Genomic DNA, 72,089 nt, shown 5'->3' with positions numbered 1-72,089 from the left:
TGGGCGCGCCTCTTCGCAACTTCCCGGTGTGTGGTCCCTTTAAGGTGGAGAGCATAGCCTTTAAGGCTGCACGTTGCACCGTGACGACCACTCTTGTTGGAGTTCCCTCCCACAATACTCACCTGTTTCTCTTCAGTGCTGTTGTCTTCTGGTGTCCTTCTCTTTTGTCCTCAGACTGAGCGCTCAGGCTCCCTCTGGAACCTGGCAGGTACATCCTCCCGCGCGTCCTGGTCTTCCTGGAATCCTGCTGAAACAAGCAGATAACACAGTTACCAAAAGCGGAAATCTCTACATGCTGGTAAAACCGATACAAACTTTATTTAAAGCACACAAATACATATCTAAGGAACTTTGTTTGAAGGAAGTGGTGATTCTAACCGCAGTTGTTTTCCTACTAGAAAAAGAGATCATTTATTACTTGATAAGGCTTGATGAACTTCTACAATATCAAGCATATAAGAAGGTGGTGAATTCCACCCTTATTTACTTTCTACACGAAGTAAAAGACATAGGGGGTCATTCTGACCCTGGCGGTCAGTGTTAAAGTGGCGGCCAACCTGCCAACAGGCTGGCGGCCAAAAAAATTGAATTCTGACCCTGGCGGGAACCGCCAACACAGGCCGCCGCATTAACACTCCGACCGCCACGGTGGTACAAACAAACAGCGCGGCGGTCACCGCCAACAGGCAGGCAGCAGACAATGTACCGCCCACCCTATCACGACTCACCAATCCGCCACCTTTTCCGGGGCGGGAGCCCCGCCGATAAAAAGACAGCGGAAACAGACATCTCCAATGGAAAACGCTTACCTCGACACACTCCACGCGGAATCGGAACAGCATGGAACCCGAACTCCACATCCTCCCAGCCATTGCCTTCCTGCTCTTCTTCCAGGATCACGAACCTCGCCGCAGACGACAACGGTGAGTACTGCACAAACGACACAGGGGAGGGGGGAGGAGGAAAGGTTACGGGCACACACATACGCCACACACCCACCCTCACCCCCACCGAAATACCTACACACCTATGCAGATAAAAAAGTCAGAGTGACACCCCCAACCCCCCCCCCAAAAAACAAAGCCAAAAGGCAATGAATGTAAAAGTAGAACTATATTATTGCAACAATAAAGTATAGCGACCTTAGCAATATATGAAGAATTAATACACATCTAGAACTATATCCATACAAGTAGCAAAAGTCCGGCCCAGTCTTTCAAAGTCCAAATGTCCGTGGGCCAATGTGCAGCAACACATGGGCAAAGTCCACACACGAGATCGAGTCCATTGGAGAGAACACTGCTGGGGCATCACTAAAATAAAAAACAGGCACCTCAGGGGGAAGGGAAGGGGGGGCACCTCAGCCACATGAGTCCACGACGCCAGATCCACGAAGGCCCTCCATGCCCACTGTGCCATCCTGGGGAGTGCAAAGCCACAGTCTCACAAGTCTCTACAGTGGGTGGATTGCCCACTGTGCCATCCTGGGGAGTGCAAAGCCACAGTCTCACAAGTCTCTACAGTGGGTGGATTGCCCACTGTTACATCCTGGGGAGTGCAAAGCCACAGTCCATCAGGTGGATTACAGAGACCACTGGTCATGGAGGAGGCATGGTGGGCAGAGTGCGTCGTGAAGGCCTGCCCGACACAGAACCGGGACTGCCAATGGGCCAGCGGTGCTTGACAGGAAGGGCCCAGCGGAGCGGTGCTTGACAGGAAGGGCCCAGCGGAGTGGTGCTTGACAGGAAGGGCCCTGTTCAGCGGTGCTTGACAGGAAGGGCCCAGCGGAGCGGTGCTTGAGACGGCGGTGCCCAGCGGAGCGGTGCTTGAGATGAAGGGCCCAGCGGAGCAGTGCTTGAGACGGCGGTGCCCAGCGGAGCGGTGCTTGACAGGAAGGGCCCAGCGGAGCGGTGCTTGACAGGAAGGGCCCAGCGGAGCGGTGCTTGAGACGGCGGTGCCCAGCGGAGCGGTGCTTGAGATGAAGGGCCCAGCGGAGCGGTGCTTGAGACGGCGGTGCCCAGCGGAGCGGTGCTTGACAGGAAGGGCCCAGCGGAGCGGTGCTTGACAGGAAGGGCCCTGTTCAGCGGTGCTTGACAGGAAGGGCCCAGCGGAGCGGTGCTTGAGACGGCGGTGCCCAGCGGAGCGGTGCTTGAGATGAAGGGCCCAGCGGAGCGGTGCTTGAGATGAAGGGCCCAGCGGAGCGGTGCATGACAGGAAGGGCCCAGCGGAGCGGTGCTTGACATGAAGGGCCCTGTTCAGCGGTGCTTGACAGGAAGGGCCCTGTTCAGCTGTGCTTGACAGGAAGGGCCCAGCGGAGCGGTGCTTGAGACGGCGGTGCCCAGCGGAGCGGTGCTTGAGATGAAGGGCCCAGCGGAGCGGTGCTTGACAGGAAGGGCCCAGCGGAGCGGTGTTTGACAGGAAGGGCCCTGTTCAGCGGTGCTTGACAGGAAGGGCCCAGCGGAGCGGTGCTTGACAGGAAGGGCCCTGTTCAGCGGTGCTTCTTACGGCGGGGCCCTGTTCAGCGGTGCTTGAGACGGCGGGCCCTGTTCAGCGGTGCCTGTCTTGTGTTTCCAGTGAACCACACCTGGCCAATACTTGCCGCTCAGTCTGCATCGGACCTTTCCGTTGCGGGGCCCTCCTGTGATGGAGTCCTGGGGCCCTGGGTCTCCTCCGATACCCCCGGAATGGGGCTGGTGGGGCCCTCATGGCCAGGTCGGCTGCTCCCTGCCTTTTGCTCCTTGCTGCCCTTGCCCTCCTTGGCAGACTGTCCGTGGCCCTTGGCTCCCTTACCCGATGTGGCAGGTGACGGTGCAAGGCTTGGGGGCAGGCGTATCAGGCCTGTCGCGCCTGCCCTTCAGTTTTTTGCTCCTCTTCCCAGGGGGGGGGGCTGGCTGTGCCTTTGCTGCTGGACGATGTCCAAGCCCAAGGAAAGGGCGGACTCCAAAAACCAGGCACGACGTTCTTGGGAGTTGCTGGGCTGGTGGTGGCTGGGGTGTTTGTGGAACTCTTACGGGATGGAGGGGGTGGGTCAGGTGAGGAAAAGAGGTCCACTTTAGAGAGGAAAATTTTCTTTGGAGCCATGGGAAGGGTAGCTGGAGTGGGTATGGGAGTGGAGGAAGAGGATGTGGTTGTAGGAGAGTCAAGTGTGCTGTCTTTGGGTGCAGGTGCTTGGGCAGGAGGCTGACGTGAGGTGGATGGCTGTTGTTTGGGTGCCTGCCTGCGTTTGTGTGGTTGGGAAGCAGGGGTGACAGACACACTGGGAGAGGACACAGGGGACGTGTACATGGCAGTGGGGGTGGTGACTGCACGTGTGCGGACTGGTCTGGAGGGTGTGCTGGTGATGGGTGCAATGGCTGATGGTGGTGTGCTTGCAGGTGTGTGTGGAGACGTCACAGGGAGGGAGGAGGGAGATGAGGAGGTGGGGGACACAGAGGAGGTAGTGACTGTTGGCATGTCTGCATCTGGATGTTGCTTTGGTGAATGCTTGTGTGTCCTGTGGTGCTTATGTCTGGATGAGCTGCCCTTGGGTGTTGAGGTGTGTGCAGGCTGGTCTGTAGGTGTGGATGGGATAGGCAGAGGAACAGGGGAGTGGGACTGGGTGGAGGGAGTCAGAAGAGGGAGGCTGGAGACAGGGACAATCGCTGCTGTCAGTGCTGAGGCCAGAGCGTTGAACGATCGTTGATGGGCAGCCTGACCCGAATGAAGGCCCTCCAGGTATGCATTGCTTTGATGCACCTCCCTCTCCACACCCTGGATGGCATTCAAAAGGGTAGACTGCCCAACAATGATGGTCCTCAGGAGGTTAATGATCTCCTCACTGAGGGCAGCAGGGGTGACTGGGGCAGGGCCTGAGGTGCCTGGGGCTAAGGAGATGGCCGGCTTCCTGGCCTTGCGGGCACGGGCCGAAGGGCGAGGGGCTGCTGGGAGGGCGGAGCTGGTGCGCTGGGTGGCGGCTGTACCTGTAGGATCGGTGGGCACGGATGTTGCCGCCACCGCAAGGGAGCTCCCTTCCGAGGACGTGTCGGTGTCGCTGACGTCTCCACGGGTCCCCGTGGTGGATCCCCCCTCGCCCTCCGTCTCACTGGTCATGTCGGAGTCCGTTGCATGGCCCTCCGGGGCCATGTGAGATGCAGCTCCCTCTTGCGCCGATGCCACTTCTCCTCCGCCTGATGATGCTAATGCACACATTCACAGAAAAACAAAGAAAATGGGGGGGGGTGGAAAACATAAAGACAAGTTGAGTGCATGCATTGGGGACACCGTTGGCGGAGAGGACAGACACAGAAGCCCCCTGCACTACGCTGCGCACTTGGGGTACACTACTCATTCACTGGGACATGCCCTACAAGCCTATGGGCGACAACTGCCCACACAGTATACACTGGTCCATGAATCGCGTTACTAGGCACCCTACAGAGGTGGGGGGCGGGGGCACAGGACCATACCTCACGGACGGGCCTATCCTACAGAAATCGCCTTGACCTAGGGATACCCACAGCCCTCCTCCCCCACCCAGGCACCTCCACTGCGCGCAAAATAGCTGAATGTGCTGGTACTCACCCCCTTGTGTCTGCTGTGATGTCCTCAAGCGCCCATCTAAATCGGGGTAGGCCACCGCCAGGATCCAGGACATCAGGGGGGTCAAGGTACGACTGGCACCCCTCCTAGGTTGGGAGGCCATCCCCAGCAGAGCCTCCGCGGTCTTCCTGCTCCCGCGGCGGATGTCCTCCCACCTCTTGCGGCAGTGGGTGCCCCTTCTGTTGTGGACCCCCAGGGCCCGGACGTCCTTGGCGATGGCACGCCAAATGTCAATCTTCTGATGGGCGCTGACCTATGTGACATGTACAGGGGGGGAAGAGAAAAATCATCACTTTTCTGCATGTTCGATGTGAGTGGCCCCCCCTCCCCAACCTTGCCATGTGGTACATGCTCTCATCTGTCGTGCCATGCATTCGTCATTCGCTGCCCTCCCCTCCATCGTACAATCTCCCCACTCAGCCCAGGCATTGGGCACTATGCATTGCCCCCCGTGTACTCACCTGTTGGTCTGGAGGCCCGTAGAGTAGCGCATACTGGGGGAGGACCCCGTCCACGAGCTTCTTCAACTCCTCGGAACTGAAGGCGGGGGCCCTTTCCCCAGTCGCAGCAGCCATTGTCACTTCCAGACCGAGGTCACAGCAGCACTTGCAGTATAGGTCCTCTCCTGTGGATGCTCAGGTCTCGTGTGATCAAGCAGAGAGAAAATGGCAGTTACGGCCGCGGCGGTGCGTACCGCGGCGGTGCGTACCGCGACCGCCGGCGCTCACCGCCATTGGCTCCTGAAACCCATAGGGTTCAATGTTGTCCAATGCGGCTTTGCGCCGCGGACTGCGACCGCCTACCGCCACGGTGTGCCACGCTTGCGCAATGACCTCACTTCACATTGTCACACTTCACAGGTCAGGCAGCCGCCATTTCAAGGGCCCACATGGCTTAATTCCTACTGCGTCACACATGGCAAGGCCTTGCACCGACAATCATACTAGCCATTCAATCCCGAGAGATTCGTGTACTACGCATGCTGTGGGCACTTACCTGTGGGTTGCTTGACTCTGTGCTCCATGTTGTCCTTCCTAGGCATCGTCCGCTGGGACTTGCGAGGAGACGGAGGAATCTTCCCGTGTACAGACCGCTGGTGGACCTGTCGACAATGGAAGAAAGACACGTCATACTCACCTACAGACTCAACCGTGCCACTATACAGGAACTGTGTGCCCAGCTGGAGCCAGACCTGATGTCACCCATCCGCCAACCCACAGGGATTCCGCCTCTAGTGCAGGTGCTGTCAGTACTGCATTTTTTTGCCAGTGGATCATTTCAAACTACCGTGGCCATTTCATCTGGGATGTCTCAGCCTATGTTTTCAAAGGTGTTGTCCAGAGTGTTGTCTGCCCTGATGAAATACATGCGGAGCTACATTATTTTCCCTGAGGTGGGTGACTTGCCTACAGTGAAGGGTGATTTCTATGCCCTTGGACACATTCCCAATATCATTGGTGCCATTGATGGTACCCATGTGGCTTTGGTTCCCCCAAAAGACGATGAGCAGGTGTACAGGAACCGAAAAAGTTATCATTCGATGAATGTCCAGGTGGTCTGTTTGGCTGACCAGTACATCTCCCATGTAAATGCCAAGTTCCCAGGGTCAGTGCATGACGCGTACATCATGCGAAATAGCAGCATCCCTTATGTGATGGAACTGCTACAGAGACACCGTGTGTGGCTAATTGGTGACTCTGGTTACCCAAACCTGCCTTGGCTATTGACCCCAGTGAGGAATCCCAGGACCAGGGCAGAGGAACGGTACAATGAGGCCCATGGGCGTACCAGGAGGGTGATTGAGCGGACCTTCGGCCTCCTGAAGGCCAGGTTTAGGTGCCTGCATTTGACTGGTGGATCCCTAATGTACTCACCAAGGAAGGTGTGTCATATCATCGTGGCCTGCTGCATGCTTCACAACCTGGCTTTGCGACGCCAGGTGCCTTTCCTGCAGGAGGATGGTCCAGATGGTGGTGTTGTGGCCGCTGTGGAGCCTGCGGAGAGTGAAGAGGAGGAAGACGAAGAGGACGACACAGACAACAGGGACAGAGTGATACTGCAGTATTTCCAGTGACACACAGGTAATAATCTACTCCTGCATTGTATTATATCTGTAACTGTAGTGGCTCTCTACTGTCTGACCTTTCACCCCAATGTATGGTAACTTAGTTGTGTATATCACTTCCTATTTCAGTGATCTGATCCCCACGGAGTGCCCTCTGGTTTTTTTCCCCATGGACTACCGCTGTGTGACACTGGTATGTTGTCATCACAATGTAAATAGAAATGTTTTGTTGGTTATATCGAATACATTTGGTTTAAATAAATAGATAGCAGAATCCAGTTGGTTTTTGTGCAATAATTGTGTTTATTGAAGTTTTCAAATAGGTGTATAGTTCAAAAAGGGTGATGGGTGATGGTGGAGGCATGTCCATGGCAGTGTCCAGACTGTCGTTCCTACAGGTCCATTGTCCATATGCCTGTGGAAGGTGGAGCAGGGGCAGTTCAAGGTTGGACAGGGTGAACAAGTGGGACAGTGGGATGACATCCGGGGGTTTCCGTGCATGGCGGGGGTCTTGACATCCTACTCTGTCTTCTTCCTAGATCTCAGGCCTTTCTTGCGGGGTGGTTCTTGTTCTGCAGGGGGTGGGGTCCGGGAGGGCCGTTGCTGTTGTGTCGGGGCCTCCTGACCACTAGCGCCGGCGGAGGTGGTGGGCTGTTCTTCCTCCATGCTAGTGGCAGGGGCCCTTTTGGGGGCCACATGGTCCCGCAATGTGGTGACAATCTGGTTGAGTGCCACCACGATTGTACCCATTGCAGAACTGATGCTGCGCAGTTCTTCCCGGAACCCCATGTACTGGCCCTCCTGCATGGCCTGGATCTCCTGGAACCTGGCCAGGACCATCGCCATCGTCTCTTGGGAGTGGTGGTACGCTCCCATGATGGTGGTGAGGGCCTCTTGGACAGTGGGTTCCCTAGGCCTGTCCTCCCTCTGTCGCACAGCAGCCCTCCCAGTTCCTCTTTGTTCCTGGGCCTCTGTCCCCTGGACGGTGTGCCCACTACCAGTGCCCCCAGGTCCCTGTTGTTGTTGGGGTTGTGGGTTACCCTGGGTGCCCTGTACTGGTAGACACACCGCTGCTTGACCTGTCCTGGAGACAGAAGCATGGGCCCGCTGGGTGGGTGCTGTGCTGGTGTTTCCTGAGGGGGGTAGGTCTGCTGTGGCCTGTGGCTGACTGAGGGTAACCGACTGTCCAGAGGTCCCCGATGGTCCGGGCTGGTCATCAGGTTCTAGGTCGACAGAGCTGCTGTCATCACTGGGGGCCTGTTCTGGGGGTGGGATGGACAAATCTGGACCCTCCTGGCCGGTGTGTTGGCGTTCGGTCCCTGCAGGGGTAAAATAGTATGGTTATTGATTTTGTGTGTGCCATGGCGTGCGATTTGTGGGTGCCCTTGTCCCCCAGTGCTGGCAGTCCCATGTGGGAGGAGTTGTGAGGGTGGTTTGTGGGGGGGGATGGGTATGTGCAGTGGTCATGCTTAGGTGATGGGTGTCCATGGTTTGTGTTGGCATTCAGGGGTTGGGGTTGGGTTGGGTGGGTTGTGCTGGTGAGACATTAACAGGGAGTATGTGTGCTGGGGGGTTAGGGGTGAGGGTGGGGGTGTGGGTTGGCATTCTGGTGGTTGGGGGGGTGAAGTAGTTGAGATTAGACTTATCAGAGTCCATTCCTCCGCCTACTCCAGCGAGGCCCTCGGGATGCAGGATGTTCAAGACCTCTTGCTCCCATGCTGTGAATTCGGGTGGAGTGGGTGGGGGTCTGCCGCCAGTCTTCTGCACAGCGATGTTGTGTCTTGACACCATCGACCGCACCTTCCCCCGTAGGTCGTTCCAGCACTTTCGGATGTCTTCCCGATTTCTGGGATGCTGTCCCACAGCGTTGACCCTGTCGACGATCCTTTGCCATAGCTCCGCCTTCCTGGCTATTGTGGTGTGCTGCACCTGTGTGCCGAAGAGCTGGGGCACTAGCCTCATTATTTCCTCCACCATGACCCTGAGTTCTTGGTCCGAGAACCTGGGGTGTCTTTGGGGTGCCATGGGGTGGTGTGGATGAGGTGTGGGGTGGTGTTTGTGGTGATGAGTGTGGTGGTGTGTGGTGTTTTGTGCGTAGATGTGGTGTGGGTGATGATGTTGGGTTCCTGTGTGTGTTGTGCTTTGCGTTCCCTGTGCTCTCTCTCAGTGTATTGCGCCTTGTCTCTGAATTTCGATTTGTGGGGGTTTGTGGGTGATGTGGGTGTGTGTTTTATATGGTGATGGGTGTGTGGGTGTGTTGTTTGTATGTGTATCAGGTGTGTGTATTTCGAATTGTCCAATGTGGCTGTGTTTTGTAAAGGTGTGTGTATTTTGAGCGCAGCGGTGTGTACCGCCAATGGAATACCGCGGTTGAAAGACGGCCGCGTGGATTCGTGGGTCGTAATGGCATGGGCGTGTTTGTGTTGGCGTGACGGTGGAGGTTTGGTCATCTCCAGTTTATCGCTGACCGCTGATGAGGCAGGCTTCAGTGGATGTGGGGTTTTTGGCGGTTTGGCAGTTGTGGGTCAGAATGACCGTGGCGGTTTACCACGGCCGCAGCGGTATGATGGCGGTCTTCTGACCGGCGGTAAGAGCCTTTTACCGCCAGGGTCAGAATGACCCCCATAATTATTTCTAAGATTTGATGAAGTTGGATACAGGAACTTAACAAACGCATTACGTGTTTAAGTTTTTGAATTGTGAAACATTAGTTTTCGGCAATGATTGTTTAGGAGGTTACAGCTTGTACTTACATTTCTACATAGTTGTGTATGCATACATAGGGTCACATGAAATAACAGTCTCAGTTCTGTTTTCTTAGATTATGAATAGTGACTTCTATCCGAGAGGAAACCATCAAGTTAATGCGGGAAAGGGACATTAGGTAAGAAAAGTGGAAGTCGCTTCAATTAAGGGGAAAAAAACGAAATCTTATATATTCCAAATTCTAAAATCTCATTATGTAGGTTCTATTATAGAAGCTGGAAGATAATTCTTACATCGTCAAGTGGAAGGCTGGTGTCCATTTCAAAAGTGGCTTCTCCCAGGGAAGGCAAAGCTTGATCAAAGGTGTGGTCTGCTTGACTCACAGGGAAGGAGGGAACTACATCCTGTTCCTTTTCCTCCTGCAAAAAGGTACTTGCTCGTACGTCTGACAAGCGCTAGTGGGGTTAATGGTTTCCAGTAATGAAATGCAAGAGGAGCGCTTCATGTTTTTTTAACTGCCTCACCACCCTGTGGAGGTATATCATTTCATCTCGTGCCTCCTGGCCCGCAGCATAAAGTAGGTGCCTTGGTGCTCCCTTCCTCATAGTCTGCGTAGAAGGAAGCATGTCGTTCTCACCACCCCATGACCAAATCAGGTAGTGCGTGTGAGCTCTTGACAGCATGTTTGGAGCACTCTAGATGCTTTGTGGTTGCTAGGCCAAGCGCTTTTGCCTCAAGACCAGTGCATGTTGCTCACTTGGTGCCTTCTGCTGTCCCACAAGCCTCATTGTAGAGTGAAGCCCTGCCTTAATCCCTTTCACTGCGGGACACCCCCGGAGTCAGATACATTGCCTGCTAACCACGAGCACACGAGGATCACAAGCCACCCCTGCCCCGAGGACAGTTTCACAGGCGCCTGGTCCAGCGAGGCGGAGGATTAGGAGGAGTGTGCCCCATCCCTGAGGGCTGCTGGTGCTGCTATGGACCCCATAACCAATGGAGGCCGCCAATGGGCAAAAGGCTCCTTCTTGTGCTGCGGGGCCATCCTACAGCATACAGGGCACCAGGTATTGTGTGTCCACTCCGGTAGCAGCTGTTTACCCACACGGGCCACTGCCATGATGGATTCCACACGCGGAGGACTAAGGGAGGTCTCCCCACTATAACCTACAGTGTGGGTGCCACCTGACCCTTGAAGGTCAGGCCGTGGGGGCCTTATGTTCTTGGTCACAGTGGAAGGGAATGTACTTCCCCGGCATTCCCAATCCATGGAATTCCGACAATTACCATATTATGTGTAATAGACACCCTGATGTTTTTACACCAATGTTTGTGGACCATTATTACTGTATAAAACTTAAGGAGCACAGGTGCACCCTGTCCCATGTTTTTTTTTTGGGGGGGGGAATCAAGTGCTTCGGACAGTACTTGAATGTGTTGGCTCATGTGTTTTTCCTTTGTAATCTGCCCTGCTCAAGACTCAAGGGCTGGACAATATATATTTGCGTTTAAGACGGGGCTGATGGTGAGAGATAGGACTATGACATATATATATACTTTGTCTGTATTAAAGTGAAATAATTAACCCAAATGGGAGTGGTATTATTATTAATCTTGATACACATAGATATGGGATCCCAGGGATTATCGTGTCATTGATTTGTTCTGTGATATTCGTTTGGTTGGATATAAGTTTTTAGTCTTGTAAAAAAATTTAACAGTAGATAAGTATCATAACGGAAGTGCCTTGGGATTTGTCTACAAGGAGTACTTAAGCTATAGGACGGATTTACATACATGTATAGGTAAGAGTATGGGCTCACTTTTACACATCATTAATGAGTAAGGGACATCACCAGGGAACGGGGTTAGCTCGTGATCAGCAAAGATGAGCAACTTAATGAATTTTTGACACTCATTTACTAATCCTTATACTTCAACACTATGTTCACGCTTTTACTCAAGTATTGGGGGCACACTATTTAATAATATATGATGCATGATATCACAAGGTACAATACCTTCACACCTTGGGGACTAAGATGCATTGAGAACTAACATGATTCTCTATCCCACCATTTCATTATATTGGTGGAGGTTTTTATAATTAGGAAGTATGGATGTAGATGTAATAATAGGCACTTATATAATTACAGCCCTGATGAAGTCATTGGGAAATTCCCAGACGAAACACGTGTTGGCTGTTAACTTGGATGTGGCTGTTAAAATTTGGATATAAGGTTGGAAAAGGTATTGCTTGTATATCGCCTTTGAAGAATATGATTGAACTTTGATTGGAGAAATCTGGACCTGGACTTTGGATCGTAACAAATTTGGAACAACAGACCTAAAAATTCTCTTAATTTGGATTTGGACATTGATATTCAATTTGAGGATTATGTTGGAAGTAATCTTGTTAATTTTCAGAAATATATGAAAAACATTGTTTAATGTACACTGACTTATGAGTCCTACTATTTTTTTTGATGTCATAACAAGGGCCTCTTGTAATTAATGATCTTAATAGTGCATGAGCACATATCAAGACTCTGGGGTGTGGTCTTCGAAGGGTGCACCGTTACGGGATTTGACCTTTTTTGATATTCACCTCGTTACCCAGAGCACCTAGTATTCTCCCAGTATAGTACACCCACACATAGTTAGAGTTTAAGGCAGAACCTATCCCATGGACAAGTAGATATTTTATTCAATTCCACACCCCTTCAGGGATAAGGTTGTCGGCTCTATGCCAAGCTACGGGGGGCTGAACACAGATTTTCTTTGTTGTGTACCTTATTTGCCCTAACTAGAGTGGTGGGTTCTGCCTGGCTGAGGTGGATACCTTAGCCAACCAGAAACCCCATTTCAAACAGTCGCCATTTATTACTGGATAAAATTTAAGCTTCAACGCATTCTTAATCTGATGGTATGTGACTTCTTTGTCAGTGCTCTGCATTTCTTTTATGACTTCTTTCATCACCAGCAAGATTTTCGGCATGCATCCCCCCTCCCTGGGCCAGTTTGACTCCGGGGACCCCATCCCCTGGGGCCCTGCACATTTTTAAATAGGGAGGGGGCACACAGCCCCCATCCCTGGGCCAATATCTACCACGGGGCTCCTCCGGGTCCTGGCCAATTATTAATGGGGGAAGGGGGCATGGTGTGAATGTTAGTTTTCTTGGACCTTTGGTGCTAGAACATGTGACACTTAGGGCCTCAGTCTGACTTTGGCGGGCGGCGGAGGCCGCCCGCCAAAGTACCGCCGTCAGAATACCGCTGCGCGGTCAAAAGACCGCCGCGGTAATTCTGAGTTTCCCGCTGGGCTGGCGGGTGACCGCCAGAAGGCCGCCCGCCAGCCCAGCGGGAAACCCCCTTCCACGAGGATGCTAGCTCCGAATGGAGCCGGCGGAGTGGAAAGGGTGCGACGGGTGCAGTTGCACCCGTCGCGATTTTCAGTGTCTGCTATGCAGACACTGAAAATCTTGGTGGGGCCCTGTTAGGGGGCCCCTGCAGTGCCCATGCCATTGGCATGGGCACTGCAGGGGCCCCCAGGGGCCCCACGACACCCGTTACCGCCAACCAGGTTCTGGCGGTCAAAACCGCCAGAACCAGGCTGGCGGTAAGGGGTCGGAATCCCCATGGCGGCGCTGCCTGCAGCGCCGCCATGGAGGATTCCTCAGGCCAGGGGAAAACCGGCGGGAAACCGCCGGTTTCCCTTTTCTGACCGCGGCTTTACCGCCGCGGTCAGAATAGGCCTGGATGCACCGCCAGCCTGTTGGCGGTGCATCCACGGTCCCCGGCCCTGGCGGTCCATGACCGCCAGGGTCGTAATGACCCCCTTAGTAATACACATTGGCAGAGTTCTTTTTCACATGTAGGAATCATGCATGGTGCATGTAATTATCCTTCTGCATGGTATTCACAGTGGGTGAGCTTAGAACTGTTCCATAATGTGCAGGGTACGCCCTAGATTGATTAATAGATCTGAAACATTGATGATTCTAACTACTGTGGCTTTGGTGGTTAATACCATGACATATATCTTTCTGTATGCATGATTTTAGGAGTACATATTTGTAATAAAGTTGAGAATGGGGGCACTAGTGCAATAAGTGTTATGCATATGCTCTGTAGGAATATGAAACCTTGTCTTTCTTTGGTCCAGAGGAGGCCTAGGTTTAATGGGGCTGAAATCAGTTGACCTTTATAATTTGGAGAAGTCTTTGTGGGTAAAATGTACTATGAACTGATTCATTTTGAGTACAAGGAACAAGTATACAAATGGAGGGTTCCTTGTCTCACTCCTGGCTATGTTGACTTCCTCTGGTTGGATTACAAACTAAATGAATAAACTACCACCCACACCATTAAAGACAGGTAACGAGGGATAAGGATAAACACATTTGTGTAGTAATTTTTTATGTGTATATATGTGTGTATGTTTATATGAAAGTAATGCATGAGAAGAGTCTCACACATGCAATATGTACCTTTGTGTTGGGCATTAAAAAATTATGACTTTTGACCGGGTGGCAATCCTGATATTTTTGGGCAAACAATGACGAATGAGAATTTCATTCTGTAGGAATAACAGAGGTTTTGATCTAGACACATAGGCGCTGATTTTTGCTTGTTGACTGACAGCTATTTGGCAGGACTGAGACCTTCTGACTTCGGGAAAATAAATGGGGGGTGGGTAATTTTTTCAGCTGATAAATCCCGAGGGAACATTACATCACCGGTTTCACTATAGGAATAAAAGGTAGCCCTACCTTTAAATATATATCATGGAATTGGCCAGCAGTCAGCGGCAAATTGATGCTTGCATCTTGTCTGTCTGTTTTAGATGGATTCTAGACATCAAACAAGCCGTTTTAGAGAGCTAAAGATACACAGGAATCAACTTTTGACAATAAATAGAGCAACATATAAAGACAAAAAATACACCCAACAATAACAGTCTTTGGTATCCATTCTAACCATGTAAACTTGAAAAAACACTGGTCTTTATTAACTGGTCTTTTTTCTGTGACTGCAATTTTTCATTTCAACAGCCTCAGTATCCCCTTGCAACCACTATAGAGTAAATTATCTACAAATGCTTATATGGTACTGTACACTGTTGGCTTTACAAGAAATAACACAAAGTATGTCGATGAACCTCCTTGAACCACAACAAACAAAAACCGTTTAAGGATTTCACCCCATATAGTTAACCCGATTTCTGGTATGTAACCTGCTATGAATCATGAAGAAAGGTGCACTCGGAAACAACCCTAGTAACTAACTAAATATTACTAATGAAATATGAAATCAAGTCCAGCTCCTTTACCATAATCAATTTGTGCTGTTTATTCTTTGCCAGTGATATAACTAATGTATAAATTCTGCACATCTGCAATTTTTCACCTGGGGTCCACGAGTCTTTAGAACCTTAAATATTAGCAGTGTATATTTATCACATGTAAAATTGTAACATTTAAACGCTATGTGAAGGAATTAGAGGCTACAAATTGAGATAGCAAACTTAGCTTGATTTATTGGAGAAGTGCAGGTACATCAAATAAAGTGGTATGGCTAATAGCTGGCCTCCAATTCAGAGGCATAGCTGCCATAGGTGCAGTAGCACTGGGCCCATTGAACCATAATAATTGCTGTATTTTAACACCACAACAGCAGTCAAAGGGGTCAATGTCCTTGCTTGCACCAGGGTGCACGGCTTCCAGGTAATGTTTTGTTACCTGTATTTTTAATAGTGCAGTAATCACCCACAAGGGTATGTAGGTGCTTGCGGGAGGTGGATGAGGATGACCTAGACGGGCTTACTGGAAGAGTGAGAGCTCCAGCTTCTTTTGGAATTCAAGAAGGAGGAGGAGGCTCTGATGTATTGAGGGAGGTTGTTCCTGGCTTTAGGATCCAGCTATTATGAAAAGGCGCAACCCCCAATCTGCTGTTGTGCATGATTGGGGTATGAGCTTGTGTAAGTCAGGTAGAATGGAAATGCCTGGAAGGCTGGTCTAAATGATTGCAGCTGTTCAGGTAGACAGGGCCTGTGTTGCATAGTACTTTTTAGGGGTGGGTGAGGAGTTTGAAGTGTGCACGTCTGTTTATCAAGAGCCAGCAGAGCTCCTTAAGGTGAGGTGTGATGTGGGATCAACCCAGAAAGAAAAATGAGGACACGTCTGACTGCAGTGTTCTGGATTTTCTGAAGTCTTCATGTGAGCTTGTTAGTTATTCCTGTGTATGGGGTGTTATCTTAGCCCAGTCTGCTGGTGATGAGAACTTGGTTGACCGTTTTCCTGCTGCTGTCTGGTAGCTACTTGAAAGTCTTCTGCAGAATTCTCAGAGTGTTGAAGTAGAATGAAGCAACTGTGTTTACTTGGGTGACCACTTCCAGTTTCTTCTCTATAATGATTTGCAAGGTTTCTTGCTTGTGAGCTGGTTTTTGGGGTAGGAGCAAGATTCTTAGGTCACCATGTGGAGTTTCATGGTGAGACCACCATTTCGGTCTTGTCCTTGTTGTTCTTTCAGGCAAATGGGATTCATCTAGATAGCCACTTAGGTCATGCATGGGGTGAACTTGTTCTTGGTGTTAAGTGTTCTATTTCAGAGAGACAGTATCAGTTGCGTGTTGTCTGCGTATGTGAGGATGTTTATGTTGTGAGTCTGTACAACGTCTGCCAGTGGAGTCATGTATTTGTTTGATGTCAGAGAAAAGTACAGTTTCACCTACCCAATTAAGATGGGTGGACAGGTAGCCTTTTTTGTTTACTGTCCATCACCGCCAGGCAAACCCTGATGGTGAGGGACAGTAAAAACAAAATAATGCTTCCCCCACCATACGAGATGATGGTGAGAGGAATATTACTCTTTATTTCCAAAGGAAAATCTCTTTTGGGGATTTTCTTTTTTTTAAATAAAAAATAATACTGTTTGGTGCAGGGTTTCGGTCATGCTTTGTGCTTAAATTACACAATATTCTTAATGGACGTTTTTCAATTTATAGCTCCTAAATATGCCTTCATTAAAGATGGTGCTACCTCTGCTGACAGAATGTTTCTTCCCTCTCCACCCATTTTCCTCGGGCCTTCACCTTGACAATCAATTCCAGAAAGAGATCAGATCATAATGTTACTGTAATACATAGCCACAGCTATATGCACACACACATCCAAATGGCTAGCCCAGTGCTTAATTTGTGCTTGTTGTTTCCAGTGCCGAGCACCAGCACTTATTTTTGCGGGCCGGGGCTTGATGTTCTGCCTCAAGCATTCGCTGCGACCAAAAGACACATATGGGAAAGACGGAGGAAGGGAAATACAAAAAAGTGTCACAAAGGGAGAAAACAGCTGCAAGAGTGAGCTGAAGGGACAGGGAGTGGCTTTATATGGCTTGAAGGGGCCCGAGAGGGCTTCAGGAGTACACTGCCTCAGTATTCTGTGTTCACAAATTTAATTGCAGCAGCCGCGTGTTTAAGAGGAGGGCTTTGGGCACCGGCACCTCTTTATTTACAAATTAAGCACTGGGCTAGCCCTATGTGCACTGTAAGACTTGACATGCTAAGGTGGTGTTTCCCTAAACTTTTTTGCTAGGTATTCCTGATTCCCCTCCTAGTGGCTTTATGGTTCTCTTCCCTTCCCACTGTAAGTACAGTGGAAAAGGGCACGCATGCCTTCCCACATTGGTTGGGAAGTGGCGCAGGACTAGATGTGCGCACTAGCACCTATGGTGCTTTGAATATGTAAATGGCCTCACTTATCAGGCCTGTGTACGCACTTGCACATTTGGTGCTTTTAAGCATGTGTCCAGCATGCAAATGCAGGCTTGTATGTGCACAAGGGCACATATGCCCAGAAAGTGAAGAATGCCCATGTGTGCGTTTACTGCTTAGGAGATCTGCTCTGCCCATAGGTTAACATGGGAGAAGTGTTACAATTACCCCAAGCTGCAACAGTGGATTGCAGCAGAGCAGCCTCATGTTGTTTACGATCATTGGATTTTTCTTGACAAACCCCTTTCTACTGCTTAGGTGGTTTTGTCAATAATGATGGAGAAATGCCACTTCCAGGAAGTGGACATTTCTCTGCCCTAAAACGCTCTGTGTACTTTTTAATTCAACTCGAGTCCACACTGGGGGATGGAAGAGCACAACTGTGCATTCCCCAGCGACAGCTATAAAACTTGGGCACACAACTGGAACGAAGACCTCTACCATTTGTCAGCCTGGCTGGATAGTTTGGAGGGAGAGGTTCTGACACTTGAGTTCTCTGAGCCAGATCATGGCCCCACTAAATATTAAGATCTGCATTACACAGCCCCATGGCAGACATGGCTGAAATTTAGGAAAGACATCTGTGATTCATAGGGGAGCCCTCTGACCCTTCCCCAAATTCAAAGGCACACTATAGTATAGCTACTGGTGCCCCACTACAGCAAAGTAGAAATACTCTTGCAGGGACTTGATGCACACTGCCAGAAACACATGTTATGCACAAGGAGGTCCCATGCATTCGTCCTGCATCGGCCTGGCCAGGGCTAACTGGATGCAGCTGTGTGGCACTCTGAAGTGTGCTCTCCAAGGGCTTGTTGGCTTGCCCTCTGTTCTCAGTGGAGGTCTCAGGGACACCAAAGAACTCCTGTGAGGGACCTTCAACTTCTACCTGTCTCATCAGGACAGCAGTGCCCTCTTAAGTGCCTACATCGTCAGCTAGACGTTACCTGGTAGCAGCGGTGCGAGCGTGGAACCAGGTATTGCACCAGGAAGCCAGATTTGCCTGATGTGTTGCCTTCAAAGTACTACCCATATTCAAGGGGTGTGGCCCTTCATTGTGGGGTCACAACACCCATAAGCTTCTGGTTGGTAGTGAGCGCATTCACCAGTTGCGGGACCCCGAGTTTCCCATCTTTGTCGAGCGTGCCGCATTTTGCTTGTGTGACACCTGACTGCACGCTCGTTGCATGCAGTGTCCAATTCTCTGGTTGCGCCCCTAGGAGGTGGGGGAGTACCCGGAGCAGGGTTGCCTTCTACCTTGGGCGACACTACTAAATATGCGTTTGTGTGACTAGATTTGTCTGGTGCGACCCAAGTCATCGTGCACCAGACATTGTGTCTCATTCCAGAGAGGTATGGCATTGGTAACCTTCCATGTGTGATCAGATCTGTTGGGTACGACTCAAGTTATCGAGCACCAAGCATTGTGCCTCATTCCAGAGAGGTACGACATTGGTAACCTTCCATGTGTGATCAGATCTGTTGGGTATGACTCAACTTATCGAGCACCAGGCATTGTGCCTCATTCCAGGGAGGTACAGCATTGATAATTTTTCAAGTGTGAATGGATCTGTCTGGCGTGACTCAAGTCATCGCACACCAGACGTTGTGCCTCATTTCAGGGAGGTACGGCATTAGCAACTTTCTGTGTGTGATCGGATCTGTCTAATGCGACTCAAGTCATCACACACCAGAAGTTGTGCCTCATTCCAAGGAGGTACGGCATTAGTAACTTTTCAGTTGTTTCCGGATCTGTCTGGTGCAACTCAAGTCATTGCACACCAGACATTGTGCCTCATTCCATGGTGGTGCGGGTTTGGTAACTCTTCGTGTACAACTGGGACTGTCCGGGGCAACTCAAGTCATCGCACTGCAGACTTTGTGCCTCCTACCAGGGAGGTGCAGATTTGGTAGCTTTCTGTATATTGGAGTGCCAGACGGCCTTGTGCCACTGTGAACAGCCTGAGTCACAGAGTGACCCTCCCCCCATGTTCGGCGTACCCAGGCCAGCACCAGAAGGCACAGTGGGGAGACCCCTGAGTGAACTCCCTGAGTGGTGGCCGGATCTCCATTTGTTGACTATTACCTGATCATCTGTTATCTCCTTGCTTTCTCCCCTCTCCCGCCCACACCACCCCCCCACCCCTCTCCACTCCTACCCACACCTCAAAGCCTGTGGGTCCTAAATAAGTGTCATTCCGGCCATGAGTGCCCTAGTATCATCTCCAGCTCGTGGGGGAGCGGGGTAGTAGGAACTGTTAGGAGGATGATCTGGAACAAAGGGGTGGTGGTCTGTGAGTGCAGTGACCACTAGCCTGCTGGATATCAGTGCGCGGCATTAGGGTTCTTGGAGTAAGTGTAAGCGAGTCTGTGTCATACTAGCCTGTCTGATATTCTGTGGCATTGCGTATTGGTGCGGAGCGAGTGAGTGGGAGTGACTGCCTGTGATTGGCTACACCACACGGCGGTGTAGTGTACATGTTGTTTCTTGGTCTGAGGACTATCACAGTTGACCTTGGGATTTACCTTTGTGGCCTAGGCCGCGGAACTATCCTAAAGTGCTGCTGTTATCTGTATTTTCACATTGCTGCTATTGCTGTGAACCGTGGTGTATCGCAGAATCTTGTGACATTGAACTGTGGAAATCGCTAGGGTGGATCTTGTGCTGATAGCATGTTCGCACCGCACAAGAGTGCTGGGAGGGAAAGTATTATTTTTCTCATGTGCACATACTGCTAATGTTGTTTTAGCACAATTGGGCCTTGTACTGCTAGTGATATTTGTAAATGTGACCTATGCCCAGATTTACATGATGTTCATGTTGTGTTGACTAATGTGTGTTGAATACAAACTTTATTTACATACACCTTGTGTGAAGTCTTCTTTGTGACTCTCAGTGTATTTGTTTTGTGGTAGTGTGAAGCCAATGCTTCACACTCTGTGCAAAGCTACCTAGGGATGAGCGCAGTTTATACAGTGAGTGTAGTCACCCACCCCTGATGGGAGTGGTAGGTTCTGCCTGGCTAGGTCCTCGCCTCAGCCAAACAGAACGTGCTGCCTCCAACATGCACCAAAACATAATTTCAACCTCAACACATAAATGTTTGTATACAGACACACTTGTGTTTATTCTTACAAATATGTATATATGAACAAGCACGCTCAGGTACTTGTGAACATATACTGTCCATGCGGTATACTGATTTGGTAGAGGCAGGAACATAAGAATGCAAGCATGTAAATGCTTCCATGAATTCACATGCATGCACTCACATGCTCATACACACACACACACACTGGATTGTGTGCAGTGGCGGCCCGTCCTTTAGGGCGAAGGGGCCACGCCCCCCACCTTTTGCCCCCCATGAAGAGTGTCTGTCAGGCTGAACAAAGGTCAGCCTGACAGACACTCTTCATGTTCAGGTCAGGCAGCCAGGAGCAGACATGCGCGATTTGCGCAGACTCCTGGCTGCCTGAGCTGAACTTTGCTGGGCTGAGGAGATCACAGCTCCTATGGGCGTGACCTCCTCAGCCCAGCAGAGGTGCCTCGAGGCCCTCCCCTGGGTTACGAGGAAAGCGTCACCAATTGACACTCTCCCTGGGCGCATCAGTTTAAGCCCTGAAGTGCCCAGGGCGAGTGTCAATCAGTGACACTTCGTCACAGAGTGGGGTGAGGTCAGCAGTCTCACTGACCCCATCCCACTCTGTGACGAGGCTGGGACTGCTGCCTTCCCTGAGGGAAGGCAGCAGTCCCAACCCTCCTGGGACCTGGAGGCCGAAGGTAAGTGTGTGTGTATGTGTATGATGTTTCAAATTGAATGTTTGGTGCGTGCGTGCATGTTTGAATGGTATGAATGTTGTTAATGGATGTGTGTGCGTGTGTGAAAGAATGAGTGTGTGTGATGTTTTAAAATGAATGTTTGGTGCGTGTGTGCATGTTTGTATGGTATGAGTGTTGTTAATGGATGTGCGTGCGTGCGTGTCTGTGTGTGAAAGAATGTGTGTGTGTGTGTGTGCCCCGCCCGCCCCCCTCCCTCCTAAAGCTGCCGGCCGCCACTGATTGTGTGTAGTTTTTCCAGGTTAGCAAGGGAAGGAGGGTCATAGCCATGACTCCTCCATTTCTGTTTCTCCATGTGCAGCAAAGAGCCGTCCATGTGCAAATGTACCTTTGTCATGTAAAAAACTGAGTCACAGCTAAATCCCTATACCTGCTTGCTTATAGATTCCGAATGAAGTAGGTGTATGGTTGGCAGAGGGGCTGGGCTGGAATGGAAAACAGGCCTGGGCACCTACATAGAAGTGGCAGCTAAATAGTGAATCACATAGCTATAAAAGTTGGTTGCATTTGCACATTGGGGCAGCTCTGATTTTGTGACGACACTGTATAGCTGTTTTACACAGCAAGGGAGACTGCATTCATATGTGACCTCTACAGAAATGTTTGTGGTAATATCCCTGAAATCAACAGTAAAAAATAAAGGGGCAACCCAGACAATGAAACGGGCCCATAAACAACCAAAAATCTTCTGCCACAAACAGTTTGCCCTCTATGCCAGTCCGACCCAGGTTGGCAGCAGGACAGAATGAGTACATTGTCACCAGATCTTTTTTTGCACAAAGCGGAGCAACTTTAAAGTTCTTCTACCCAAAACCATATTGTGTTGCATACAGATAGCCTAACAAATCACAAACAACACCCTTAATTCTACGTGCTACATGCCTTGTTTCTCAAAAATAATGATTTCCAGCCGCAAAATTAAACTTTGTCTTTTAATTTAGCTAGTTCTATTGCCAAAAAGTAATAAATGTTGGTGTGGCTTCCTATGTGACCCAAAATAAACAAACACAAAAAGTAAGAAGAAATGAATTAACAGCAATATGGTACATTCTTAAAGCGTCTATATTATTGATTAAATAACCTCTAGGCACTAACACTTTGGGGGTAAGGAAAGGCAATGGATGAGAGGTGTTTGAGTTTGGTGTTTATATGGAAGCACAAGCCAAAAAAAGGGATCGAAAGAGGTTAGAAGACCAAATTGGTAGGCTCTGAAGACTAAATTGGTAGGCTCTGGAATTGGGGACACCTTAGTCTTAATGTGTGATCTAAGAGAACATAGCTCTTTGAAAGCTAGTCGTACGGTAAGAACTAGAATAAGGCGATTGTGGTAGTAATCACAAGTCTCCTTAAAATGAACAATTTGTCTGGTTTAAAAATAATCTCTTTGCATCGCTAAATTTCATTTACAAATATATACTTGCAAAGAAAATACCTAAATGGCATGTAGACATCACCAGCATTAGACTAGCATTTGCAACATACATGGGGCCTGATTTAGAGTTTGTAGAGTTTGGTGGAAGGGCTACTCCGTCTCAAACATGAGTGAGGGATACCTTGTCCGTCGTATTATGGTTTCCATCGGATATACTGGGATCATAATACGGTGGATGGGATATCCGTCATGTTTGTGACAAAGTAACCCTGTCTGCCAAACTCTAAATCAGGCACTTAGGCGGTCATTCTGAACGCGGCGGGCGGCGGTCACCGCCCGGCATGCGGTCACCGCCGAATGACCGCCCCGCGGTCAAAAGACCGCGGCGGCCATTCCAACTTTCCCGCTGGGCCGGGGGGCGCCCTCCAAAAGAGCGCCCGCCGGCCCAGCGGGAAAGCCCCTGCAACACTGAAGCCGGCTCCGAATGGAGCCGGCGGAGTTGCAGGGGTGCGATGGGTGCAGTGGCACCCGTTGCGATTTTTACTGTCTGCTAAGCAGACAGTGAAAATCTTTGTGGGGCCCTGTTAGGGGGCCCCACAACACCCGTTCCCGCCAGCCTGGTTCTGGCAGTGAAAACCGCCAGAAACAGGCTGGCGGGAAGGGGGTTGGCGCCATGGAGGATTCCCTGGGCCAGGGGAAAACCGGCGGGAAACCGCCGGTTCCCCTTTTCTGACCGCGGCTTTACCGCCACGGTCAGAATAGCTCAGGAAGCACCGCCAGCCTGTTGGCGGTGCTTCCGCTGCCCTCCGCCCTGGCGGTCAGAGCTGCCAGGGTTGGAATGAGGGCCTTAGTCTACTTCAATGCATTAAAAAGATTGGTAAACTCTTTCCTGTCATGTTTAACATGACGTCTAAGCTGATCCCTAAATGTCACAGTGCATTCGTCAAAGAGCAGGGGCAGAAGGGGGCATGACCATCAGATCTCAGTATAACAGTAGTCAGAGCTGGCACAACTGGAGGAGGCTGGATCATCACATTCCAGGTTCTAACCTCTGGCCCTCCCAGCGTCACCCTCCAGAAAGAATGCTCTGCCTTACAGGAGCACTGCTGTACTAGGTACATTTTACAGAGATCCTTTCAGTGGCAGCTGGTGACCTTTAAAAATAGTGGGCGTACTTTTTGGCTCGAATTCCAAAGAGCTTTTTCTAGAAGTGTTGACTCACACTTTTTTGCACTGTTTACTGTCTCCCTCTGACTTACTCAGTCTCACTTGGTCTCACTAATTCACACAGTCTCACTCATTCTACTCTGGCCCACTTTGTCTCAATCAGTCCCACTCATTCTGAGTTACTCAGTCTTACTGTGACTCAGTCATACACACAGTAACACTCAGTTACACTCACTGGCATTATCCCTCCCTTACTCACATTCATTCTCACACATACTCGTCCTTACTGTCACTCATTCTCACTCACTGGCTCATTCCTTCATGGACTCTGTCTCCTTTTAACTCACACACAGACATGCTCACAGTGCTGGGATCTCACCAGCTCCGAACAATCTCTCTGATGCCTGGCGCAATCCTTCATGCACTTGTATCAGCAATCAAACAGTCACTAGCTGCCTCATTTTGTTGCTGGAGCCAAAGTGGGTCTGCATTTTATTTTTATTGAATAATTATTCACTCTTAATAAAGTAAAAATGGGCCACACAACAAGGAGGGCGTAGTGTAGCTGTAGAGCCAATAAAGGAGAGGCAGCAATGCTGCAAGGACACCTATCCATCAACCCACTCCATTCACTTAATCATCCATCTGTTCACTTATCCATCCCCCTTTTATCCATCCTTTTGTTCATCCATCCACTATTTCACTCCAGCTATTCATCCTTTCACTCCATCCACCCATCATTCTGACTTTGGCTTATCTATCCACCCTTTTACTAAGCCATCCATCTTTACACCCATCTATTCATCCTTCGTATCATCTATCTATCCATCCCTCCGCTTACCCTTTCAATCAGCCATCCATCCTTTCACTCACTTATCCATCTATTCATCCACCCATCAATTCCTCCTTTCACTCACCCATCTATTCTTTCATCCAGATACCAATCTACCCTGCCTTTCACTCATCCATCCATTGTTTTACTCATCCATCTTTACATACATCTTTTCACTCATCCATCATTTTGCTCATACATCCATACTTTCACTCCATCCATCCACTCATCCATTGGCCCACCACTCATCCATCCATCCTTTCACTCATTCTACCATACATCCATTATTTCTCTCCTCATTCATCAACCCATCCTTTCACTCTATCCATCCACCCTCCATCTCATACACCTTCTCTGCTTTTCACTCTTGCATTCTTACGTCCATCCTTTCACTCATTCAGTCATGCATCTAAACACCCACCATTTTGTCCATCCATCGATACACCCTCTCCCTTTTGCTCATACATCCTCACTCCCTTTCACTCTTCCATTCCTACACCCATCCTTTCACTTATTCATCCATGTACCTACCCATCCACCATTTCATCCATCCCATCCTTCCTTTCACTCACCCTCTCAAGTTAATTATGAGCCTTTGTCTGTGGAGCTGCACATAGAAGAGGCCCGTCAAGAACATCCCCCATATCTGCTAAAGGAGGGGTTGATGATGCCCCTTAAGCAGAAGCTTAACTGCACACTTACCTATTAGGCCACTAGTGCAATTGTTGTCGGCATCTGGTTCCTTCCCCCTCATGCTCAACTCCATAACACATTTTTCAAAGTGAAACCAAATGCAGTACTAAGTGTGTGACTGTCAGGAGAGCAGCACCAACTACTCCTCCTAAATGCTACCCCTCTGTGATAGCCAACAATTGTTGCCACCCACTCCCTGCTTGTCCTCATTGACCTGCCCCACCCCCTGCCATTGAAATGAATGTTGCTTTGTAGCTCCTCCCAGGGCCACTGTTTATGTGCCCCAAAAGCAATCAGATCCACTGCATTCTAATTCAGTACTCCCTCTCTGACGATGTAGCTGCTGTAGCTTGTGCCTGACTTCCACAGTAGGACATATGCAAAGTTCACTATAGTTCACCCATGAGGTTCAGCACACTGTCTCAGAGCTGTGATTTATTTCCAGCTGCTCTGCTGTGTTTCCCTGTTCTTACCTCTGAGAGTGGCAGGGCTGCTCCCCTGTTCCCCATGAACACCAGCCACTCCTGGATCCTTTCCACCAGAGTGGAGTTTTCATTACACAAGAAAAGGCATGATTAACTCGAGAAATACATAAAACTTACATTTTAATAATTTTATATTACCAAATACATAACCACCTTTCACTGTTGGGCCATGAACCCCTAATAACTTCTGTGACAGCCTGCAGCGCATTCAGTCAGTTCCGATGATGCACCCAAGTCACAGGGCTGCCAGCTCTCACGACGTACCTCAGTCACAGGCCTTGCAGAAGTCTTCTTTCAAACAGTGCTTATGATGTACCTCAGTCACAGGCCTTTCAGAAGTCTCCTTTCAAACAGCGCATATGATGAACCTCAGTCGCAGGGCTGGCAACAGTCTACCTTCACTCATCTCTCATTGTGTACCTCAGTCGCAGGGCTACTTTTCACCAGCTCCGAAGATGCACGGAAGTCACAAGGCGCAGGGAGTAAAACATTTTCTAGCTATCGCGTCAAGAATTTTCAATTCTATTAAGGACACGGAGGCGAGGATTATGCTTTCTCTTTCTTTACTGAAACAAAACAGCAGCCAATCAAATACAAGTAACAGAAAAAACTACACATCCCAGGATGCCTAACATCCTATCACATGGTCCAATCACTGTCCATGTCCTCTGCTATAAGTCCTTTGACCTTTGATGTCACTTCCTCTTTCTTTGGTCAATACAGATAATATCAACTTGAAAACTAAATTTCTCACGCCAACACGAACTCCGATGGCTTAACATCTATTCTTCCAGGATAACCTTCTCCTGGCCAACTCGATACCGGGCATCAGCCGAAGCAGAACATGAAAACCAAACTATTCCAGCTGAAAATAGATTTAGGAATTTTTCTGATCAGATCCTGTAAGAATAAAACAGGCAGGTAATATCCCAACAAATTGAAAAGTCTAAAAAAAAACTATGGTTCAATAATAGACAATCAAATGGGAGGGAGACAATGACAATAATCATAATTATACACAATAATTGGCATTCACTTATTCATTATATTTAAAAAAGGGGGGGATAATCCTCGCCTCCATGTCCTTAATAGAATTGAAAATTCTTGACGCGATAGCTAGAAAACTTTATATTCTATGTCAGGACCGGAGGCTCCGATTATGCTAGTTTAAAGCTGTTCCATTACTACAGTAGCTACGTCCAATACCGGTTTATGATAAAACTTACGAAAAGTGTTTTCTGAAGACCAGTCTGCTGCCTTCATAATGTCTTCTAACCGGGAAACCCAAGGCAAATGATTTGGAAGCCATAGCTCCTCTCACAGAATGAGCCCCGAATATAGAAGTGTCAATTCCTGCTTCACTCATCAACCATCCTAACCATCTGGCCAGAGTGGCTGAAGTCACTGGTTTAAATGGTTTTTGCAAATAAATTAATAATTGCCCTTTAGAATCTTGTCGAAATTCTTCTGTGACTACTTCATAATCTTTTAAACATTGGACTACACACAATTTTGAATTTTCTGTGTAAATAGGGTAGGATACTGACCTGTAGTTAGTTTTAGTTCTTCTTGTCACAGAAAATGTGACCCCTTCTGGGGAAAAAAGTCTACCAGCTAGATCCAGAGCTCTGACGTCTGAAACCCTCTTGCAAGAGATAAGGCACAAGAGCATGGTTAGTTTAGCCGAGAGATGTTTGCGCGATAAATACCTGTTGGTAGGCCAAGAATCCAAAAAATTTAAAGTAATGCTAACATCTTATAATACAGAATATTTAGCTTGAGGAGGTTTGGAAAGACGTATACCTCTTAAAAGCTTGCAAATTAATGGATGTTCACCAATGGGTTTACCCTCAAGATGAGCGTGCCCTGCTGACATAGCTGATCTAAAGTTATTAATTGTCCGATAAGCCAAACCCGAACTTGCTAGTTCTGCCGAAAAGTTAATAATCATACCAAGGTGTGCTTCCACTGGATTGGCACCCCTTCCATCACACCAACTACATCATCTGCGCCAAGCTGAGTCATATCTTTTATGGGTACTATCGGCCCATGCCTGCTTAATGAATTCCGCAGCTTGCTTCGAAACCTCTGGGGTACTCCATCTCGACCTGAAATTAACCAGGCCAGAAGGACCAACTTCCCTGACAAGACCAGTGGATGTTGAAGGCCCTCCGGACTCAACAGAAGATTCAGACGAGGCGGAATCAGAAGAGGAGAGGCACAAGCTAAATGAAGAGCTATAGGGAACCAAGGCTGTGCTCTCCAAAATGGGGTCACCAGAACAATTTCTGTCTTCTGTCTCCTCACCTGAGACAAGACCCTGGCAATCATCAGGAATGGAGGGAAGGCATAACCTCGAAACTGGGACCAATCCTGAAGAAAGCATCTGTCTTTAGCGCATAAGGGTCTGGACGCCAACTGAAGAATTTTGGAAGTTGGCAATTGATCCTCGAGGCAAAGAGATCTATCTCGCAACTGCCCCACTCCCTGATTATCCGTGAGAAGATCAGAGGGTCCAATTTCCAATCGCTGGAATCAGAGAGGTATCTGGAATTCCAGTCTGCTATGATATTCTGATCCCCAGGGAGGTATTCCGCTATGACCACTAGACGTTGGGTTAGGCAATAATGCCAGAAATCCTTGGCAATCTCTGCCAGAATTCTGGACTTCGTGTCTCCTAGTTTGTTGACATATCTTACTGCTGAGACATTGTCCATCCGTAAGAGTATGCAACAATCTGTTTTCTGAGGGGAGAGGCTCTTTATGGCAAAAGATCCCGCTAGAAGTTCCAGGCAATTGATATGTAGAGTTTGCTACCATTCTGACCATCGGCCCCCCGTCACAAGGGAGTTGCAGCGTGCTCCCCAGCCCCATCTGCTGGCATCGGATTCTATCACCACTTCTGGATGGGACCCGAAAATTGCCCTGCTGTTCCAAGCCTCCATGTGATGAAGCCACCACTGGATCTCTGAGCGTACTTCAGCAGTCAAGGGGATTAATTCTGAGAAACTCAGACCCTGTTGCAAATGTCTGATCTTGAGCCTTTGAAGTGCTCGGTAGTGTAAGGGAGCGGGGAAGATCGCCTGAATAGATGAAGCTAGTAAGCCCACTGTTCTGGCAATATTCCTCAGAGAGACGGTCTGTCTGGTTAGAACTGATCTCAATTCCCTCTTGATGTTGCGGATCTTCTGAGAGGGAAGAATGAGTTGACAAGATATGGAGTTTATCTGGAATCCCAGGAACTTTATCACCTGAGAGGGTTTCAATAATGACTTCTGCACATTGATAAGGAAACCTAAATCCTGCAGAAGATTGATGGTCTAATCCAAGTGAGATAGGATAACTTGAGGGGATTGAGCCATCAGCAGAATGTCGTCCAGATATATAATCAGTCTGACACCTTTGGCTCTGAGCCATTCCATCACAGGTCTCAGAAGCTTCGTGAAGCACCACGGGCTGACGACAGACCGAATGGAAGGGCTAGAAACTCCAAGTACTGTCCCTTCCATTGGAATTGTAGAAATCTCCTGTGAGGAGGAAAAATTGGGATCTACAGGTATGCATCCTTTAGATCCAGACGAACCATCCAATCTCCGTCTAAAAGGATGTCCCTTAACATATGGATGCCTTCCATCTTGAAGTGTCTGTAAAGGATCCAATGATTGAAATCCTTCAGATTCAGGACCAATCTGTGACCTCCTCCTTTCTTGTCTACTACGAAAATAGGACTGATGAAACCGTAAGGGTGAGGGGAAGCAAACTGGACGGCTCCTTTGTCTAAAAGTGTTTGTACTTCTTTGTCTATAAAATTTTGATTTGCTAGGGAAAAACACATTTGTACAGGAGGGAGGAGCTGTTGGGGAGTGCTGATAAACTCCAAGCGAAAACCCTCTACTGTTTGGAGAATCCAAGGATCTCCTGAAATTCGCTTCCAATTTGTCAAGCATAATGCTACCCTGCCCCCAAGTTTGACCTGAGAAAAGTGAATAATGCTCACCTGTGAAACTTGAGTCCTGTATGGCTCCTTGTTGCTCTCTTCGTTGACCTCTACGGAAGCGGGGGCATCCTCCTCTAGAAGGTGTGGGGTAGAAGGTGGGGTCTTGATCGCCGTACCAGCCACCTCTGCCTCTTGGGTAGTAGTTCTGGGGACTATTGTAAGATCCTCGGCCGGGCATACGTCCCCCGTAACGACCGGCCCTGAGAAAAAGGCCTCATTTAAAGACCTTCTTGAGGGACATTTGAGCCTTATCCAGCGTAGAGAAAGTGGAGCAAAACTTGGACAAATCTTTGATAAAAGAGGTTCCAAAGAGCAGTCCTTCAGCCGAAGGTCCTGCTTCCGAAGACGCAAGATCAGATAACTTAGGGTCAATGCGCATTAACACAGATTTTCTGCGTTCTGCAGAAATAGCGCAATTCGAGTTCCCCAGTAGACAAATGGATCTCTGTGCCCATCCTATTAGGACATCAGTGTCCACCGGATCTCCAGAATCTTTAGCCAAGTACGCCATTTCAAGAATCTTGGTCAAAGGACCTGAAAGGTCCAACAACTTGTCTTGGCAGTTACGCCAGGAACGATCCAAACCTTTTTTGGGGTCCTTAGAGAATTTCTGCATAAAGGTGACCATTGTGGGATCTATTTCTGGGGTCTCGGACACCTTGCCCTCTAGGTCAGGTCTAGGGAATTCCACTTTTAAGCGTGATCGAACTTCCTTGTCGAAGCATTTTCGTAAATTAGATTGTACATATTGAGCCACCTCGGTGGGGGAACCCAATTAGAAGCTCTGGGATGAATGATTTCCGTGGGATCAAAGTCTAGCACTTGGCAGGGAGGAGGCGCTTTCCTAGCTTTTTTACTAGGTCTTGGAGCGTCGGAGTCATCTGAATCATCAGAGGAGGAATTTTTATTGGAAGACGAGGAATGGAGGAAGACTTCCTTTTTTGAGCTGTAATTGTGCTCTCCACTACGTTTTTTACGCAGTTTTTCAAAAGCGTCTGCGTGCAGACTACTAACCTCTGCTCTAGGATCCAAGTTTTTTGCTTTGTCCTTCACTTTTTTGGACTCGGGGAGAGGTTGTTGTTCTTGTGTCCAGCCCTGTGCACGAGCATAGTCAAATAATTGTCCTGAAATGGGACCCAAAGCTCTCACTAGAGCATCATTTACCGATTGTTGGCCTCTGGAATCAAGGGCTTCAACTATATCAACTTCTAGTTGATTGCTCAAATCATCGGTGTAATATTCTGCTCCTTGATCCTCCCACTGAGCCATGGTCAGATTAATAAGGTAAAATACCTTTAAAGCAAATCAGCTAAAGATCAAGGAAGGGGGGAGTGCAAAAAACCCAATTCAGGCAATAGAGTAATATGAGCCCCTAATTGAATGTGGAGGGAGCTGCCTGCAAAGCACTCTCGGCAGAAGCCTGTTAGTAATTTTACAACCCACGCAGTCTTACTGCTGGGCGTCAGGGAGCAATCTTCCAGAAACAGAAAAAAAGTGCCTAGAATGCCCTCACAGCACATCTCACAAGCCAATCGATTCTGAAAACGAAAGGAATCAGCTCGTCGAGACGTGCGCGCGCAAGTAAAAATGAAAAGGAGACTGCAAATGCAGCTCCGCTCCCGCTCCCACTCCACGAAGAAACGGGCTCTAGAAAATTGGCAAAAGGCCAATAAATCAGAGCGTACAAGCGCTCAAATCAAAACAAATGAAGCACGCTGAATAGCGACGCTAACTAAACAAATATAGGGGGTCATTCCAAGCTTGGCGGGCGGCGGGAGCCGCCCGCCAAGCGGGAACCGCCAGAAGACCGTACCGCGGTCAAAAGACCGCGGCGGTCATTCTGGGTTTCCCACTGGGCTGGCGGGCGACCGCCAAAAGGCCGCCCGCCAGCGCAGCGGGAAACACCCTTCCACGAGGATGCCGGCTCCGAATGGAGCCGGCGGAGTGGAAGGGGTGCGAGGGGTGCAGTAGCACCCGTCGCGAATTTCAGTGTCTGCTAAGCAGACACTGAAATTCTAAGTGGGGCCCTCTTATGGGGGCCCCTGCAGTGCCCATGCCATTGGCATGGGCACTGCAGGGGCCCCCAGGGGCCCCACGACACCCCATACCGCCATCCTGTTCCTGGCGGCCGAAACCGCCAGGAACAGGATGGCGGTATGGGGGTCGGAATCCCCATGGCGGCGCAGAAAGTCGGCGGTACACCGCCGACTTTCCGTTTCTGGCCGCGGCTGTACCTCTGCGGTCAGAATGCCCAAAGGAGCGCCGCCAGCCTGTTGGCGGTGCTCCCGCGGACCACGGCCCTGGCGGTTTTTACCGCCAGGGTCAGAATCAGGCCCATAATGTTCTAAATCACTAAACAAACACACAGTTATCATAAGAGAATTAAATCGTGTACTTATCTGCTGCGAAGCAGCAAAGAAAGAGGAAGTGACATCAAAGGTCAAAGGACTTATAGCAGAGGACATGGACAGTGATTGGACCATGTGATAGGATGTTAGGCATCCTGGGATGTGTAGTTTTTTCTGTTACTTGTATTTGATTGGCTGCTGTTTTGTTTCAGTAAAGAAGGAGAAAGCATAATCGGAGCCTCTGGTCCTGACATAGAATTTGTAATCACAGTTCCAAGCAATCAGAGAACTGCCAGCGGGCTACATAACTACACCTTAGTGACAGTGCTGCTAGCCTGCTTTACACAGGCTCTGAAGATGGACCTCTGCCCAAGTGCTGCACACATGTACCAGGCTTGCAACGCACAAAGGGCTTCAACAACACCATACCACGCACCCCACCCTTCGTGCCTGTAACCGCGGCAGCTGCGGCTTCTCGTGCACACTTCTTCAGCTGACGTGCGGTGGCTCGCGCTGCAGGGGCGGCGCCAGTGATGACATCGAACAAAGTGCGGGATCCGTGATCCCGAGTTGGAGCCAAGTAAGCAGCTAAAACAGAATAACATATTTTGCAAGTATTTTGTCGGCCTTTCACTTTCAGGGAAATGCATAAAATACAACCCCCACACAACAAAATTAAAACAAATGCAAGTTAAAGTAAGGGTCGAAAAATGCAGCTGGTCTGCTTAATATGAATCTTGTAGAAGCCTTTGGGTATCACCAGACCGTCACAAAAATGAATCCTGGCAGGTGCACTGGGGAAGAGTGTCATGAGTATTTATACTGCGATTGAAAGCACTATGAATAAGCAATTCATTATTTTAAAATTGTATTAAATTAGAGATGGGCGCGCCACTGGAGGCTCCAGCAAGGCTCAAGCCAGATGCCTGTCCCTGGCTCAGCTCGCGCCCACTTGGACTGTCGAGCCCAAAAAGAGCTGAGATTTCATGTGCGCTCGGGTGCCAAGAGTTAAAGGCAAAGCATTAACCTTTGATGTAAAAAATATGAGAGAGAAAACGATACCCATGTTGTGTCTGAACTGCATAATGTGAAACCAGAAAACCTGGTCCCTGCTTGACCAACTTGTGACTCTAGGCATATATTTTATTTCACCTTGCCTCCATTTCCTTCATTAGTGCATTTGCGAGCACTTTTGTGAGTTCGTGATGAGTGCTGTACAAAAAACTTTTGTGTTTGACTCAATACCCTATGCTGTTGCTCTATGTGCAATATGAGGCAAAGCCACATTTAGGCCCATATTTATACTTTTTTAGCGCCTCGTTTGCGCCACTTTTTGATGCAAAAACGGGGCAAACTTACAAAATACAATTGTATTTTGCAAGTTTGCGCCGCTTTTGCATCAGAAAATGACGCAAATGAGGCGCTAAAAAAGTATAAATATGGGCCTTAGAGTGCAATACTGACTTGCCTATGAATACGCTAATGGCATTGCCATCAGGCCAGGAGGGAATACATGTTTCAAAGATCCTGCTTAACAAGGATCATTTTAATAAGTGCATCTCTATGCAGTGATAAGATCTTCTGTACTATGGGGTGTTAAAAATATATATATTTTTACACTTGAAGAGCCTTTATCATATTTTTACATTATGTTTGTGGCACAATTTATATGCAAAACATTTTCAGGACTCAGTTTATGCAAGGGCTTTTGGAACCAAGCCAGGCTCTCTGCTCAGAACGATTTGGCTCTGGCTTGGATCTCCTTCTTAATTTGTTTCTTCGCTCTCTGCACTAAGCACAGTATGAGAAGGGGTGCAGCGCCCAAAAGTAATTTCTAGGTAAAGGAGGCTTTGTTTTTTTTCATTACTTCCCCTACCTCATGGTGTCATAGCAAGATGCCATTAAAGACAAGGGCTCTCATTGGGAATTGTGCGGGGTAGAATTTCCATGTGGAATTTCTTTCCATGCAATTATAAGAGGCCTAGTGTTCCTGCATGTCCATGTACTGGACGTGGGAACAACAAACCCAATTTTACCAGCTGAAAAGTCTGGCAGGTAAAATCTCTGTGGGAGAAGCACACATTGTATCCTGGACTCCTTCCGCGACCTTTGCTGAAACCTCAGTTAAGGCACGATCCAGCCTCCCAGCCAACGTTCTCCACACCATCATTTACCGTCCTCAACCCATCCCCCTCTCCCCGGCCTTACAACACAGTTTTTCCACAGACCTCTTTATAATTGTACCACTTTCTCAAAGCAGGTAGTAAATTTGTGTGTTAAACCCCATGAAAATGAAATACCATGCAGAATACCGCCTAGTAAATCCAGGTCCATGCAGTAATTCCCCATCCCTTCAGGTTTACCCTGTAATTGATTGGTACTGATAGGTTGTTACCACACAGTACTGAAACTTACTGGTGTACAATTTGCACCCCACAGTACTGTGCAACTCATAATCTGGATCATGGTGAACTATGTAAAGTGGCCTGATTTAGAAAAGGCTTGTTTTGAGGGGTGATAGGAGGGTGTAGAGAGAGCTGTTTCTTCTCTTTTGTTGCTTCCTCTCTTTGGAATGTATTCTTTTTGGCCTGCACAAAATAGAGAACAATTCTATGTTTGGAAAGAGTTTTGAAATTAATCTGTTTTTATTGATTATTTTCATATTTTGGTGATCAGTTCAGCCTTATGGTATTCATTACACTTTACAAGTAACAACTTAACGTATAACTTGTATGGATAGGTTTTTAATATATTTAGTTCGTGGATGTCCTAAAGCACCAAAAACAGGGTAGAAAGCAATTTTAGAAGAAACTGAGCAGAAATGATGGTTATGGAGCATTGTCACCTGAGGGATAGCTTGTCTGTCTGGAACCTGAGCTATGGATAGACTGAGAGATAGCTCAGCTATGTGACAACTGGACATATAATTTATGTCTGTTCAGAAGCATCCCTCTGCTGCCTAAGCCAAACACATATATGACCTGCTCCTCAGAGTGCGTTGTAAGACATGTGTAGAATTTGCTTTAATGTATGCCCTGTGTGGACTTTTTTTTAATGGGTGTCTGTGAAGAGGAAGTGCACCATCACTCTCCTTGTTTGAGTTGCATCACTTAGGGCCAGATGTAGCAAACTTTTGCGAGTCGCAAATGGCCCGATTCGCTATTTGCGACCCCGCAAAATCGGAAATGGGATGCAAAAATCCCATTTCCGACTCGCAAAATGCGATGCGAGCCGGTACCGACTCGCAAAATTTGCGACCCCATTTTGCGACCCGCTAATAGGAAGTCGCAATTTGCGAGTCGCAAACCATATGCAATAGCAACTCGCAAATTGCGACTAGTCGCAAAAAGCCCATTTTGCACTTCCAATTTACCACTAACTCAGAGCAGGTGGTAACCATTACCAAAGTATAAAAGGAGACCCAGAAGGCATCTGGGTTACTCAAGATGGCGGAGATATACCTGATAGCAGTGAGGAGGAGAGCCCACGCAGCCCAGCAGAGGAGGAGGAGGAGCCAGAGACAGGAGAAGATTTACAGAACAAGGCAGACACTCTTCCAGCAAACTGAGGAGGAAATATATGACAAATATAGACTTAGCAGCGCAGCTATACTAGATTTAATAGATTTACTCAAACCACAGCTAGAACGCCAGACTGTGCGCGGTTGCGCCATCCCTACGCATGTGCAAGTGCTATGCTCACTGCACCTCTTGGCCTCGGGTAGCTATCAGGGGGTCATTGCTGTGGCAGGTGGGGTATCCCAAAGTGCACTATCAAGGTTCTTCAGGGCATTCCTAGATGCCATACTCACACACATGTCCCGATACATATACCTACCCAGGAATGAGGCAGAAATTAACAGCACCAAGTTGGACTTTTACCGGATTGCCAACTTCCCCCATGTCATAGGGTGTGTAGACGGGACGACTGTACGACGAAACAACGACTTCAAACACAACTACTGCCTTAAGAACGAGGTCGGAACACCGACCTCGTTGCTACTACTAATGATTTTACCGCGAATGCCTTAACAACGATATTTCGTTGTAAAGGCATTCCTGATAAAATCATTAGCAATAGGCACCATTCACCCTACATCCCTCACCCCACCCCCCCAACCCCACCCCAAAACTTAAAACCCTCTGACCCCCACCCACTCCCCAAAACCAAAAACGCCCCACCCCCCAACCCCACCCCAAAACCTAAAACCCCCTGACCCCCACCCACTCCCCAAAACCAAAAACGCCCCACCCCCCCAACCCCACCCCAAAACCTAAAACCCCCTGACCCCCCACCCACTCCCCAAAACCAAAAACGCCCCACCCCCCCAACCCCACCCTAAAACCTAAAACCCCCTGATCCCCCATCCACTCCCCAAAACCAAAAACACCCCAACCCCACCCCAAAACCTAAAACCACCTGACCCCCCACCCCCTCCCCAAAACCTAAACCCACCACTTACCTTCGCCAACTCACTTCTTTGTACCTTAACCACGCATGTTCGTTGTTCAGAACATACGTAGTTAAGGCACAAAAAAACGGAGTTGTGGTTAAAAAAAGCGTTGTTGCGCTTTCGTTAACCACGACTTTCGGAAAAAAAAGTCGGAAAAAAGGATGTTCCCCAGACGGGACACATATTCAAATATGCCCTCCTGCATACCTGGAATATCTGTTCCGCAATAGGAAGTGTACCCACTCACTCAATATTCAGGTGGTATGTGACGCCCATTATGTCATCACTGACATGGTTGCTAAGTTTCCAGGCAGTACTCATGACTCCTACATTTTTAGGCACAGTGGGATACACCAACGCCTGGAACGTGGGGAGTTTGGAGACGGATACCTCCTAGGTAGAGCTGAATACACCTTGAAGACATGCACACAGATCAATGTGCAAACCACCCATGTCTTGCTAACAGTGTACGTTTTGTGCCCAACAGGTGACAGTGCATATGCACTACGTCCATGGATACTGACTCTGTACTTAACACCCAGCAATGAATGCGAGAGGCGATACAACAGTGCACATAAGAGGAGCAGGAACATCATCGAAAGAACCTTCGGACTGCTGAAAGCAAGGTTCAGATGCCTCCACCGAAGTGGAGGTGCCCTCCAGTATACCCCAATAACGGCATTCAAAATAGTTGTCGCATGCGCTATCCTGCACAACATTGTCACCCGAAGTGGGCTACCTCTCACCCCTGAAGACCCAGATTCGGAGGATGAAGAGCAAGAGCAACCACATCGCCATCATGGGGATAGGGGCATCGCCAATCAAGGCAGACTGAGACGGGAACACATTGCAAACCAATACTTTGGAAGGTACGTGCCAACTTCTACCATACTCACCAATAGAACAAACAGTCCATGTGTTAAGTGGAAAGAACAAATGATTTAATAAGTGCAAATAACCAAACTATATACAAGAAAAAACAGTTCAGGGCCTTCAATAATCCACCTGGCATGGGACACATTGCCATCATTTGCCCCAACCCCAGGGACAGTGTTTAGCTCACACCCTACGGCGGGCTCGGCCAGCCTGGCTGGTACTAGGTGGGTCAGCAGTGCTCTGCCTTGTGCTCCCACTACGTAGCACCCTGGTGTCACCGGCAGAGACACTGCTGACAGTGGAGCCCTCCTCACTGTCCTGTGGGGTGTCACCTGTGCCCCTGGACACCTGCCGTGCCTCCATTAGGTCTATTGCACGGGTGATCCGGCCCAGTCCCCGTGCCACATCACCCGCAAAGTGGCCCATGTCAACCTGGAGGCTGACTGTTCTCCTAGACAGCCCAGTTGTGTTAACTGCCAGCCTAACGATAGAGGAGGCCATCCTGTCCAGGCGTTGCAGCAGCTGGCGGTCCCTGCGTCGTGCACTGTCACTCTGCGTTAGCAGTCCAGCCACCAGTTTGCGCATAGACAGTGCAAGGTCACCTGTGTTTTTCCCAATGGCCTGCAGTTCTGAATGCACCTGCTGCATTCTGTTGGCATGGTTCCTCTCAAAGCGCTGCAATACCCCACTAATCCTCCTTAACTGTTGGTTTTGCAGGCTCTGACCCCGTAGCAGTTGGGCCTCCGTTGGTGTTGTGGAGGGAAGCCCTGACTCTGCCTGCTGCTCTGCTATTGTCATCCTGCGTCGCCTGCGCAGCAGTGGAGGCCCTGTAATGTCTGATGTGGCACTCTGGCTTGTACCTGGTGCAGGCTCCAACACCACTGTTGCAACAGGTGTTTCCAGAGAGGGGATGGTGTTGGTGGTGCAGGTGGGAGTGGTGGCTCGTCCTGTTGTCTCCTCTCTGTGCTGGCTGACCATTGGCCCCTTGCTGCTTGGGCTGGTGGGGGTGTCTTGTGGGAGACCTGTGGGACATGGGGAACACACTGTCAGTGTCTACTATCAGTTAAAAACTTCCTAATAAACAATTGCCTATGAAATGCCTACTTGACTACATTGCCCATAATGCATCATTCTGGTGTTTGCTACTCTGAAATGGAGCTATCTTGGTTGTGCATGCCCCTGTGTACATGGTGGGTGGGGGTATGGCATTGATGGGAGTACAAGCATATCACATGGTACTCACCGGTTGATGGTCCGGGCTCAGAGGTGTCCAGTTCTCCAAATCCAGTGACAGCCTCCGGCTCAAGGGTCTCCTCAACCCTTTCCTCCAGGGGTGTGGGTGGTGGTATGGTAGATGGTCCCCCTCCTGTGCCTCTCATCTCCCAGAGCCGTTCTGCCACCCTCTCCTTGGTCCGGGAGCTGAGGTCGTACCACCTCTTCTTTAGTTCTTCCACACTCCGGTGGCTGACCCCCAGGGAGTTTACCTTGTCCTGGATATCCTGCCAAATTCGTTTTTTTTCTGTGTCTGGCACAGTGAGGGCTGCCTTGCCAAACAGCTCATCATGGTGCTGACAGCACTCATCTGTTAGCACCTCCAACTCCTTCGCAGCAAACTTGAGCTTCCTTTTCCTGGGAGTGTCAGCCATGGTTACTGGTGCTCTGTTAGCTGTGCTGCAGTTAAAAAGGGTGTGGTCCTCCCTCCTCCCAGGTGTATTTGTAAACTTCCTAGCTATGATGTCATCATCATGTGCCAGGAAGTGTTTTCCAGAGTGTTCTGAAGTGTTTTCCAGAGTGTTCTGCAGCACCTGCATTCAATTTTCAGCACAGTCGCAATTTGCGACACCCACTCGCAAATTGCGAGTCCGTTTTTTGCGCGGTCGCAAAAAGCGACCTCGCAAAGAGCGGACTCGCTATCTGCGGTGCGACTCCGGGTGCGAGTCGCAAATTGTCTGCGCACTTTCTACCTGAATTGCAGTTAGCGACTCACAAATTGCGAGTCGCACATGCTCGCAATTTGCGAGTCGCTATTTTTTTCCTACCTACATCTGGCCCTTAGTCCTGAATCATGTAACTAATGTAGTTTGGCAGCAAAACACTTCCTTATTCTGCATGCAAACTAAGCATGGGTCTGTCAAAAGTGGCATAACTTTAATGTTGTGTATAATAGCTAACCAGTAAAAAAGCATTGCACAATGAAAACACTGTTGTGTGCACTACTTGCTAGAATGACAAACTGCTGATCGAGTTCTCCACTGCACAATGAAAACACTTCTGTGTACACTTTTTGGTGGAATGACAAACTGGTTATCAGGTTGCCGGCCTGATATTTCCTTTGAGCCCCATGAAAGGTTGTCCCTTGCTGTACCCAAGCCATATCAATTTATATAAATAGTATCAACATTTAGGAGCATATAGTCATTCTTCTCAAAGGACTTTTGGAGAAATGTGTAACAAATGTTGCATTTTATAATGCACATTGCACCTGCAGGATATCAAAAAACAACATTGCTACCTTAGTAGATGTGAAACGTTATGCATTGCAGGATTCACAACACAATTGAAAGCATGGTTGTTGTTATAACATATGTTATTATGAGGCATGATTTCTGTTGCAGGAACTCATTTGCAGGACATTGCCCATCAGCCACACATGCTATGTGTTCAAAGCTTGAAGGAATACTTGCATGCTAGAACTCCATGTGTTGCAAAGTTATTTCAAATTAACTACCTTGTTTGCCTTTTCTTTAGGCCTGGTGGATGTAGCTCATCATCTCATATGGGACCTGCTCAACGTGGGGTGTTACAACTACAATTTTATTGTGATTTAGCATACTGGAGTTCCCGGGCTGAGTGATTAACATTGTCATCTGATTGCTACTCATTCAATATCAAGTGAATGGAAGGCACATTAGGAATCAAACCTGAGACTGGCCAGTCACACATCCTACAATCAGGTTCATTAATCCACTAAACTCGTTTTCGGAGACTTGTACATGTTGCTGTTTGGGCCTCAAATTAGCATATGTATCACTGAAAACGTTCCTTTGGGTAACAATCCGACAGGAGGGTCCCTTGAGAATTGAATTAAAAATATTTCAGGAGGCCATGGTCTTTTCACATAAGGAATTTTTAAAGACTTTGCATTACAAGGGCCATTGTCTTGTGATAACCTGGTGAAAATTGTTTCTAAAGGCTTTGCAATACAATTGCCATTGTCTTGTGATAACCTGGTGAAAATTGTTTCTAAATTGTTTTTTATCCAGATCTGTAGAAGCTGTTTTTTAGTTGTCTAATGACTTATTGACTTTTTTTTTTAAAGATCTTTGTTGGTAGACTATAAACATTGTCAAATCCATTAAAACATATCTATTGTTAACCTATCAGGTCTAACCAATGGGTTTAACATGCGTTTTTTCGCTTTATTTTCTGTATTGCTTCTAAGGATAGCTCCACTCCATTGTTTGAAGTGCTAACCCCACCCCCAAGGGTTGACCTGTTAGTCCTCCCTGAAGTCTGGTCTAGTGTTGCCCCTGCAGTCTGCTTACCATTAGCTCTGACAATGCACCTGAGCCACACCTCTGCCACCTTTTTATTTCCACAGCAGCCCTGTGGATGCCCCAGTCAGTGTGCTGTGCCATTTTACATTCACACAGCTCTAATGATGCTCCTCGGTCACGGGGCAGTCAGCACGCTACATCCCCACAGCTCTAATGATGCAAAGTCTACTTTCACATCAGATCGTTCGATGTACCTCATTATAGCGCTGCCAGCACTCTGTCTATGCACAGCTCTAATGAAGTGGCTACTTCACAGGTGTACAGGCCGTCTGAGTTGACGCAGCTTTAATAATGCACGTCAGCTACAGGGCTAATGCACTTCAGACACAGGGCTGCCAGCAATTTGTATTTAACGGTCTCTGATGATGCACCTCGGCAGTGCTTGATTCCAGTGCGGACAACCTGCACTTTTATTTTGAGGGTCGGCACTTTTCTGCCTCATGCATTTACTGCGGACAAAAGACACATATGGGAAAGACGGAGGAAGTGAAAAGCGTCACAAAGGAGAAAAGCAGAAAGCTGCAAGAGTGAGCTGAAGGGTCAGGGGTGACTTTAAATGGATTAAGAAGAGGCCCGAGATGGCTTCAGGATTACGCTGCCTCAGTATAACGTGTTTGCACATTTAATTGCAACAGCCCCATGTTTAAGAGGAGGACTTTGGGCACTAGCACGTTTTTATTTACAAATTAAGCATGGCACCTCGGCCACGGGGCTGCTGACAGTTTGTGTTCACAATGCTCTGATGATGCACGTCAGACACAGGGCTGCCAGCAGTTTGTATTCACACAGCTCTGGAGGTATACACCTCAGACACACGGCTGAAGCTCATCGGACCCAGGGCAGCCAGCAGTGTGTATTATTAATGCAGCTCTTGTGATGTTTGGGCTGGACTGTTCTCATGGGGAACAGGGACAAGACAAATTTGCATATGGTTGGGTTTAAACTGGGGTGGCATAGTGAGCAAAAAAAGCTATGGATTAAAACCAGATCTTTGTGGCTGGGGGTGAATGTTTGCATTGTTCAGCACTCCGTCCATCATCTGTTCTTTTTGCGTTTGTTGCCCTAAGTGGGAAGGGTATGCCCAGACGTGGGTCCGGTGCTCACTGCACCACTGGTTTCAAGCTAGCCTGGCTGATGAAGGGTGATACCCTGTCTGCCTGAAAGGAACCACTGCCAGCCACCAGGGACAGGCCTGAGGAGTACCTACCTGCTGCAGCTCCCTGAAGGACCCTTCCCAAGGCACGCTGTATCAGCACAGACAGGATGAGCAGACCGCTGAACCCCTGGTTCCACAACACAGTGAAGCTGCAGAGGAAGGTGGAAATGGAAGGCTCCACACCAGAGCTCAGCAGGAAGACCTTCACAGAGCTGCTGGTGACCAAGATGGGGTTCACAGCAGCAGAGATCTGGTGCATAATGTCGGATGCACCCAAAGGCACATACCTGCTGACGTTCATGTCGGAATCAATCTGCAGGAGATACTGGCAGATGTGCTGGTCAAGACGGGACGAGAAACCCTTAACGAGAAACCCTTCTCCGACTTCCACCTGGAGTGCCAACTCGTGTTGGAGGTAAAGAGGACTCGTGTTGGAGGTAAAGAGGATGACCGTGCACGTCTACAACCCGCACGTCAACATCCAGGACCTGACCACCTTCCTACGCCGCCCCTGCACAGTGACGAGAGAACCCTCCCGCAACCTGGACAATGATGGCATATGGGATGGTAAATGGACAGTCATGGTGAAGCTGAAAGAGGACCCGGCCGCCCTGGATGGAATCCATCACCCTCCTTCAAGCTTCTCCATAGGGCATGACTCGGGCTACCTCTACTACCCCGTCCAGCCCAAACTGTGCAACAAGTGCAGTAAACCGGGCCACACCGCTAAAGATTGCACAGTGCAAGTGTGCAAGAACTGCAAAAGAGAAGGGCACACAGCCAGGGCATGCAAAGAGGAAGCCCCCTGCAACCTCTGCGGTGCCGTGGGCCACCGTTTCAAGGACTGCCCGCAAAGAGCCAAGTCCTACGCCCAGGCAGCCAAACCTCCTGGGAGAGCGGCACAAAAGGGGGCTGCTGCGGCCAGCCTTCCAGTCCCAGCACCCAGAAAGACCAAGGAAACTGGGAGGAAGAAAGGCCCCAGGCAGGAGCAAGTCAAGCCTGACCAGGGCTCCACCCCGGCCCTGGAGCCACAGAGCACAGAAGAAGAAATGCCTGCCATCCCTGAGAGTGGGCCAAAAGACAACGCTCCCCAAACCGCCTCTGAGATCCAGGAAGAAGGGCCCTGGACAAAACAGGAGTGCAGGAAAAGGAGGCACAGTCCCCCACAAGTAACAAAGAAGACCAGGAAGAAACACCTGAGCAACCACAACCCCAACTTCGATCCGGAGGAGTCAGAGGAAGAAGAACAACCAGGGAATGAGGGTCTAGATGACCAACTGGACCAAGTGACCAGAGTGCTGCAGGAGATGAGGGCGCTAGCCAGCGTCATGGAAGCGTCCCCACCACCATCGCCAACAACAGCCAAGAAGGAAGAGACCTCCATGGAGGAGGAAGAGCAAAGCCTACCTGCCAACCTGGAGGAGGAAGAGCCGGAGACCAGCCACGTAGGCAAGCCAGCCTCAGAGAAGCACCAAGCAGCGGTGGCCAAGACAACAGCCCCCGCGCTGGAGACCCGCCAGGAGCCTGACCCGCCCTGTAAATAACCTTGCCACTGTGTAAAAACAGCTAATTACTCTGACTTGATAGTTAGTATTTAAGCCTAAATTAAACTCTTAAACACTAATTAAGATGGCTATTTCATTGTTTTCCATAAATGTGAGAAGTATCAGAGACAAGCGCAGATGTGCTAGCACCTTGAACTTTCTTGCCAGCAAGGAATGTGATGTGTACATGATTCAGGAAGGCTCCATCCCTTTTTCAGCTTCATACACACACTTAGAATAGCAGTGGACATTTGGGCCTTCTTTTTAGTCTGGGGGGAACAGCAGAAGGTCTGGAGGAGTCGCTACCTTAGTCAGAGGGAGGTGCTTCACAATGGACTCGGTCACCGAGCTGGAAGGCGGCAGGGCTCTTGTCGTTGACGGCTCATGGGCAGGAGAACCTGTTAGACTGATCAATGTGTATGCACCTTCTGATGTAGGTGAGAGACGGGAGCTATTCCAGAGCCTCAGACCACAGCTGGACACCTCCAGAACAATCATGATGGGTGGGGATTTCAACTGTATACTAGAAAGTGGTGGTCGATGTGGGACCAGAGCTGGGGAAGGATGGATGGATCATGCCGCGAAACTCCTGGCGGAGATGGTGGGTGAGGCCTCCCTGACAAACGTCATTGGATCCATGGGGGCGGACGCCAGGAACTTCACCTGGAGCCACCCTAGTGGATCTGTGCACTCCAGGATAGACTTTGTTTTCACCTCTAAATCAGTGAGGATCAGGCAACACTCCATGCTGACAGTGCATTTCTCTGATCACAGGGCTATCAGGTTCCAGGGGGAACTAACAGGGAAGTTCCTGACAGGTCCAGGCACCTGGAAACTGAATAGTTCTCTGCTGGGGAGAGAGGATGTACAGGAGGAGCTGAGGAGGACTTACAGTGAGTGGCAAGACATGAAAGACACCTTCCAGTCAATAGGGGAATGGTGGGAGTGGGTGAAAGGCAGGATTGAGGATTTCTTTAAGAACGTGGGCAGGAAAGCAGCAAGGGGGAGAAGGAAGGAGTTCAGTAGACTGCAGCAACAGCTGCAGGAACTGCACGACCTTCAACTCCTGGGATGGGACGTCATGAACCCTCTGGAGGCAGTCAAGAAAGAGCTGAGCGAGCATTTTCATGATGAATCCAGGAGGATCATCTTCCGTTCTAAGGTGGAGAACCTGGAAAAGGGGGAGAAATGCAACTCCTGCTTCTTTAAGAAAATCCACTCTGCGCACACCCCTCTGGTTCAACTGCGCAACAGGGAGGGAATTCTGTGTGACACCAAGGAAGGCATTAGGAAGGCTGTGACAGACTTCTATGGGGACCTCTACTCAGAGAAGAGGTCAGGTGGGGATCAGGCAGAAAAGTATTTGGCAGGTATCCCAAGAAATGTTTCCACACCAGCAAGGGAAGTCCTGATCGCACCCCTCACTCTGGAGGAACTGCACATTGCAGTTAAATCCTTCAAGTCAGGAAAGACACCAAATAGTGACGGTCTACCAATTGAATTCTACACTTCACTGTGGGACCTAGTAGGACCAGACCTTCTGGAGCTGTATGAGGAGATGGAGCAGGAGGGAGTCATGCCCCACACATTAAGGGAAGGAACGATCACACTCCTGTATAAACATAAGGGGGAGAGATGTGACCTCAAGAAGTGGTGACCCATCTCTCTCCTGATTGTGGAATACAAGATCCTCGCAAAAACAATGGTGAATAGACTCAAGGGCGCTATGGGAGAGATAGTTCACCCAGAGTTGTGGGGTTCCAGGACGCAGGGTAGCGGACAGCCTAGCATTGATCAGGGGCACGATCCAGTACATCACGGACCGGAATATCCGCGCTGCGCTGGTCTGTCTCGATCAGGAAAAGGCCTGTGACCGTGTCTCTCATGAGTTCATGGAGAGGGTACTGCAGGGCTTTGGGTTGGGGGAGCGGTTCTGCAATTATGTTAGAATAATGTATACAGACATCTTCAGTTCAGTCATGGTAAATGGTTGGAAAACAGACCCCTTTCCTATCAGGTCTGGGGTAAGACAAGGCTTCCCGCTCTCGCCCTCTCTGTTTGTTTTGGTTATAGAGCTACTCGCGGAGTACATCAGGAAGAACCCGAACATCAGAGGGATCCCAACACCAGGAGACGCAAAGAAAGAAGTCAAGTGCACACTGTACATGGACGACGTCACCCTCTTCTGCAAAAGGGAAATCGGTCCAGTCCCTGCTGGAGGCATGCAAGGACTTTGGCAAAGCATCAGGAGCAAAGATCAACGTGGACAAATCACAGGCAAAGATCTTCGGCCGCTGGGACCTATGTAACGAGTCTCTCCCTTTCCCCCATTGAGGCAGGACTGGTAAAGATCCTCGGTATCTGGTTCGGGGGACCAGGAGCAGCGGCGAAAAGCTGGAACGAACACCTGGCCAAAGTCAAGCAGAAACTGGGCTTTTGGAGCTTGAGACACCTGAGCATTGAAGGAAAGGCTCTGGTGCTCAGGAACGACGCACTGCCCGTGCTGCAGTATGTGCAACAGGTCTGGCCACTCCTGGCCAACGTAGCATGGGCTGTGAACAGCATGGTTTTCCACTTTGTTTGGCACTCAAAGATGGATAGGGTGAAAAGGACAGTCATGCACAAGGAGCATCACAAGGGAGGGAAAGCAGTCCCTGACATCCCGAAAATCCTCAGAGCCTTCTTTGTGTGTGGCAGCGTCTGAATAACCCTGACGAACGAGAACAAGGACCACTCAGCTTACAGGGTCTTCTGCTTCTTCCTGCTCCCAGTATGGAGAAGACTGGATGGGATAAGTGGGAGAATGCAACAATGTTCAACTGGGACCTCCCCTGGTACTACAAGGAGATTGAGAAGTTTGTGGTGGAATTTGGGCTGAACTGTGTCACACCAAGCCTATGGAAGCCCAGGACAATCCACAGACTAATCAGGTCCAGGGACACTACAGAACCAGTGAGCGACCTGCCACCCGCTACAGCAACAAGGGTGTGGGAAAATGTATCCTCCCCATCCCTGACCAACAGACTCAAAGACATTGCATGGATGGCCGTGAAAGGGGGACTGCCAGTCCAGTCATTCATGCACAGCAGGGGCCTGTGCCCACACAGAGAATGCCCAAGGGGATGCCCCGCAGAGGAAACTACATAACATCTGTTCTGGGCCTGCCCTTTTGCCCAGAGACAGCGAGGAGCCTTAAAACAAGAAATGGAAGCCCACATCCCATACCCAAACATCACTCACCACTCTGTGCTGTATGGGCTGTTTCCAAAGACACACTCAGTGGAGGCTATCCAAGGATGCTGGAGAATCCTCTGCTGCCTAAAGGACATCCTCTTGTATGCCAGGACCTGACTGGTGACCAACGGGGAGGTGGCGAGCAGGGAAGCGTGCCGCAGAATGGTACTCAACCTGCTGAGAGACTACACAGACAAGGACAACAAGGAGCGTGAGAAGGAGGAAGAACTGTAAACCCTAAACCCTCCTTCCCACTGAACTCCCAACACTGCCCCAAGAAACCAAACCCCCTTTACTACTTCTTTCATATGTAAACTGACTGTGTTGTTAAAATGTGATTTGAAACAAAGTTGAAGTGGACTGCCCTTCCTAAGGGAAGAGGTACCACTCTTTAAAAACCTATGTATCGCCTACTTAAAGCACTTAATAAAGGTTTTTGAAACTTAAAAAAAAAAAATAGAAAAAAAAAACAATCTCAGGAAGCTTGTGGCTGGTCTGTTCCCATGGGGAACATGGTCAAGACTAATTTGCATATGGCTGGGTCCAAACTGGGGTGGCATGGTGAACAAAAAACTGATGGATTAAACACAGATCTTTGTGACTGGGGTGAATATTTGCATTGTTCACTATTCCTTCCATCATCTGTTCTTTTTGCTCTTGTGATGCACCTAGACAGAGGGCTGATGCACCTCAGATACATGGCTGATACACCTCAGACACAGGACGGATACACCTCAGACACAGGGCTGCCAGAAGCTTGTATTCATGCATCTCTGATGATGCATGTGTCAGAGTGCTTATGCACAGCAGACACAGGGCTCCGGACAGTTTCTATTCACACAGCACTGGTGATGCACGTCAGACACAGGGCTGATGCACGTCAGACATAGGGCTGTCAGCAGTTTGTTATCACACAGCTCTGGTGAGGCACATCAGACATAGGGCTGATGCATGCCAGACACAGGGCTGCCAGCAGTTTATCACACAGCTCTGGTGAGGCACGTCAGACACAAGGCTGATGCACGTCAGACACAGGGCTGATGCATGTCAGACACAGGGCTGATGCCCCTCAGACACAGGACGGATGCACCTCAGACACAGGGCTGCCAGAAGCTTGTGTTCACGCATCTCTGGTGATGCACGTCAGACACAGGGCTGATGCACCTCAGACACAGGGCTGATGCACCTCGGACACAGGAAAGATACACCTCAGACGCAGGTCGGATACACCTCAGACACAGGGCTGCCAGAAGCTTGTATTCACGCATCTCTGGTGATGCACGTGTCAGAGGGCTTATGCACATCAGACTCAGGGCTCCCGACAGTTTCTATTCACACAGCACTGGTGATGCACGTCAGACACAGGGCTGCCAACAGCTTGTTATCACACAGCTCTGGTGATGCACCTCAGACACAGGGCTGAGGCACCTCAGACACAGGACGGATACACCTCAGAACGGATACAACTCAGATACAGGACGGATACACCTCAGACACAGGACGGATACACCTCAGACACAGGGCTGCCAGAAGCTTGTATTCACGCATCTTTGGTGATGCATGTGTCAGAGGGCTTATGCACTTCAGACACAGGGCTCCCGACAGTTTCCATTCACACAGCACTGGTGATGCACATCACACACAGGGCTGATGCACGTCAGACACACGGCTGCCAGCAGTTTATCACACAGCTCTGGTGATGCACGTCAGACACAGGGCTGATGCACGTCAGACATAGGGCTGTCAGCAGTTTGTTATCACACAGCTCTGGTGAGGCACATCAGACATAGGGCTGATGCATGCCAGACACAGGGCTGCCAGCAGTTTATCACACAGCTCTGGTGAGGCACGTCAGACACAAGGCTGATGCACGTCAGACACAGGGCTGATGCATGTCAAACACAGGGCTGATGCCCCTCAGACACAGGACGGATGCACCTCAGACACAGGGCTGCCAGAAGCTTGTGTTCACGCATCTCTGGTGATGCACGTCAGACACAGGGCTGATGCACCTCAGACACAGGGCTGATGCACCTCAGACACAGGAAAGATACACCTCAGACACAGGTCGGATACACTTCAGACACAGGGCTGCCAGAAGCTTGTATTCACGCATCTCTGGTGATGCACGTGTCAGAGGGCTTATGCACATCAGACTCAGGGCTCCCGACAGTTTCTATTCACACAGCACTGGTGATGCACGTCAGACACAGGGCTGCCAACAGCTTGTTATCACACAGCTCTGGTGATGCACGTCAGACACAGGGCTGATGCACCCTAGACACAGGACGGATACACCTCAGAACGGATACACCTCAGATACAGGACTGATACACCTCAGACACAGGACGAATACACCTCAGACACTGGGATGCCAGAAGCTTGTATTCATGCATCTTTGGTGATGCACGTGTCAGAGGGCTTATGCACATCAGACACAGGGCCCCCAACAGTTTCTATTCACACGGCACTGGTGATGCACATCAGACACAGGGCTGATGCACGTCTGACACAGGACGGATGCACCTCAGACACCAGGCTGCCAGAAGCTTGTGTTCACGCATTTCTGGTGATGCACGTCAGACACAGGGCTGATGCACGTCAGGCACAGGGCTGCCAGCAGTTTATCTCACAGCTCTGATGATGCACGTCAGACACAGGGCTGATGCACCTCAGACACAAGACGGATGCACCTCAGGCACAGGGCTTCCAGAAGCTTGTATTCACGCATCTCCGGTGATGCATGTCAGACACAGGGCTGATGCACCTCAGACACAGGGCTGCCAGAAGCTTGTGTTCACGCATCTCTGGTGATGCACGTCAGACACAGGGCTGCCAGCCGTTTATCACACAGCTCTGATGATGCACCTCAGACACAGGGCTGATGCCTCTCAGACCCAGGACGGATGCACCTCAGACACCAGGCTGCCAGAATCTTGTGTTCACGCATTTCTGGTGATGCACATCAGACACACGGCTGATGCACGTCAGGCACAGGGCTGCCAGCAGTTTATCACACAGCTCTGATGATGCACGTCAGGCACAGGGCTGCCAGCAGTTTATCACACAGCTCTGATGATGCACGTCAGACACAGGGCTGATGCACCTCAGAAACAGGGCTGATGCACCTCAGAAACAGGGCTGATGCACGTCAGACACAGGGCTGCCAGCAGCTTGTATTCATAAGTGGTGGCCAGGGGGCCAGGAATGTTGCCCGGAACCATCTTCCACAATAATTGATGCTTAAGGGCAATGTGACCACTTAGCCCAGAAAAGGTAACTAATTTTTTCTTCGAACGCATGTGGGCTGAACGGTTAATGGTGACGAGTGAGAATGGGGCACCGTAGTGGGGAAACGGTAATCTCATACAGTATAAATATGTATATTTGGTATTGACGGTGGCTATGTTTATATAGTAACGTGGCTGTTGCATGCAAGAAACACGACCCGGAATATGTTTGTGGTATAAGGTCGCGCTGTGTGTACTTATTCCTGAACGACAGTCACTATGTTGCCCTGTCCACTGCCTATGACAAACTCTGCAAGTTGAATATTGATGTGCCACCCACACTTCTGACAGCTCTGAGCATCCTCAATGTTCCTTCCCTCCTTTAGTGTCAGAATGTAATGTATTTGAAAAATGAGGGCCAGAGTACCTTGTTAAGGTACCGGTATCTGTTATGAAACACACTTTCACTTTGTTCCACTCTATATCTAGAAGGCTAAGCTCACCGTCTCGACTTGGTAAGTGAAGCCATGTCTAACAGTATGTCATAAAGATCTGTTAAAGTGGCACGGCTCCCTCTTTCATTCTAATGCCTAAAAGCACTCCTTCCTGCACATGACGTCAGCTGTAGTGCCTCACGCAGCTCTGTCCCTCACAGTAGTGCGGACTCTTAAATATTGCCAACAGTGTCTTCTGTATACACCTCATGGAAATCTCGCCGCCAGGGATGCGCCTCTAAAACATTACCCTAGTATTTTCGTTGGTGATTCGGATAGAAATAACGCAATTGACACATCATTTGACAGATGTGCCAGCTGCAATGTCACTGTCTCAGTTCCAATTGTGGTTAGGAGGAGTGGCTGACGGTCCCCACCCCTTGCAGTCCACCAGGGGACGGGCATCGCGCTTCAGAGCAACGTCAGTCATTGAAAGGAAAACGGAAAAAAGAGAGACTCATGATTCATTTCATTTATTAAGATTTGCAATGTATTTGAACAAGTCCATAGATCATAGGTTGCAACAAATTCTTTCGTAAAGCAGGAACCCTGAACTATCAAGCGACAAATACACATTGTTACAGAAAAGTCACAGCTGAGAGGATAAACACATGACATTCGTACATCTGATACAATGAATGCCGTCATCACAGCAGCTAAATCCTGGCTTTCTTTATGTAACTGAGTGAGTTTCCACTGATAATCGCAGCCCTACAAATATTGTAGAAGACCCGGAAGTAGAACATTCTCAGTCACTGAGATACAAATCTGTGGCAGGGAGATCATCACACTGAACATCTTTATAAAAGAAAACACAAACATTGCGTAATTTACAAAAATAGCGCCAAGACTCCTTTTAAAACGAGGACTCTGCACTAGTGATAACTATTACTCTTTTCCATTCACAACAATGAACGTTACACTTTGGAGGATACAGAATTAATGTGCACATTGTCACATACACTTTTCAGAGATAATACACAAATCTCCAAAAGAACAGAAACACACTTTACCTTCACAGAAGGCAGGGGATTTAACTGAAGAATTTCCAATTGAAAATACAGATATATCAACATTGATATTTAAAAGGCAATTAATGTACCTGTTTGTAGAAAGCCTAAAATACATCACTTTCACTTTTCAGGGACAATCCAGATATGTTCGAGAGTACAGAAGCATTTAAAGGTAGCATACTGCTATAATAATTTTCAATAGAAAATACGACATATCAAAATAGATACAAAAGAGGGGATGAGCCAGTCATCACTCACTTCAGCCAATAAGTAATAATTATGTGATATGGAACACAGAAGGTAAACATATACTGAACGTCCGTAATCCGAATACCTCATATTACAGGCGCATCTAATATTCTTGCAGGCACGATCATCTGCAGAATCACACTGTGCACGATGTCCATCCTTTCAGGATATTAACATATATGTCAATCCACTTCTTAATCTGAAGTAAAACTGGTAAATGCCAGAGCACCACTAGAATGAGAGTAACATATTCTAAAATATGCACCAACATTCTCAAAATTAAGACATATTCTAGGCAATAACATAACATCCAAATTTCTTGCAACGAAACATTTAAAACACTTCGAAATTGAAGGGTGGATTTAACACCCAAACACTGTCGATCCTACAAAGACATAATAGGTACACAGTGACCATCCTATAAGGATGTAATAGCTGGCCTGCCCACCCTGTGTGGATATAATATTCACACAGTGTCCGTTTTAGGAGGGTATAGCGGTCACACACTGCTCACCCTGTGTGATATACTACTATTCAAATAATGCTCATCCTGTGAGGATATACTATTCCCACACTGTCCGACCTATGAGGATATACACTCACTCTTCACTCCACTCGAAGTGCAGTAAACTCCCCCTGCACAGCAGGGCCGGCTCCAGGCACCAGAATGAATATTGTCCCCTCAGGGAGGACCGAGGCCTCTAAAGAAGTCCGAAGAAAAGTCCAGGCCGCGGTCCCCGCATTACCAGGGTCTCCACATGGCTCTGGGGCTGTCCTGGGTGGGCTCTTTAGTGCTGCTGGGACAGGACGGAGGCCGAGAAGGACACACAGTCTCTGCTGCAGCCGCTGGTCTATGGAGGGCCCGCAGCAGCTTCATCCGGGTCTCTGTGAGGGCTCCGTGGAGGGAGCGGAAGTGCAGAGAGTCCTGGAGGCACCTGGAGTAACCTTCGCTGGAGGCCACGGCTGCAGGGAGAGAGGAGGGGTTAATGTTTGCAGTTTCACACCAAGAAGTGAATACACAGAACAATCTTAGCAGTGTGAATGATATCTTTGATAACAAATGTTTTGCAATTTGCATTTAAGCAACTAAAAGAAACATGCTAGTGTCACCAAAAAAGGTGAATATGCACGTGTACAAACAGGGCTGTCACATGACTCTTAAGCCTGGCCTCTGCACTTCTCACTTTCGTGTATTTCCGCAGCAAAATACAGTGGGCCTGATTTATACTTTTTAGCGCCGCAAATACAAACTCACAAAATATAATTGAATTTTGTAAGTTTACGCCGCTGTTGCTTCACTAAATGACGCAAATGCGGCGCTAAAAAGTATAAATCAGGCCGAATATTTCTAGAAGTGGTGTCGTCTGCGCACTCATTATAAGGAAGCACGGAGGTCATAAAGCTAGGTGGCGCCAACTACCTAAGCTCCTTGTATTGCTAAGTTTCCTCAGGTAAGTTTTTTATCCATACGATTTGATGCGCCTTTTATGAAAAACAGAATGCGCGCCACATAAAGTTTTTGACCCGTGGTTCCCAAATCCTCTGCTAGCCTGCACATGCAAATATGCATCATCACTTGCGTCTTCCTCTATCAAAACTTCCTACTTTATACATATAAAAGTTAAACTCATTTCACGAGCCCCTCTCACCTGGTGCCGGTGTCTGCAGCCGCTGGGCCAGGCATCTCACGGCCATTTCCAGGACATCCGCTTTCTCTGCTTTGGGCGGAAGTTCCTGTTCCTCAAACTCTCTCTGCAGTAACATCCTCAGCTGCTCAATGCTGCTGTTGATGCGATCTCTCCTCAGTTTCTCCACCACTGGCTTCTTGAGCTACAGAGACAAAATATGGATTTATTATTGTATTTAAAGAAACGTGTTAAGTTGTTTAACGTCTATAGAAGGTAATAACAAAGCTTATAGGTACTTCAGTGTGATGAACAGGTCAATTAATTAACGTTCAATTAGAACTACGGTAATACTAAAAAATAAAAAAAATAGAGCCACTGCTGATATAATAAACTGGAACTCAACCTGTACTATTTCTATATACGAAAAACATAAATATGCATTTTAAATATTCATCTCCAGACTCTCACCTTTCTAATATCTCTCTCCTCGCGCTCCTCTTCATATGCCCTCAAGGTGCTGGAAGGCGCCATCTTGCCCGGTCTGGGTGAAGAGCAGGGTCTCTGCAGTGAACCCACAGTGATCTGTATCTGAAGAGCTCGCGCCCTCCTGCCCTATTTATCCCCCTCCGCCTGCAGGGAAATGTGTGGGTCTGGGGCCGGAGAGAGGTTCCCACACTCAGCAGCCAATCAGAGCGCAGCAGGGACAATAGAAGTGTGGCACGGTACAGGGTGGGCGGGGGGACATCTGGGACCCGACACAAAGGATCAGAGTGTGGGAAAGAGCTGCCCCATTAAAGTGATATGACCCAGGCATCTGCCAGAAGCTAAAATGTGATAGCAGTAAATTGTATTTCTTTTCAGTTCTGTTGATGTACACTATGAAGAGCACTTACAATAAACGCTTTTCTGTTTTGTAAAATAAGTACCACTGGTCACTAGATACAGTCAAAGGAAATTAAACTCTGCTTTCAAAACTTGAATTTGTGGCTCGCCCCCGGTCTGAATGGAAAGTACAACCTGCTGCGTAGTTCGGCATGAGGTAAAATAAACAACGCGTCAAACAATGACGTGCGTAACACCCGCACTGCACAAACTCCTGCGTAGAACTGTCCAGTGCTGAAAAGCGCCCACCCTGGCTGCAGCACTAGATTCAGTCAGGCAGGTAAAGCACTCATGTGGTGTATTCTTCACGGATGTAATGTAGCAGGTCTTGCACGGTTCATGGCAGGTGGTGTGGTGAATATGTTGTTGATCTTCATGTTCGGTTCCCATCTTCACGTGCCCTGGTTCTTTAGCTACAAAGCCCCACGTGCACCCCTGGTGTCACCTGAACCTGTAAACATCTTGTCGTGCTTTCTCCACGTCTAACTTGGTTTTAACACGCTCCCCCCGGTGTCGCTTAATATGAGAAGATTTACGCATGGGATTCTGTTTTTACATTTCCTTTTTAAATATTTTATAGCCCAGTCTGAAATGAGAAAGCACCAGTGCCAGCCCCTCCGTTATCGGGGCCTGACAGGACCCGCACACTGAGGCCTCCCCGCTGCCCAGATGGCGCCTGCAGATTACCCCGGGGGAGGGTCGGATTCCCTGGAGCCGGGGCCTCTGGTGTGACACACTTCTATTGTACCCTCTGAATGGGATGAATGGGCGACAGTGTGGGAACCGCTGAGAGTCTCCGGCCCCAGACCAGCGTCAGATCACAGTCCTTCTAGCAGACCCAGGGTCCAGGACAAAGGTGAGGCCGCGGGAGGGCGGGGCGCGGGGGCTGGAAGCAAAAGGGGATCGTCTCTGCCCCTCACATCTGCCTGCTGCTACAGGTGACGGCTGCGGGAGCTCGCGTGTGTGTGTGTGTTTTTTTTGGGGGCGGGTGCTGGGGGGTGAGGTTTTGTGAAGGGGTATGACCAGAAGCACACACAAGGGGTGTGTGGGAGCAGCGCCAACACTCCCCTCAGGGTAGTGGGCGCTATATAACTGTTGTTAATCATGCAATCCGTCTATGATAACAGTGTGTGTGTGGGTGATGCCAGAACCCAGAGGCACTTCATGAAGATCAAACCTGTGTGTAGCCGTATGTTGTGTGGAGGGGTGTGATGGTGCTGTGATACATTTAGAGGAGAAACTCCTGCATGGTTTGTCTCATAAGTAGGTGTCATAAGGGGACCCTCACTCGTCCTGTCCCCTATGTTTTTTACACTGGAATGTTTAACCTACCCTCTGTTTTCTTTTGGTGTTATAGTTTTCGTCTTTTCCAGTAGCCCTTGTTTAGGTTGAAACCTGCCTGGTTTGCTTTTACCTTCTTGTTGGCATTCTGAAAGCTTCCCTGGGAACGCATTTCACCTATTGCTTACTATTGGCTTTGTGGTTTATAACTCACAGTTGCTCACTTTCTATTTGCTGACTTTGTTTGCTTTGAGCTGTACTTCTTGAGTTTGTCCCTCCCCAAGCATTGCTTGTTTATTGTATCCTTCTGAGTACTCACTGTCTGTAAACAGACATTTAAATCTACTTCTTATCTTGTCACATTTACTTACTCAAAGGCAGAGGTCAAATGTTAGCCTCTGCCTTCTGAGGGAGCTTCGTGTTTACTTGTCTTTCTCTGACTTAAAAGTGAGAGAATTTATGTTACAATCATGCCATGTGAGAGGACAGGATGAAAGATGTCATTTTTTCTAGCACACAACAAAAATTAACTGTGCTGATGTTTCAGAATATCTCAGAATTAGGAAAGTAGAAATGTAGCACTTGATTTTGTAGTTCTGAAGTGTGGCGGAAAGAAATACCTGAATACCATCACAATACATCGATACACTAGGTGATGGCATTTAACCCATTATCCTTTGTGCACAGTGAAACTGTATGTCAGTGGAAATGTAATAATCATTTCAGTTGGAAATGTGTTGTCTGTAATGGCTGAGCACTACCACACCATGCATACTCCACAATATGCCACTACACTTTACACCACTCTACAACACTCTACTCCACTTTATTTCCTTCCACTCTAAGCCAGGCCACTCCATTCTCAGACACTTCACCCCACAATGCTCCGTAGGGTTGACCTGCTCTATTTTTCAATAAATAAACCTTTTGCCTCTTCAAACGAGGCACAGTGAGTGTTTTTTGCCATTTGCGCTGTTGACCTCTCCCAGATCTTCTCGCTATGCTACTAAATATAAACACTTTTTCTTTTTTTCAGATTTTTCCAGTGCCCCAAATAATCATGTTCAGATAATTACCTTACATATTACAGTTCTTTAATCTGAGCCAACGGCATCCAGTGCTCGGCACCAGCACTTAATTGGCAACAGTGGCACTGATGACAGTGCGCCACATAGTGGCACAGTTTGTCTAGTTTAGAAATGAGCACAACAACAGTTGTTTATTAATTCAATACACATTAAAATAACTATTTGCCACACAAGGCATTCTTGTAGCTTTGTGGGGCCTAGAATATTCAGCATAGTCAGAACTGTCACACTAGTAGGTATGTGATGGTTAGTAGTTCTGTTGGTACTGTCATTGGCAGCGCAACAAAAATTAACTGTGCTGATGTTTCAGAATATCTCAGAATTAGGAAAGTACAAATGCAGCACTTGAGTTTGTAGTTCTGAAGTGTGGCGGAAAGAAATACCTGAATACCATCACAATACATCGATACACTAGGTGATGGCATTTAACCCATTATCCTTTGTGCACAGTGAAACTGTATGTCAGTGGAAATGTAATAATCATTTCAGTTGGAAATGTGTTGTCTGTAATGGCTGAGCACTACCACACCATGCATACTCCACAATATGCCACTACACTTTACACCACTCTACAACACTCTACTCCACTTTATTTCCTTCCACTCTAAGCCAGGCCACTCCATTCTTGGACAGTTCACCCCATTTAATCATATGCCACTAAATTCTATGCTCCTTCACTTGAAGACACTCTATGAAACAGTACACCATATGACTCCACATCACTCCCCTCTACGCTACCCTACTCTATGTCCTTCTACTCTAACCCCCTCCACTCCATACCACTTACTCCATTCCACTCCAATCTACCTCAGTCTACACCAATCCACTCTCCCCAAATCTAACCCACTCCAGTCTACTCCAATGCACCCAACTCCACTCCGATTAACCCTACTCAACTTCATTACAGTCTACCCAATATACTCCACTCCAATCTACTCCATCCCACCAGACCCAATCTACTCTACTCCAATCTACCCCAATCTACCCCTCTCCACTCCAATGTATCCCAATCTTCCCCACTCCAACCTACCCACTCCACTCCAATCCAATCTAACACAATCTACCCCAATCCACCCTTATCCACCCACCTCAATCTACCCCAGTCCACTATAGTCCACTTGAATATATATACCGCACTCTGCTCCAGTCAACCTCAATCTACCCACTCTACTCAAATTCACACCAATATATCCCAGCCTACCCCATTCCACTGCAATTTATAATCCCTCCACTCCAATCTACCCCAATCCAGCCCACTCCAATGTACTTAAAACCAACCCAGTCCACTCCATTTCATTCTGCCCCTATCTCTCTGACTCCATTCCAATCTACCCCACTCCCCCAGACTACCACACTCCACCCAAATCTATGTCAGCCCAATATACCCTATTGCATTCCAGTTAACACTACTCCAATGCAATCTCAACTCCACTGCAGTCTATCCCACTCTGCTCCAATCTAACTCAGTCTACCTCACTCCAATCTTCCCCACTCTACTCAAGTCTCCATTCTAATCTATCCAACCTCACTCCACTCCAAACTACCCCACTCTATCCAATCTACCCCACTACAATCTAGTACAACATGACCTACTCCCATCCACCTAATCCACCCACCCCAGTCTACTCCACTCCATGCTACCCTAATCTACCACATTCCACTTCACTCCAACCTACCCCGTGCCAATCTACCACACTCCACGCAAATCTACCCCACTTCACCACAATCTAACCCACTTCCCCACTCCAATCTACCCTACTCCAATCTACCCCAACCCATTCTAACTCACTCCAATCTAACCCAATATACTCCTTTTTTGTAGCCACTTTGCTCCAATCTGTTTTGAAGCCACATTGCTCCAATCTACCCAACTCTATCCCATACTCTTCTCTACCCCTATCTACCCCACTAGGCTCACTCCACCCCACTCCAATCTATCCCACCTGACCCAATCTACCCTGCTCCACTCTACCCAACTCCACTCCAATCTATTTACTTCCAATCTAATCTACCTTAATCTATCCCACTCCAAACCACCCCACGAGACTCCAGTCTACCCCAATCTACCTCACTCCACCCCAGTCTACCCCACTCCACTCCAATCTACCACAATCTACCTCACTCCATTGCAATCTACCCTACTTCAATCCACCCACTCTACACTACTCCACACTACTCTAATATACCCCACTCTATTCCACCCTAATCTACCCCACTCCACTCCAATCCATCCCACTTCAGTCTTCCCCATTCTACTCCACTCCAATCCAGTATGCCAAACTCCCCCTCAGTATATCCCAATTCAATCTACCCCACTCCAATCTATCCCAAGCCAATCTACCCTGATCCACCCCACTCCACTTCAATTTGCCCCATTCAACTCCAAACTACTCCACTCCAATATACCCCACTCCAATATACCCCACTTTACTGCACTACAGTTTACCCCAATCTACCCCACTGCAGTCTATCTCACTCTATCCCAATTTACCCCAAAATAATCTACCCTATTCTACCTATTCTATCATACTCTATTCCACTCCACTCTACCCAAATCTACCCCATTTCACTCTATCCCAATCTACCCCACCCCAGTCTACCCCAATCTACCCCACCCCACTAACATTTAGTCATGTTGAACACCAAGCTGGTGTACAACATGTCTAAGATACATTGCCAAAGTCAGTAGCTTGCACATAGGCAAGACCTTTTGGCTCTGCAAATGCTTGTTTTCCCTCCTATATACTGTTCGCAGGAAAGACATCAGCTGCTTCTTTCTATTCAGTGCCTTGAGTTTTTTCATGCTGTTCTGCTTCCTGAAACGTTATGTTTTTTTGCTTTGTTTCTTTCTTCTGGGTCAATCAACAAATATATCGCCTCTCTGATCACTTCATTCAGTTCATAAGCCTGGCAGTGCTTCTCGGCCCTGACCCCCTCCCTGTTTGATCTTGAGGGCAAAGAGGGTGGAGCTAGGCCCCCCTCTGCGCGTTTTTCGATGGGGGGTGACCTGCTCCATAGAGCTGTAGGTTTAATCTGGGGACGGGTCAGAGAAGGAGTTTAGATCTGTGTTGTTATTAGAGGGGGGCTAGCCATAGAATTTATTCATCCATTTCATATTCTTTATTTCATTTACAGTTTGAAACCATAAAAGACAGCAGCACATACAAAACAATAAAACAGGCATTTAAAAATAAATCAAAACAAATTAAGAAGAATCAACAATCATCAACCTATAGTACTCAAAAAAGACACAGCAACCCTTAAAAAACAACTCCCATTAGCAATGACATTTTCCCTTGTAGGCATCTGTAAAATAAAGGTGCTGGACGTGCTTAATCAAAACCACCCTCTTTAAGCAAGGGAGCAATAAAATAAAGTATAGGTGTGCAAAAAATTTGTAACCTAACATGAGGCGCAATGGGTCGAAGGGTGATTTATTATCACAACTACAGGACCCAACAGTTTAAAATCATAACAACTTTGTGGTGAGGCCAATGTCAGCAACAAATTTAGCCTAAAAAAAGTAAACATCTGTAGGAAGTTGGCTCAGTATGTACTATTTCAAGGTAAGAAATAGCATGCACAGAGTCCAGCGTTCCCCTTAGAGGTAAGATAGTGGCAAAAAGAGATAATTCTAATGCTCTATTTTGTGGTAGTGTGGTCGAGCAGTAGGCTTATCAGAGGGTAGTGTTAAGCATTTGTTGTGCATACACAGGCAATAAATGAGGAACACACACTCAAAGACAATTCTAGGACAATAGGTTTTTATATAGAAAAATATATTTTCTTAGTTTATTTTAAGAACCACAGGTTCAAGATTTACAAACAATACATTAAATGAAAGGTATTTCAATCAGGTATCTTAGGAACTTTGAATCATCACAATAGCATGTACAAAAATGGCAATTAGCTATTTTTAAATTGGACATTGCAAAATTCAACCGTTTTGGGGGAGGTAAGTATTTGTTAGTTTTTCAGGTAAGTAAAGCACTTACAGGGTTCAAAGTTGGGTCCAAGGTAGGCCACCGTTGGGGGTTCAGGGCAACCCCAAGGTTACCACGCCAGCAGCTCAGGGCCGGTCAGGTGCAGAGGTCAAGGTGGTGCCCAAAAGGCATAGGCTTCAATGGAGAAGGGGGTGCCCCGGTTCCAGTCTGCCAGCAGGTAAGTACCCGTCACTTCAGATGGCAGACCAGGGGGTTTTGTAGGGCACCGGGGGGTACACAAGTCAGCACAAAAAGTACACCCTCAGCGGCACAGGGGCGGCCGGGTGCAGAGTGCAAACAGGCGTCTGGTTTGCAGTAGGTTTCAATGGGAGACCCAGGGGTCTCTTCAGCGATGCAGGCAGGCGAGTGGGGGGGCTCCTCGGGGTAGTCACCACCTGGGCAAGGGAGAGGGCCACCTGGGGGTCGCTCCTGCACTGGAGGTCGGATCCTTCAGGTCCTGGGGGCTGCAGGTGCAGTGTGTTTCCCAGGCATCGGGTTCTTTGAAGCAGGCAGTCGCGGTCAGGGGGAGCCTCTGGATTCCCTCTGCAGGCGTCGCTGGGGGGGGCTCAGGGGGGTCAACTCTGGCTACTCACAGGGTCGCAGTCGCCGGGGAGTCCTCACTGTAGTGTTGGTTCTCCGTAGGTCGAGCCGGGGGCATCAGGTGCAGAGTGGAAAGTCTCACGCTTCCGGCAGGAAACGTGTGGTCTTTAAAGTTGCTTCTTTGTTGCAAAGTTGCAGTCTTTGTGGATAAGGGCCGCTGTCCTCTGGAGTTTCTTGGTCCTTTTAGATGCAGGGTAGTCCTCTGAGGCTTCAGAGGTCACTGGACCCTGGGGGACGCATCTCTGTTGCAGTTTTTCTGTGGGGAGACAGGCCGGTAGGGCTGGGGCCAAAGCAGTTGGTGTCTCCGCCTTCTCTGCAGGGCTTCAGGTCAGCAGTCCTTCTTCGTCTTCAGGTTGCAGGAATCTCCTTTCCTAGGTGCTGGGGAGCCCCTAAATACTGAATTTAGGGGAGTGTTTAGGTCTGGGAGGGCAGTAGCCAATAGCTACTGTCCTTGAGGGTGGCTACACCCTCTATGTGCCTCCTCCCTGAGGGGAGGGGGGCACATCCCTATTCCTATTGGGGGAATCCTCCAAAATCAAGATGGAGGATTTCTAAAGGCAGGGGTCACCTCAGCTCAGGACACCTTAGGGGCTGTCCTGACTGGTGGGTGACTCCTCCTTGTTTGTCTCATTATCTCCACTGTACTTGCCGCCAAAAATGGGGACTGTGTCCAGGGGGTGGGCATCTCCACTAGCTGGAGTGCCCTGGGGCATTGTAACACGAAGCCTGAGCCTTTGAGGCTCACTGCTAGGTGTTACAGTTCCTGCAGGGGGGAGGTATGAAGCACCTCCACCCAGTGCAGGCTTTTGTTTCTGTCGTCAGAGAGCACAAAGGCCCTCACACCATGGGGTCAGAAACTCGTCTCTCAGCAGCAGGCTGGCACAGACCAGTCAGTCCTGCACTGAACAATTGGGTAAAATACAGGGGGCATCTCTAAGATGCCCTCTGTGTGCATTTTTTAATAAATCCAACACTGGCATCAGTGTGGGTTTATTATTCTGAGAAGTTTGATACCAAACTTCCCAGTATTCAGTGTAGCCATTATGGAGCTGTGGAGTTCGTTTTTCACAAACTCCCAGACCATATACTTAATAAGGCCACAACTGTACTTACAATGTCTAAGAATAGACTTAGACACTGTAGGGGCATATTGCTCATGCATCTATGCCCTCACCTGCGGTATAGTGCACCCTGCCTTAAGGCTGTAAGGCCTGCTAGAGGGGTGACTTACCTATGCCACAAGCAGTATTTTGTGTGCATGGCATCCTGAGAGGGATGCAATGTCGACTTTGCCTTTTTCTCCCCACCAACACACACAATCTGCAATGGCAGTGTGCATGTGTTAGGTGAGGGGTCCCTTAGGGTGGCACAACATATGCTGCAGCCCTTAGGGACCTTCCTTGGTCACAGGGCCCTTGGTACCACTGGTACCTTTCACAAGGGACATATCTGTGTGCCAGGGGTGTGCCAATTGTGGAAACAATGGTACATTTTAGGTGAAAGAACACTGGCGCTGGGGCCTGGTTAGCAGGGTCCCAGCACACTTCTCAGTCAAGTCAGCATAAATATCAGGCAAAAAGTGGGGGGTTACTGCACCAGGGAGCCATTTCCTTACACAAGTCCCCCCCCCCCCCCAGCCCACAGGCCAGGAGACTCAGCCAAAGCTGGGAGAGTCTTCCTAGTCTGGCAGGCGAGGAAGAGTAGAGGAAATAGGCTGGTTTGTTGCAGGGCCTACTCTGCCTTACATCCTCCTGTTCAGGTAATTCCCTCTGGGAAACTGACCTACTTCCACAGTGATAGGACCTAGTCTGAATTGCCTCTTGTCTGTGTTTTTAATGTCTTCACCCCTTCTCTCTATTTTGGGGTTAGAGGTATCCACCTCTGCTAATCTAATTTTAGCCAGGGTCACCCCTAGCTTACCCAAAGAGGTTACCCAGAGCTGGAGTAACCCCACCATGACCAACAGGGTCAGGGGGCCTAACTTGCTATTTGGCATGGGGTCAGACCACCATGCCAAGGATAGTGCAGTCATAAAGGCTAACACCCAGCAGAGGCCACTGACAATTGTCAGCGCCCAGAACCACACCTTTAGCTCTTCACCTACAAGGGAAGGAGCTAAGTTACAGGCTTCTTTGGGTTCAGGGTGCCTGCTGGCTGTATAAGAGTGGGGGGTTACTGCATCTTGTAGTAAACACCCTTCTTCCACTCTTTCTTCTGTTAACTGAGGAGCCACCCACTCAGGTTTAACAGTTGCCTGACTAGCCAGGACGTCTTGTGGGTCATGTCAGACTTTACCAGTGCCATTTTTGGAGTTCTCCCCTACTGGAGCAGAATCCCTCTGGCTTGCTGGAACCTTGGCTAAAGGTTGTCCACCTTTCCTACTCTGTTTTTCTTTCTTTTTCTTTTGGGACCTACTTGCAGTAACTGCAGGGGTAGCACCACCAGGATCCTTGGGAGAGGACTGGCACTAGACCAGTTCCTCTCTTGGGCTCTGACTAACCTCTGGGTAGTCATTTCCCAGGAGACAATCAAGGGGGAGGTCTGTACTGACTACCACCCTTCTCCAGCTAAAAGACCCACCCACTTCTATGGGCACAAAAGCCACAGGCCTATCAGTGACCCTGTCTGGGCTAACTCTTACTCTGGCAGTCTCACCTGGGATGTACTGGTTTGAGAACACCAGCCTGTCATGCACAATAGTGTGACTGGCACAAGTGTCTCTCAGGGCAGTGGCTGGGATTCCATTCACCAGTAGGTGGTGGAAGTGTCTACTTCCCTCTGGAATCTCCAACTCACATGTTGGGCCCTTTTTCCAGTTGAAGGCTATGCAGAACTCCTCATCTGAGGAGTCATCCCCAATGGCTACACTGGTCACCCCTGGGATTTTGCTAGGGGGTTTCTTTTTGGGACAAGAAGTGTCCTTGGTGTGGTGCCCTGTCTGTCTACAGTTTTGGCACCATGCCTTAGTGGCATCCCAGTTCTTACCCTGGTACCCACCTTTGTTTTGGGGTGTGTCTTGGGGCCTACCCACCTGGTCTGGTTTTTGGGGGCCTACCGAGGACTCTCTTTATTTATTTCTAGTGTCACCCACTTTCTCCTGGGGAAGCTTTGTAACCCCTTTCTTTTGGTCACCCCCAGCGAAAGATTTTGTTACCCTAGTCTTGACCCAGTGGTCTGCCTTCTTTCCCAATTCTTGGGGAGAAATTGGACCTAGGTCTACGAGATACTGATGCAACTTTTCATTGAAGCAGTTACTTAAAATGTGTTCTTTCATAAACAAATTATAAAGCCCAACATAGTCATTCACTTCATTTCCAGTTACCCAACCATCCAGTGTTTTCACTGAGTAGTCTATAAAATCAACCCAGGTCTGGCTCGAGGATTTTTGAGCCCCCCTGAACCTAATCCTGTACTCCTCAGTGGAGAATCGAAAGCCCTCAGTCAGGGTAGCCTGCATGAGGTAATAAGATTCTGCATCTTTTCCAGAGAGTGTGAGGAGTCTATCCCTACACTTTCCAGTGAACATTTCCAAAAGGAGAGCTCCCCAGTGAGATCTGTTTACTTTCCTGGTTGCACAAGCCCTCTTAAAAGCTGTGAACCACTTGGTGATATCACCATCTTCATATTTTGTTACAATCCCTTTGGGGATTTTTAGGATGTCAGTATTCTCTCTGACCCTATTTATGTTGCTGCCACCATTGATGGGAGCTAAACCCATCTCTTTTCTTTCCCTTTCTATGGCTAGGAGCTGTTTCTCCAAAGCCAATCTTTTGGCCATCCTGGCTAACAGGAGGTCCTCTTCATTGAGGCTGTCCTCAATGCTTTCAGAGGTACTGGACTCCCCTATGGAAGAACCAGTCTCTCTGACTATGATTTGTGGAGTCAGGGTTCTGGGAACCCTGTCTTCCCTATTTAGGACAGGAGGGGGAAATCGTCCTCCTGTTCACTAACTTCCTCATATGAGGGATTATCCTCAGAGGGGTGGTCCCTTGTGAACTCTGCCAAAAGCTCCTGGAGCTTTAGTTTGGTAGGGTCGGACCCAGTTTTTATCTTTTTGATTTTGTAGAGAGTCCTTAACTCTGACATCCTAAGATGCAGGTAAGGGGTGAGGTTGAGCTCCACCACCATCTCTTCTGCAGTAGACATTGTTTCTCTAAATGTTGGGAAACTTTTTAAGAATCTAAAACTATCTCTAGAACTTAATCCAAACTTTTACAAAACGTTTTAAACTCTAAAAGAAATGCTAACAGGAACTAACACAAGGCCCTAGCAGGACTTTTAAAAATTTAGAAAAATAGCTCAAACTTCAAAAATCAGTTTCTAATGACAATTTTTGGAATTTAGTCGTGTGATCAGGTATTGGCTGAGTAGTCCAGCAAAGGTAAGGTCTTGTATCCCACCGCTGCCACCAATGTAGGAAGTTGGCTCTGTATGTACTATTTCAAAGTAAGAAATAGCGTGCACAGAGTCCAAGGGTTCCCCTAGAGGTAAGATAGTGGCAAAAATAGATAATTCTAATGCTCTATTTTGTGGTAGTGTGGTCGAGCAGGAGGCTTATCAGAGGGTAGTGTTGAGCATTTTTTGTGCACACACAGGCAATAAATGAGGAACACACACTCAAGGACAATTCCAGGCCAATAGGTTTTTATATAGAAAAATATATTTTCTTAGTTTATTTTAAGAACCACAGGTTCAAGATTTACAAACAATACATTAAATGAAAGGTATTTCACTCAGGTATCTCAGGAACTTTGAATCATCACAATAGCATGTACAGTTTTGGCAAAAATGGTAATAAGCTATTTTAAAATTGGACACTGCAAAATTCAACAGTTCCTGGGGGAGGTAAGTATTTGTTAGTTTTTCAGGTAAGTAAAGCACTTACAGGGTTCAAAGTTGGGTCCAAGGTAGCCCACCGTTGGGGGTTAAGGGCAACCCCAAAGATACCACACCAGCAGCTCAGGGCCGGTCAGGTGCAGAGGTCAAAGTGGTGCCCAAAACGCATAGGCTTCAATGAGAAGGGGGTGCCCCGGTTCCAGTCTGCCAGCAGGTAAGTACCCGTGACTTCGGAGGGCAGACTGGGGGGTTTTGTAGGGCAACTGGGGGGACACAAGTTAGCACAAAAAGTACACCCTCAGCGGCACAGGGGCGGCCGGGTGCAGAGTGAAACAGCCGTCGGGTTTGCAATAGGTTTCAATGGGAGACCCAGGGGTCTCTCCAGCAATGCAGGCAGGCAAGGGGGGGGGCTCCTCGGGGTAGCCACCACCTGGGCAAGGGAGAGTGCCACCTGGGGGTCACTCCTGCACTGGAGGTCAGATCCGTCAGGCCCTGGGGGCTGCGGGTGGAGTGTGTTTCCCAGGCGTTGGGTTCTTTGAAGCAGGCAGTCGCGGTCAGGGGGAGCCTCCGGATTCCCTCTGCAGGCATCGCTGGGGAGGCTCAGGGGGGTCAACTCTAGCTACTCACAGGGTCGCAGTCGCCAGGGAGCCCTCCCTGTAGTGTTGGTTCTCCGCAGGTCGAGCCGGGGGCGTCGGGTGCAGAGTGGAAAGTCTCACGCTTCCGGCGGGAAACGTGTGGTCTTTAAAAGTTGCTTCTTTGTTGAAAAGTTGCAGTCTTTGTGGAACAGGACCGCTGTCCTTGGGAGTTTCTTGGTCCTTTTAGATGCAGGGTAGTCCTCTGAGGCTTCAGAGGTCACTGGACCCTGGGGGACGCATCGCTGTTGCAGTTTTTCTCGAAGTGGGGAGACAGGCCGGTAGGGCTGGGGCCAAAGCAGTTGGTGTCTCCGTCTTCTCTGCAGGGCTTCAGGTCAGCAGTCCTTCTTCGTCTTCAGGTTGCAGGAATCTCCTTTCCTAGGTTCTGGGGAGCCCCTAAATACTATATTTAGGGGTGTGTTTTAGGTCTGGGAGGGCAGTAGCCAATGGCTATGGTCCTTGCCACCCTCTTTGTGCCTCCTCCCTGGAGGGAGGGGGGCACATCCCTATTCGTATTGGGGGAATCCTCCAAAATCAAGATGGTTGATTTCTAAAGGCGGGGGTCACCTCAGCTCAGGACACCTTATGGGCTGTCCTGACTGGTGGGTGACTCCTCCTTGTTTTTCTCATTATCTCCCCCGGACTTGCCGCCACAAATGGGGGCTGTGTCCAGGGGGCGGGCATCTCCACTAGCTGGAGTGCCCTGGGGCATTGTAACATGAAGCCTGAACCTTTGAGGCTCACTGCTAGGTGTTACAGTTCCTTCAGGGGGGAGGTGTGAAGCACCTCCACCCAGAGCAGGCTTTTGTTTCTGTCGTCAGAGAGCACAAAGGCCCTCACCACATGGGGTCAGAAACTCGTCTCTCAGCAGCAGGCTGACACAGACCAGTCAGTCCTGCACTGAACAATTGGGTAAAATACAGGGGGCATCTCTAAGATGCCCTCTGTGTGCATTTTTTAATAAATTCAACACTGGCATCAGTGTGGGTTTATTATTCTGAGAAGTTTGATACCAAACTTCCCAGTATTCAGTGTAGCCATTATGGAGCTGTGGAGTTTGTTTTTAACAAACTCCCAGACCATATACTTAATATGGCCACAACTGTACTTACAATGTCTAAGAATAGACTTAGACACTGTAGGGGCATATTGCTCATGCAGCTATGCCCTCATGTGGTATACTGCACCCTGCTTTAGGGCTGTAAGGCGTGCTAGAGGGGTGACTTACCTGTGCCACAGGCAGTATTTTGTGTGCATGGCATCCTGAGGGGGATGCCATGTCGACTTTGCCTTTTTCTCCCCACCAACACACACGGGGCCTCATTCTGACTTTGGCGGGCGGCGGAGGCCGCCCGCCAAAGTACCGCCGTCAGAATACCGCTGCGCGGTCAAAAGACCGCCGCAGTAATTCTGAGTTTCCCGCTGGGCTGGCGGGCGACCGCCAGAAGGCCGCCCGCCAGCCCAGCGGGAAACCCCCTTCCATGAGGATGCCGGCTCCGAATGGAGCCGGCGGAGTGGAAGGGGTGCGACGGGTGCAGTTGCACCCGTCGCGATTTTCAGTGTCTGCTTGGCAGACACTGAAAATCTTGGTGGGGCCTTGTTAGGGGGCCCCTGCAGTGCCCATGCCAGTGGCAGGGGCACTGCAGGGGCCCCAGGTGCCCCGCAACACCCGTTACCGCCAGCCAGGTTCTGGCGGTCAAAACTGCCAGAGCCAGGCTGGCGGTAAGGGGGTCGGAATCCCCATGGCGGCGCTGCCTGCAGCGCCGCCATGGAGGATTCCCCAGGGCAGCGGGAAACCGGCGGGACACCGCCGGTTTTCCGTTTCTGACCGCCGCGGTACCGCCGCGGTCAGAATGCCCATGGATGCACCGCCAGCCTGTTGGCGGTGCATCCGCGGTCGTTGGCCTGGCGGTAGTCTACTGCCAGGGTCAGAATGACCCCCACAGTCTGCAATGGCAGTGTGCATGTGTTAGGTGAGGGGTCCCTTAGGGTGGCACAACATATGCTGCAGCCCTTAGGGACCTTCCTTGGTACCACTGGTACCTTTTACAAGGGACTTATCTGTGTGCCAGGGGTGTGCCAATTGTGGAACCAATGGTATATTTTAGGTGAAAGAACACTGGTGCTGTGGCCTGGTTAGCAGGGTCCCAGCACACTTCTCAGTCAAGTCAGCATCAGTATCAGGCAAAAAGTGGGGGGTAACTGCAACAGGGAGGCATTTCCTTACAACATCTATCCCTATTGTTTTTCTCCATTGTGAAATAGGGCTCCGTGCCCCATGTTGTAGTTGACAGAACATATTTGCGGCAGAGGGTTTAGCCAACTCAACCTCTTCCCTAAGTTAGGAGGCTCCTTCCCTGAAGTATTCTTTGATCCATGTCAAGTCCCCCTTTCCAGTGCCCTCAAGAGTATGGAAAATATCCTCTTTCCTAATTTCTTTTAAGGTATCCCTTACATATCGTAACTGTGGTTATATCTTAACCATTAGGATTTTAGATCAGTGTTATTATTAGGGGGGGGCATAGACTTTATTGAAGGAGTCGAGCTAGGGATCGGGCTGGGTTTTGGGAGCCAAAATACGAGCCAAGTCAGCAAATATGTCGGATGCATCCACAGCCACTTCCTCCCTCCCCTCGTCCGCCACTTTCTTCTCTGTTCCTTACTCTTTCTGTCTCTCTCGCTTCAACCCTGTCTCTCTTTCACTTTCTCCTCTGTTTCCATCTCGTTGCTCCCTCGCATTCTCCATCGTTATCACTCTTTATTTTTTTCTTTTCTGACCTTTCACTTTCTTTTGCTCTCACTCTCTAGGGCCCTCTGCCCCTCTCTTATCCCCGCCTAGTCTTTCCCTGTCCTCTCTCTCGGTCTCTTCTCTGTCTCGCGTTCTTGTTCTCCCTTTCTTGCTGTTACGATCTCCCGCTCCTACAAACCTGCCCTCCTTGACCAAGTCCTTCCTGCCCGCCCCCCTCTCTTTGCTCCCTATCTCATCATTCCCTAAACACCCCCCTTCGCCCCTCAGCCCCCCTCCTCTAGGTTGCTATTTCTTTTCCTTGGTGCCATCTGGTTTTTGGTGTTGGAGATCTTTAGGTTGGCTTTGTTGGCACAGTTTTGGGTGATGGGTTATTTGTACACTGCCACTGGTATGACAGGTCTGAGGGTTGACAGAACGTGGACCAGTTTTTTCGAGGCTGAATAGTGGTTAGTTCCTTCCGGGTCAGACTATTCCAGCTTGGGGGAGGGGGTGGAGGTGGTGGGGTGGGCTGGGCATGTAAAGAGAATGAGGGTCCTTTTAAAGCGAAAGTTGAAGCACATGGGAAACACTGGAAATAATTAACATTAGGTAGGTAACTGTAGGGTGATTTAGAGAACCTTGTAATTAGAAATAAGCCAAGAGGAGCATTATGGTAAAACAGAGATGTGTTTTTAGTAAACAAAATAGGGTGTAGGTTAGCCACTCTGTAATGGGTCATCAGTATCAACTTATGTCACTCCTGGCTGAGAGTGAGTGTCAAAAAGGGCGGTTGGGCCAAATAACCCTCCAAGTCTCCTCACCCCATTTCTGATAAAGGGTCAATTATTGGCTACTTACACTTTAGAGTAACCAGGCTGGCCATAGCGTATTCTGAATCATGTATTTGATTGCATTTTTGTGGGGTATCCTGACATCTCAGCAATATTTGGATTTTTAAATATGTTTAGAGGTGGCAATTTTATAGAATAATTGGTAGAACATATGTCTAATTGTGAGTTTCCTGTTGATTTTGTTTAACATTATGCTGCACTGTATCTAAAAGTTTGAAGGCTTCTGAGTTACAGGGAGTTTTTGGGGCGATAGGATGTGTAACAATTTGATGTATTAGTGAGGTGGAGAAATTTAGTAATTTAGTTCTTACGACTGGTCAAGATGTGTAGACGAAGACCTGTTGTATGAAAGCGATTTTTTGCACTAAGACACTGTTATGCAGCATTTTTGGCTCCATCTGGCCTGACACTCAGGGGCCTTTTTACAAGCCCCTTGTGCCACTGGTGCATAACTTTTTTACATATAAAAAGTGACGCAGTGGTGACGCAAGGGACATGTTAATATGCCTCACTCTGGCCCATATTTCTGCTTTTGATTCAAAACTGCGCAAATGCAGTTTTGTATCAAAAAGTATAGCGCCGGCTTGTGTCATTCCAGAGCGCCAGCTGGGCACCAAATTTATGGAATCCCGCAAGACGGCGCAAAGGGTGGGATAACGTCTGGGAAACTGACGTTAGCCAGGCGGTGGTGGCGGTATGGACAAGAATCCCCTGGGCATGGCCATTGCACCCCGTGCCATGTAGGGGAGAGGGGGACATTTCAGGGCCCCCAAAGGCACTTTAAAAAGTGTTTTAAAATATTCACCTATACTTACCTGGAATGGGGTCCCCCATCCTCTGGTGTCTGACCATGGAAATGGGTCCACAAGTCTCCTAACGCCTGCCCAGACCCAGGTTAAATAATGGCGCTAAGCAGGCTTAGCGCCATTATTTAGGCCCGCCTCCCCGTGTACCATTTTTCCACAGGAGGCTAAATAAGGCGCTAGGGGCTTAGAGTCATTATTTGGACGGGAACGCCTACCTTGCATATCATTGATGCAAGGTGGTTACACACATCCAAAAAATTACTTTAACACAAATATTTTGACGCTAGACGGGTCTAGCATCCAAATATAAATATGGAGTTAAGTTTGCGCTGAATTAGCATGAAAAATGACGCTCTTTTTTTTTCTTGGGATTCATATCAGCACTGCTTTTCCAGTGTGCATGTCTGGAAGATGTGTGAATTCAAACTTAGGGGCTCATTTACAAGCCACTAGCACCACCAGAGTGTCACTTTCAGCGACTCTCCGGTGGCTCTGTGCCCTTTTCATATTTACAAGGCAGCATTAAGCCACTTTGCCTGGCTTAATGCCACCTTGTAAATAAGGGCCCCCTGATGCAGTTTTCTGTGGCAGAGGGGCGTGCAGTGAGTGTTGCTTTAGGTGTTTCCATGCAACACCCATTGCTTAGACACTGCCCCAGATTTACGAGAAATCGTAAACCTGAGGCAGCACCAAAAACTAATGCCACCTCAGGGGTAGTGTTAGAATGGCGCAACGAGGAGAAATACTTTTATTCTCCTCGTTTTTGCTTTTTCTGTGTGCGCTGCATTCTGCCAAATGCCATGCAAAATGCCATTAATGATTGTTTATGTGCCGGAAGGTGTCCCTTCCTGCACAGATACAATCATTATTAATGACGATTTGCTCCATTCTGCAGCACACATTGAAATAACAAATTGCCATTATTGATTGTTTATGTGCAGGAAGGAACACAATTCTGCACTTAAACAATCATTAGCTGCAACGCAAGGGCGCCTGCATTGGCACTAGGCAGCTAACTCTAGCACTACGGAACACACAGGGGTCAGCTGTATTGTTGTAAACATTGGGCATTACTGTGTTTTTTAAATGATGGAGTGCCGCACTGCCAAATTTGGC

General features: G+C 48.7%; 1 protein-coding gene across 1 annotated transcript; it reads right to left on the bottom strand.

Moving 5' to 3' along the window:
• Window positions 1–50,853: 50,853 nt before the first annotated feature.
• LOC138300646 (transcription factor HES-5-like) lies at window positions 50,854–53,870 on the bottom strand. Its single transcript, XM_069240256.1, has 3 exons — window positions 53,755–53,870; window positions 53,308–53,488; window positions 50,854–52,621 (listed from the first exon to the last, which is right to left on the bottom strand). Exons 1-3 carry the CDS (start codon window positions 53,815–53,817, stop codon window positions 52,401–52,403), a joined length of 465 nt encoding a protein of 154 aa, XP_069096357.1. The 5' UTR covers window positions 53,818–53,870; the 3' UTR covers window positions 50,854–52,400.
• Between the last annotated feature and the right edge of the window lie 18,219 nt (window positions 53,871–72,089).

This window comes from Pleurodeles waltl, chromosome 6 (genome assembly GCF_031143425.1).
Source record: "Pleurodeles waltl isolate 20211129_DDA chromosome 6, aPleWal1.hap1.20221129, whole genome shotgun sequence".
NCBI lineage: Eukaryota > Metazoa > Chordata > Amphibia > Caudata > Salamandridae > Pleurodeles > Pleurodeles waltl.
Note: the sequence above shows the minus strand (reverse complement) of the source record. Positions and strands in the feature narration are given on the sequence as shown.

Coding starts and splice junctions, on each gene's coding strand:
- LOC138300646 (XM_069240256.1), bottom strand. CDS start 53,817: ATGGCGCCTTCCAGCACCTTGAGGGCATATGAAGAGGAGCGCGAGGAG. Junction 53,489..53,754: donor AGGAGAGAGATATTAGAAAG/GTGAGAGTCTGG, acceptor TTGTCTCTGTAG/CTCAAGAAGCCAGTGGTGGA. Junction 52,622..53,307: donor GCTGCAGACACCGGCACCAG/GTGAGAGGGGCT, acceptor CTCTCCCTGCAG/CCGTGGCCTCCAGCGAAGGT.